Source organism: Protopterus annectens, chromosome 3.part1 (assembly GCF_019279795.1).
Source record: "Protopterus annectens isolate FY-2018-M chromosome 3.part1, PAN1.0, whole genome shotgun sequence".
Taxonomy (NCBI): Eukaryota; Metazoa; Chordata; order Ceratodontiformes; family Protopteridae; genus Protopterus; species Protopterus annectens.
In genome coordinates, this window is record NC_056732.1 from 1717770445 (window position 1) to 1717842533 (window position 72089).

Sequence of the window (72089 nt, forward strand, 5' to 3'; positions counted from 1 at the left end):
ATGAATGGATGTCAGTTCAAATACGGATCACACAGACATGCAAGAAATACCTTTGGTAGTAGATAAGGTCAGATCAGCTATTACAAGGCTATCCATTCATTCTCCCTCAATCTAAGGCCATAGTGACCATGGACACATCCCAGATTAGGTGGAGTAGGCACTTCCTGGGGAAAACAATCCAAGGCGCTTGATCCTCTGAAGAGGCCAATTTGCATATAAATGTCCTGGAGATGAGAACAGTGCTTTTAGCATTGCAAACTTTTCAGGATGCTCTATCTCTGGAGACAATCACAATCCAAACAGACAATATGTCAGTAGTATGGTACATCAACAAGCAAGGAGGAACCAGGGCTTATCCCTTGTGTCAAGAAGCATTCAGAGTGTGGCAATGGAGGATCTCATCCAACTGTTTTTGGGTAGCAATGTAAATTCTGGGGAAGTCCAATGTGATAGCAGACAAGTTGAGCATGTCTATTCTACTACCTAATGAGTGGTCTCTCTACAAAATAGTGATGGAAGTGATCTTCCATCAATGGGGCAAACCTTGCTGTGATCTTTTTGCATTTCCCCAAAACAACACATTCAGCAGCTCTTTTGCAATAATCCCCCAATGGCAAAATCAAAGAGGGAAGCTCTGCTCCACAGTTGGCCCTCTGGTCTTCTCTATGCTTATCCACCAGCCCCACTGATTCCCTAATTCCTACAAAAAGCTGCAAGGTGAAGAGCAAAGCCATCTTCACTGCTCCTTACTGGCCTTGGCAGGTCTGGTCCCCCTTCCTTTGGCTTCATATTTTTACCCTCCTTGGATTCCAGACCTACTGACTCATCCAACAGGCATGATTTATCTAGACATCTCAAACCTCAATCTAACAGCATAATTTCTCCACTTCCATTAATAGCCTGGCAACCTATTATCTCGTCCCCCGTCTATCATAGGTTCATAGGTTCATACTAGGCTATCTGCCCTAGGGCATTTATAAGCCTAGCCAGAGTGTGTTTGGCTTTTGCCACCCATTTTAAATTAATTTTGCTATGCCCTTTTTTGAGGTTAGTATACTGTGCCTCTGTCTAACAGTGACACAGAAGTGATACCCGGGGTAAACCTACGATCTCCCATCCACTCATCAAGATTCCTCTTGAACGCTGTTTTGATTACAGTAAAGGAAGCGTTTGCTTCAATTATTCTCACACTTCATATATTCTTTCGTATTTTATTAAAAATTTATGGTTTATTATCAATCTCAGTTAATATCTCATGCAAGTATAGCGTTAGATCTGCTTTGAAGACAACGCTATTATAACAAGAAAGATAGTGAATCATTTAAATATTGTTGTGTCTTAATGGGTGAGTGTCTGGTAAAAGTATAATACGTGCGCTCTGTGAACACATCTAACCGACACTGGGTTAGATGAGTTTCTTATAGTTGTTAAGTTGTATAGAAATGAAAGAAGAGGGAAGGAAAAGGGAAGGTGAAGATCCTGAGTGTCAGCTTACTGGGAATTATACTTTCATTTATCTAAAGATTGCTTTATCATACTTGTTATTGTATAAAAGAAGTACTATACGTAAAATGTTTATTATAAATGATTAGTTATGGAACAAGAGTGCTATTGCACCATTATCAAGGTAGATTTTCTTTGCAAGTATAATTCTAATTTTGACCTTTCTCCTTTCTGTTTTATAGTTTTAACATATAAGTTGAGACCCTTTACTAGTTACCAGATGCTCACTACATTTGTGATAAGCAGAAGTCAATATTCTGATAGGTGTGATCTTTAAACTGAACTTAATAGAGAAAATCTTATGAATAATAACTTACTAATAATAGAACTACAAAAGATCACATATAAGTAATTTAGGAGTGAAATTTTTTACACACTTTATTAATTTTAGATTGTGGAACTATCAGAGTTATAAAACTGAAATTGGCTGAAGAATGAGAAAATGCTTTAATGTAAAGCACTATAAATATTGCTTTAATTCTAACTGTTATTATATTAAATCTTATAAATGAATATTATTGTCTATAAAGACTTTAACTGGTTTTGATAAAGTGGTTAGCTATATGTCAATTAACTTCACTATGCTGATGTAATACCTTATATAGATCTAAAAATATGTAAAAAAATCTCTTTTATTTTAAACAGTATCTATCTATCATACTCACTCTACTTCTTTTTATAATTAATAACAATGTTAAATATCACTAATGACAATTAATGATCTGACATTTGCTAATATATTATTTATAATTGGTAATTTGCAAAAATTTCATAATATTAATGAAAAATGAACATCTAATATATTGTTAAAATAATTAACAAATGTCTTATTTAAAATTGTTTTCAATTTGAAATAATATCTCATTTTAGAATCTAATTAGTAATGAACAAAACTTCACAGGCTAGGTATATATGTTATTTACATAATAAGTGTATCTTGTTCTCTGGTTTTAGTTTTCATTTTTTTGAGGAGCTCAATTTAAAGCAACATTTCCTCATTAATGCAACTATTATTATTGAGGGTAAATCTGTTTGAACTTTTAAGTCCAAACAGATTTGAGGTGCTAGACACTTCATGTTTGAGATTTAGAATGGTAAAATAATTAATTGTTTATTCAATTTATGTTAACGCAATGTTTTTCAGCTTTTTCTTTTTTCAGTGGTCCAATTTGAAACTTTTTAAGCATAAATAGAAATAAATATATTCATTTCAAAATAACTGTTAAAAGAGGATAAATCTAATACTCAAAACACATTAACTTCCAAGGTAAAACAAAATTTCAAGAACAAACAATCCAAAAGTACAAATAAGTACTTAAAAAAATGACAGACACAACTTTATTAGCTATAAATAGTAATGCTGTAGATAATTCTATAGAAGGTCAAATTTTCTAAGATATTTGAAATTACAAAAGCACAAATCATATTTATACAAGAATCTCATTTTAAAAGAGATGATAATTTCACATGGAAACCTAGTGACTATCTAATGCTTTCTCACTCCCTTTACAAAAAAAAAAAACAAGAGGAGTTATAATTTTATGGAAAAAAAGTGTAGTTATTCCTCAGATCATTTACAAACACGAAGATAAAGAAGGGTTCATATCAATTGTAATAATAAAATATCAAAATAGAATTTGGACTTTAATAAATATTTACTGGATTCCTGGAATAGGATTGTCTATGGTTAAAAAACACATAGAATTAATTAACAAAGTAAATAAAGGTATGATAATAATGGGGGGAGATTTCAATTGTATTTTGGATAACTCTGAAACAACTAATAAAAGAAAGTTACGTCTCACACCCGTAAGTAAATATTTCAAGAGATGGTTAGAAAGCCTAAATCTAATAGATACATTTAATTTTAAAGATTCTAACTCATTAAGTTATACACATAGTGATTATCGCTTTAATACTAAAACAAGAATAGATAAAATATTGGTCTCCTCTGATTTAAACAGTAGGATAACAAAATGTTCTATTATCCCATGTCCCCTTTCAGACCATAATGTCTTAATTCTTAAACTACAAATTGATTTCAAAAGATTAAACACTATAACTAGAATACCAGCTTACATCCTTAAATTAAAAGAGTTTAAACCTTGGCTAGATTCAGAAATCAAATATTTCTTAGAAACAAATCCTATTAACGATAGAAATAATATAATAACTTGGGATACACTCAAGGCTTTTTTGTATGGCAAGATTATAGGATGGTTTAAAAATAAAACAAAGGAATGGGAATCTGAATTGCATAATATACAAAAATGAATAACAGAAATAAATACAAGTTCTTATGATGTAATAGATTCTCAGGAAAAAAAATGAAATTATAGATTTAAATAAAAAAATACAATGAATTCCTCACTCATAAAACAAATCTAGCTTTGGAAAAACTAAAATGTGCTTCAATGTCAACTTCTCCAAAACACTTACATAATCTAGCAATGAGAATTAAAAAGTAGAACTTAGAAAATAACATCATAAATATAATACATGAAGGAAAAGGGAAAAAAAGGTATCTGATGTGAATGATATTCTTGAAGCTTTTAAGTTCTATTATGCTAAGCATTATGGAAATAATGATAATAATATTTTATTTTCAGATCAGAAATTTAATAGTTCCTTAATAAAAAAACTACCTGATCAATTAAAAGTAGAAATGGACAAGCATATCTCCATAAAAGAAATAAAAGATATACTTAAAGTAAGTAAAAACAACAAATCACCAGGAATGGATGGAATAATAATGGAATTATATAAAATTTTTCCAAATTCAGCAATTTCTCTACTTCATAACATGCTAAATGATATTCAAACTCAAATGATTACTCCACCTTCCTGGAAATATTCACTAGTTACCCCTATAAAAAAGATAAAAGCGATCCATCCCAATGTAGTTCATATAGACCTATCTTCCTGCTTAATAATGATTATAAAATCTTTATGTCTATCTTAGTAAATAGAATTAAGAAATCCCTGACTAAAGTCATAATTGAAGACCAAACAGGCTTTATATTTGGAAGACACACATATGACAATATTCAGAGAATTTTAACCATTATAGAAGCTTTGAACAGAGACAATTCAGAAGCTCTTATAATCACATTAGATATAGAGAAAGCATTTGATTCGGTAAACTGGAAGTATCTATTTAAAATTTTGGAACTTTTTGAATTCCCATTAACTTTATAAATTTAATAAAGAATATATATAAAGACAACCTGGCTTATGTAAAATTAGGCCCATTTACCTCAGAAGCTTTCAAAATAACTAAAGGCTCTAAGCAAGGTTGCCCTATGTCTCCCATCCTGTTTGCCCTGGCGATAGAATTATTTGCGTCTGCAATACGAAGTGATCTAAAAATAGAAGGAATTAACTTTTACAATAAATTTAATTCTAAAATCATGTTATTTGCTGACGATATATTGCTGACTTTAAGACCGAATGAAGAGTCCATGCAAGGATTAGAGAAACAAGTAGAAGATTTTTTTTCCATTTCAGGTCTTTGTTTCAATAAATCCAAATCAAAACATATACTTCTAAATAAAATAGATGACATGCATCTGAATAAATATCAAATAATTGGAGAAAAGGTTTCTTCACTAGAATATCTAGGAATTCTTATATCTGAGAACATAGATACTACCATGACCTTAAATTATAATAAAATCCAAAATTTAATTCAAAAACAAGTTAATAGCTGGAATAAATTAATGTTAAACTTGGAAGATAGGTTACAGTTAATAAAATGATATTACTACCACAAATAAACTATATAGCATTAGCAATCCCTATTTTACCAGATAAAAAAATTATAAAGACAATACAGAAACTTTTAATGGATTCTCTTTGGTATCCAAAAAAGAATAGAATTGCTTTCTCACATCATATTAGACCCTGGGACTTGGGAGGAATTAAATTTCCAGACATAGAAACGTATATTAAAGCTTCCATCATTAAACTTATACTAAATTGGGTAAATCCAAATTATTCATCCATGGAAAATTTTACATTTAACTTTCTTCTTAAATGAAAACAAAATATTAAAAAATATGGATTTGGAGAATTATAACAACATATTTTGGCATGTTCTATGTCATAGCTTACAAAATAAAACAACAAAGCCCACTAATTTATCATATCTGAATAATATTTATAATCTATTTAGAAAATTTATAATTACAAATCCAGATATAAAATTATGGTTTGATCTCTTAATACCATTTAAAACATCAAAGAATTTTAAAGAAAAAATCCAAGAAAAAATACTCATTAATTGGGAATCCAAAAACTTTATTTACTGGTTTCAATGCTTAAATAATCACAGTACTTTAACCACCCAACAAGTAATAAATGAGTTTAGTATATCTGAAATAGACAGAACAGAACTTCAAAAAATACTACAATATGCAAGTGATTTATGTAGAATTATTAATGGTTCAAGCTTTAATACTATACCTAAGTTCATAAAATATATGCAAGGATTGATTTATGGAAATTATAATAAGCTAATTTCTATATATAAATTATACAAAATTTTAATAGTGTATAAAACCAAAATAGGTCAAAATGTTGTGAACATTTTAACAAAGGACTTGGCAATAAATCTATCATCTGAAGGTATAAATGACCTTTTGTTGTCAGTTAAGCTAACATCAAACTTCCAGATATGGAAAATCTTCACATGGAAATTTTTACACAGAGCCTTTTATACACCATATAAAATAGCCAAATTTGACCCTGCCCAAAAGCCCACATGCTGGAGATGTACTGTAAACTGTAAGGCAGATTGGATACATATATTTTATGATTGCATTAAAAAATTCTGGGAAGATATTAATAGAGTTCTTCAAGCCATTTATAATGATACATTTGTTCTAACAAAATCTTTAATTTTTTTGAATGTAGATGACTCAGTAACTATGAGTAAAAGTGATCAATATCCTTTATGGTCTATTCTGGCTGTAACCAGAAAATGTATAACAAGAAAATGGAAATCCACTGTTCCTCCAAGTTATGAAGACTTCATATCTCTATTAAAGGAATCTGCACAGAAAGAAATAAAAGTCAAAGAAGAAAGAATTTTTCCCAGACGTTGGACAGACAGTCCTTGGAATAAAATCTTAATACTTATAGACACATTACAAAAGGACAGAATTTCTTCTACAGGAAATTGAAATGTCATAAACTAAAATGAACTTATGTGAATATATGCCAGTAAAGGTTATACTAGTTCTATGAGATTATTCCTCTTTATAACCTTATTGGTTAATCCTTTTCATTGGACCACCTGTAAATATTGTACATATTATTATAGTTATTAAATATTTTCTTTTATTTTGAATTGTAATTTAAAATTTACTGTATCATAATTTGTCTACAAACAAAAAAAATAAAAATTATTTAGCAAAAAAAAAGATTCCTCTTGAAGAGAGTCAATGAGGGACTCTGCCTAACCTGGGCTGGGTACTTCTGTCTTCCCATAAAGCTTCTGCTAGGAAAATCTACAAGAGTAAGTGGAAGAGGTTTGTTTGTTGGGCATATAAAAAACATATCGAACCTTGTTCATTCCCTGCACAAAGTCAACTTGAGTTTTTGGCAGAATTTTTTTAATGAGGGAGATAGCTCTTCTGCCATTTAAGTTCAATTGGCAGCAATCTCTAACTTTCATGTAGGACCTGACAATTCTTCTTTAGCCTCTACTAAGATATGCAAGGCTTTCCTAAATAGTGTCATAGGTTCATAGGACGATACTAGGCTATTGGACCGGAGGGCATTATAAGCCTAGCCAAGGATTTCACCCATGTTCCCACAAAGTCAGCACCTGTTTTCCCTGTGCAGCAGGGACACAGGTGGGATCCCAGGGGTATATTTTCTGTTTCCCATCCAATCATCCAGGTTCCTCTTAAAGAGGGCTAGTGAGGTACTCTGCTTGACATGGAGAGAGAGTGTATTAAAAGGTTGTATTTTACTTAGACATTTTATAAAGATCCTACTTCTCCTTGAGATTTGAATCTTCTATTATAGACCTTAATCTATTTGCTCTTCAAACCAGCAGGAAAATGTGATCTTAAATTTCTAACTTGGAAGATAATTTTTTAGTGGCTACCACCTCTACTAGGAGAATTTCAGAACCCCAAGCTTTATCGTCTAAACCTCCTTACTTGATTATCCATAAAGATAGAGTGTCATTAAGAACCAGTCCTTCCTTACTTCCTAAGGTGGTGTCAGAATTCAGTATCAATCAAGTTATTAACTTGCCCGTTTTCTTTCCAAAATTTGAAAACAAATGCGAATATGTTACATTTGCTGAATGTTCATAGACAGTTGCATTTCTACTTACAAGGAACAAAGGACATTAGGAAGTCTGATCAGTTACTTATATCCTTTGCTGATACAAATTATGCAAATCTGTTATAAAGGTAACATTGGCAAGGTGGATTAAGGACCTGCCTAGCCTTTGTGTTCAATAAAGTGGGCATTTCATTACTAAAACCTTTAAAAGCTCATACTACAAGATCTATGGCAACCTTGTCAGTATTTTTATCCAATCATTCCATGGATGATATTTGTGCAGCTGTTACCTGGGATAATCCTCATACTTTTATAACTCATTACAAATTGGATCTGGTCTCAAGGGGAAGAACAACTTTTGGTTCAGCCGTGCTCAGGAACATCCTTCCTTAGAGTCCACCTGTGATATAAGTTAGCTGGGGACTCTGTCCCAATGGTTGAGGAATGAATAAAAATTGACAACAGCAGGTATAGAAGTTATGTACTTGCCATAACATTCCATCTATGTATCCATTTTCATTCTTCCTCAACTGCCCACTGTGGCACTGCCAGCCCAGCTATCTGGAATTTTGTAAATAATCATATATCATTTGTGATTATTAATATGATTCATATACTTGTCTTACAAATGTAAGAGAACTATATATTATGTCTATATCAAACTACTGGTGCAGAAGTGTGTGTTGAACAGGGTTTGTGCAGTACTGAGCTTCAAGGATGTGACCTCAATGTACCCTACTGGAAAAGAACAGAAATGTTTATAAACTATGTACCTGTGCAAATGTATGTTTTATTAGTAAAAGCTGGAACATACAGAGTTAACTTGCAAAACTTCAAGAAAATAAGTTGAAATTAAAGTGTTTTACGATTATCTCTCAGTTTCAGCTCAGCAGCAGACACAATGTCTAGAGCTAGAAGTTTTTGTATTGTCTTGAAACAGAAATAATTACTAGGTTACAAATGTAAAAGCATTTTATTGTTTTACAACTTCCATGTTTTGCAAACACAGAGATGTTAAAATTCTGTTAGTATCTGTTTAGCCTGGGGACTGAAGTCAGGTGACAAAGAGTGATGCCATCTAAGCTAATCCAGCAGTAATGTTATTATTAATTTAAAAACTCTCTCAGAGAGAGACTGGGCATTTTGTATCTTGTCTTGGACTTAGAAACATCCACTCAGCACTTCTGCCTGTATGGTGTCTGTAAGTAAGACTTAGGGCATAGTGTTTCTCTTAGATGTAGATAGGAATATAGTAAAGATTAGTTTAGACGTTTTCTGTATTTATTTGAGACTGTCCTACAATGTTGTTTTAAAATATTCTTGTGATTCTGCTGAGTTATTGAGCATTGTCTTGTTCTTTTATTATTTATTGTTTAAATATATTTAAACCTATATTTGTGGCTGATATTTGTGAGACATATTTAAGCTCTCAGAGTACTTGCATATGTATTTGGTGACACTGTACAGGCCACTTCTAATAGCCTGGCACTTGGTCAAAATCTACCATGTGGAGTAATAATAGCATTACACAGTAGGATTGGAGAACCTTTGTAAGGGCCTTAACGTAGTTGATAGGTAGGGGTGGCTGGTAGCTGATACTACCTGATAGTCTGGGCAGAAGGGGACATAGCTATTAAACCTGTGCCAACCTTTCCTAGGTGTGTGCGTGTGTGTGTGTGTGTGTGTGTGTGTGTTTGTATATCAATCAAATCTCAAAGTGTGTGTGTGTCAGTTACTTGGGCAGAGACACAAAGCACTGGCTAGACAGAGAGGATGCTGGAGGTCTTTCCCTGGCCACTCTGCTGAGATCTTAACCCTATAGCTGTGCCAGTAGGAAGTCTTATTGGTGATCTGAAGAAAGAGGGAGAACCAGCCCCAGACTGACTGTGATCTCTGTGTGCTCTTAAGGGGAAATTGTACTTTACTGTGTATGTACTTGTCATCCTCCCATTGTGTACGTTCCTCACTGTGCTAGTGGTGAGGATTGACGCTCCTTGATTACTGGGCCAGTGCAGAGGCATCACACACACCCACCAAACCCTAACCTGTGTCGTCATAGACTTCTGGAAGAAAGAGATGCTATAAGACACTGCAGTGTCTTATATGGAGCTCCAGATATTGATTTCCTTTGTTAGTCAAAGGCAAAGTAAACTTTATTGTCATTTAGAACTGCACACATGTAGCCATGTAGCCTAAACAAAATTGCGTGCATCAGCTCAATTCTTGAGATTACAAAGGAAAGTGAAACAACACATACAAGTAGAGGAATAAACATAACTACCAAATGCAATACTACTCCCAATACATGCAAGAAAGAGAAGAGACATTTACCAAGACTCGTATACAAAAAGAATACCCTCCCCTGAGTTAAATTAGCTACCCAATTTAAAGTAAAACAAAACACACTACAGATTAAAATGCCTATGCTATTTGTCTAGTATTGCATTCAGTGAGTTAAATAATACTGACCTGACTATGGATATAATAAATAAATATTTCAATTACTTGGAATATATGTAAGTATATATATCACACAAATAAATAAAAATTGACTCATGTGTCCAGACACCTGGTACTAGTGCCTGAGTTCAGAAGTCTAATCACTGTAGGGTAGAAACTGTTACTGAATCATGTAGTCCTGCAATGGATGCTGCAATATCTCCTGCCTGATGCCAGATGCTTAACCAGTCCATGTGTTAGGAACATTATTCTACTATTTAGTGCTTATGTCATTTAGCAAACAAGATGTGAGGTATGCTAGGGGTTGGTATATTATGGATAGAGAGGAACTCAAGAGTTTCAGTTGGGTATGAGCTATAGTAATGGCCGAGTCAGATCCAAGATTTGGATCCAAACCCAATGGCTGTGGAAGAATGAAAATAGACAACACAGATGGAACCTTATGGTAAGTACATAACTTCTTTGTTTCTGCCTGCTGTCTGTCGGTAACAAGTCCCTGACTTCCTGTTCTCCACCTAGAAAGTTACTAGAATAATGGAATGTGTTTTTTACCAAAGAATATGAAGTCTGAAACCTAAATGGATACCTTTATTTAGTGTCCTCATTCCTCATTTGTCCAAAAACCATGGACTTCTTGAGTAATACTGTACACTGTCAACATATGAGCAAAGCTCTCAACCTCTTGGCACAAAATATCTGGACAAAGCCAAAAATAATAGGGGGACAAAGCCCCCAAAAATAGGGACAAATTTTAAATATTGTTCTTATAAACTTAGAAAGTTTGTAGAATAAAATGCCCTGTGTTACCATGCATTTTCCGAATGAAATCAATTCTGAAACTGAAATGCCTATCATTATATAGTAAATTAAATCCTAACTGATTTGCCACAAAAATCCAGAGAACCACACATTTTATAAGGAACAGATGAATATTTTGAAACAAAAATTTGGGTAGCTGAATTTGAAGCAAAAATCTGGACAGTTGAGAGGTAAGATGAGGCAAAAAATCTGGACATTTTGTGAAAATCCAGAGATTTGAAACATCTCTCAACCAATTAGCGGCAAATCTCAACAGAATCAGGGACAAATTCAAAGAAGTCAGGGGCACTTTTAAAATATTAGTAATGTTGTTGTTGTTGTGTCTTTCGGCTTATCCCGATTAGGGGTCGCTACAGCAGAACGCCGGTCCGCTAATGTTTGGTAGTTGATTTTTACATGCCGAGTTACCAGCCCTGACGCACAACCTTCAACCAAGGCACGCCCATTCACGCATGCCTCCACACAGAAGACGCTCTAGCTGAGAGTCAAACGCGACAACGTCTTGCTGTGCGGTAACAACGCTACCGTAGCACCACTACCGTGGGTTTTAAAATATTAGCAATATTAAGTTGAAATAGTGACAGAACAAGAGAATGTAAATTAATATAAATTTCCTGAAGTATAAGACGACTGTAACGCTATCCATTCTCATAGCTCTCAACCTTCCATCTCCAAAATGAGGAACACTAGCCCTCATAATGTGGAACAAATGGGCAAAATGTGGAACACATACTACTGGCTTACTAACAATTTCAACTAGGAAGGTCATAGGATGGTTAAATGTGCTGGTTTTACTTATAAAGAAGATCTTTTAATTAATTATTATGATTCATTTCTGTTTACCAGGGATTTCACTTTAAAAAATTCCTAACACTGAATATGTGACAGGGTCTTTCAATGTGGAACTTCGAGGTACTTTGAGGAACATGAACTTTTTAAGACCCCAAATGAAGTGCGTTCCTCGTAATGAGGTATCATTTCTCAAGTGTGATTCATCACTCGTTCTCCCCTGACACCAGGTTTAGGTAGGATTAAGAGGGACAGAGCTAAAATTTGAATCAAAATCAGGGACAGTTGAGAAGTATAATTTGAGAGGAATGAAAGATGTGTGCAAACACAAAGGACTACATTACCGCTGGCGAAGTGCTTTACCGCTTTGAAAGCCGTAAAACACTTACCACATTGTCTTCGTTTTTGCTGTATACCGAGAAGATAAAGCTCCGTGCACTACAAGGGGTTATGAGCGGTTCGCCGATGCTGGCTGCATTTATTATGTTTCTTGACGTGGGTGTCAAGGTTCCAACATGTCTCCAGCACATAAGCACCGGCGAACCGGTCATATATCAATAGTACTGGGGTGGAGGTATATCTAACAACTGTGGACAGTGCGCAGATTTTTGCCACATGTTTGATTTTGCTCTGCTCATCCTAAAATAAGCATTTACTTTTTCTTGGGAAATCACTGAGGACTAAAGTCGCCAAACAATGACACACATTCCCTATCAGACTTCACGTCCTTCAGTAAATGCATGGTAATGCAAAACCTGTTATTCTAGCAACTTTCTAAATTTATAAGACCAGTGCTTAACATTTGCCCCTGAGTTTCTGCAGTTGTCTGTACCTCACCCATCTTAATTTGTGCTTATCAAAGAGTTTTTGCAGAGGTAGGGGCGGGGTTCCCATTCTAATCTTTTCGAAACTTAAATGTGAAGCAAAGTCATCTGACCGCTGGAGACTGCAGGGGAGGACTATTACGAACATAGGAGGAGAATATAAATCGGGTGCATTCTGTCCATCCAGACCTTTCATTGAAACATCCTTCTCCGCACACACTGACTTTAAACTCGAAGATCGCCGAATTTTACTTCTGGGTAAGTGGCACATTTCATAGAAAGCACAGTTACTATAAAATATTGCATTCCTGTGTGTGCTTGTACTATCTTTAAAATGTCTTATAAGAAAGAATATGCCATTAAAGAGGCATGAAGATTATTTTTATAGAAATAATATCATTATTTAACTTTCACAAGTGTAGAGAAATGTAAACAGTATTTACATTAAAAAAGATATGCTTTAGTTTTGCCACAGGTGTTTAATTGACTCTTTTGCTTATTAATACATTTAGGATACAGCCTTGAGATGCACACTGCTGTGCGTTATGGTAACTCAGGAGTCCCATAGGAAGGAATGGCAACCAAGTGTCCAGGCTCAGGCTCCATGACCTACCTCTCTAGTGTTATTGACTGTCAGTGTTCGTGTGTGTGTGTGAGAGAGAGAGAGAGACGGTCAATCTGCCCCCGTTTGGGGCCTTTGATCTCCATTATTTTTTTCTTTGACCCTAGTTCCTGAGCAAAAAAGTAAAGATCTACGTCCCAGAACAGGCTTATAAATCTGTCACTGTAAGAATCAAACGAAAAACTGGAAATCGTTAAGCAAAAGGTACGGCATGCGATGCGAGCAGTGCATTTTGTATGACACTGTTGTGAGGCTCTGTCTGCAGAAATACATTTTTGAATTTTCTCAGAGAAAGACGTTTTTGCAAACTACCCCACCATTTTCATGATTATATGTTTACCTGAAAGGGGGCGGGGGCTGAAGGAAAATTTAAATGTCTCACGTCCAGACCAAAACAAGTAAAAAAAAAATCAGTACCTTGTTTTGAATAGTTCACCTTTCTGAAAGTGGCTAGTAGCTAGCGGCATATAAAAGTGAGCTACTTGTCATGGTACATACATTACTTGTTTGGGATTATCCAAACCGGGACTGTCCTTGAATCCTTTGTCTGTGAATATAAGTGCATTTATAAATATGCACGTATATTAATTCCAAATGTTAATAAGATTGGTGCTATATTGCATTAGCAGACTGAATTCGTGGGAAGGAGTTAAGCACCCAAAGAATATTTGGAAGCACCTCTGTCTTACTCTAGGAACATTTCTTACATGTGCTACACACAGCTAAGTCCCTTCCCTTGGAGAAAAGGTGTGAGAGAACCCACCCAGTATCCCAGATTCCAAATTTCCAATCACTGCTCAAGTCAGCTTTGGAATGGCTTGGGATCCTAAGCTTTTATTTATTTACAATATACATTTCTATGTAACGTACAGAAAGAAAACACCGCCGCTATAGCTAACTACTTTAAAAAAGGAACTGAAAATATATACCATTATTAAGATTACCATTTCTTCTACTCACTTTTACCCAGTACAGTTCTTCTTTAGGCAGCTGTATGCTGCCAAAAAAGGCAAATGTGAATTTTTAGGAAAAACATGTTTTTTATGTTTCCTTTAATAATTCCATAAAACAATAATTTTGTTTCTGAAGAACCTTAATATAATATAATACAACAGAACCTGCTCAAATTCTGTAAAAGTGAGATTTTATTTTGCTAGCAAAGTAAAGTAGTGTCCTTTGCATTAGCTGCAAGTATGATTTGTCCTGCAAAATTACAGGTTTCCAAAAAAATTTCCCACTTTGGACACCTGAAAAGGTACCAGCCCTAACCATTATAGTTCAGAAACCTTGCACTTCCCGTGCTTTTGTTGAGAACCCCGTGAACCATACCTCTCCACTGTCCCTTATCCTCTGGAACATTTCTGATTTTGCTCTAAATTTTGCTTTATCCCACCTAAAGTCTGTAATTTTCCCCCTCAAAAAGGTTATAGTTAACAGTCAACAAATGATAATCATGAAAGCTGCTGATCTCTTTTGCCTTCCAAAATGTTCATAGGTTCATAGGTTCATAGGTTCATACTAGGCTATCTGCCCGAGGGCATTTACAAGCCTAGCCCATAGTTTTGTGGCTTACGCCACCCCTTTAGTATGGGGAACTATACCCATTATTTTGCTGTGCCTCTGTTGAGCAGTGACACTGAGGTAATCCCTGGGGTATATCTGCGATCTCCCATCCATTGGTCAAGATTTCTCTTGAACAAGGCCAGCGAGGTGCTCTGCCTCACATATACCGGGATTTTATTCCACAGCATAGGGAGTCTTTGGGTGATGAATCTATCCCTCCAGCACGTCCTATTAATAGCCGTGTTGAGGTTTAAGTCTCCGCCCTTGTGGCTCTGACGGATCTAGATTTTTGAGGTGAAGCATATTCATCAAATCTGGGTTTGACATGGCCTTGTATGTTAGGCAAAGGTCACCTCTGAGCAAGCGTGGCGACTGAATAGAGCTGGAGTTCTTTCAGTCGGGCAGCATAGGACAGATGTTTGAGACCCTTTATCCTTTTGGTGAGGAACTTTGTGGCCTCTCCAGCTGATGCAAGTGTCGGGTCAGATACATTCGAATGGGGCATTGTACTCAATCATTGGTCTGATGAGTGATGAGTATAGGAGACTATGACCTCCCTTGATCTAGATGAGAATCCCTTCATGATAAGGTGGGCAATGTAGAAGGTCTTCCTAGCTACTTTAGCTACATGGGTGTCGAATGACAGACTACTATCAACCTGGGTCCCCAGGTCCCTGATAACTTCTTCTGTGCTCAGTGGATTGCCACCTATTTGGTAGCTAGGGGTAACCTTGTTTTTCCCGAAGGGTATGACTATGCATTTGTGGCATTTAACTTTAGGCCATGGCTCTGGCACCAGTTATCCGTTTCTGTGAGACCCTTCTGAAGGATATCTGTGTCAGATGTGTTTTCTACTATGGCCCAGTTTGCAGTCATCTGCAAACTTTGTCAGCCATAACCCTCCTGTGTTTGCTTGTACTTGGAAAAGTAGATGCCAAACAAGAGTGGGCCCAGGACTGAGCCCTGTGGTACACCACTTGTGACAGGTTTTGAGTCTGACATGGCGCCAGCAACTCTGACCCTGTGGGTTCTGTCACTCAGCCAGTTTGCAACCCATCTTGTGATGTATGGGTTAACATTTAAGCTGATGAGTTTTCAATGATACCAGTGGGGTATTGTATCGAAGGCCTTCGCCAGATCGAGGTAGGCTGTATGGACTGCCTTTCCCTCATCAATGGCTTTGGTGACTGTTTGAAAAAGTCAACCAAGTTTAGAAGGCATGATCTGCCTTTGACAAAGCCAAACTGGGATGGATCCAAAGTCTGCAAATTCCCTATGTCTTTATTTATGAGGTCCATTATGATCCTCTCCATGGCTTTGCAGATAAGGCTTGTCAAGCTAATGGGCGGTAATTTCCAGGGTCGGTGGAGGCACCGCCTTTGTGAAGTGGGACCACAGTTGCAGTGCGCCACTTCCTGGGTACGTATCCAGAGTTAAGACTATGATTAAACAGCTGTCCTAGCTGTGGGTTTAATTCCTCGTTGAGTTCGTGGAGCACACAGCCGGGGACACCATCAGGTCCCATGGATGCTGTGTTTTTGCTTTGGAGAGAGCAGTTCTCACTTGGGCGTTGGAGATGTTTGGGGGCTGCAATAGCTTGGTATAGATATCTCTCCTTTTGGGGGAGGGGAAGTTTGCACTGAACCTGTCAGCCAGTATGTTGGCAATGTCTGTAGGATCAGTAATCTTCACATCATTTTGAACTAGTTCTGAGCATATCTGGGAGTTTCCTCCCAGGTTTCTAACATAGCTAAAGAAGGCCTTATGATTGTCTTTTGAGTCTTTAGCTATTTTTCTCTCAAAATTTGCTTTGGATGATTTTATGAGAGCTCTTAGTTTTTTACTTATAGTGATCAAGGGTGTCTTACCTTTTAAGGATTTTGCTCTATCTTGTAGTAGCTTCCTCCTTTTGTTGTTAATTCAATGCTTTTTATTCTGTCAGTGTTTTTTCCCCCAAGTAGTAGTACCAGTATTTTAAGAATTGTGCTTGATTTGAGACCTTTGTCCCTTATTAATTTTGATTTTGTCCCTGATTCTAGATGTAAGGCGACAAGACCTAAGCATGAACCCAAATGCATGAATTAACGTTACATCATTGATATGTGCTTTTCTTAACCAATGCAATACCTGACTAAGCAGAAAGTCCCCTAGGTACAGCATATGAACTTATTTAGGATAAGTCCATTATTTAATTATTTATTTATTTACATTTGTTGACCGGGAGTGTCCGACTGGACGTAGGTCCATTTTCAGAGGAGGCCCGGGGAGAAAAGCTCCACAGTTAAAATAAACAGACAGTAGTTACACTGGATTACATAGCGATTAACAATTTGATTAACATAGCAATTAATTACAAACATACTTACAGATGAAGAACATAGTACATCAGGATAAGTCCATTAGAAACCCAACTAGGTTGTACATAGCTTTCAATATCTCTGGTCAAACATCAAGGACAAAACATAGAATAATCAGGGGCAATTTATTCATAAAAGAGATACTTTCTAAATAACATCCTTTTGGCTATTAGTATAAGATGATTGATATTAATATACACATTTTAAATAATTAGAATGCTAAATGTACTACAGTATTCAAACATTCAGTGATCTTAAATAAATGTATTTATAGATTGTAATGTCCCATGTTTTCTCACAAAAAGTCATACTTTTTTCAAGTTACAGAGCAAAATTTTAAGGAAAAATGAAAGTTCTAGAGAAGGAAGAGTGTTTTTAATTGGAGAATTCAGGACAATGGCAACTATAATTCTAAAAAAAATAATAATAAAGTTAACTGTATTGTGAATATAATTAATGTACTAAGGAAATAATTGAAAGAAAGATGGCACATGGTATTGCAGTTACCTGAACCCTTAAAGGAAATGGCATGTAACTCCTTGGTATGCCTTCTCACCTCTCTCCCTATCACATTATAACTGGCCACAGATAGCCATTCCATGAACTTTGTAGGGTAATAGAACAGCTGCATTTTTGAATTTCTGAGAATTAATCTATTTTCACTTACATGAGGTTAGTTTGCTCATAATTTATTTGTTCAAGCTAACATTGCTTGACAGTTAATTTCTTAATGCAGGTTTGCTCACTGCATGATATGGCTCTCCTTATAGGACTGAGTACTTACAGTTTTATTCTTAGTCAATAATCATCTCCTTAGAGAAAAAAATAAGATTTATTAAGGTTATTGTCTTGTCCATGAGTTGGAGTGACCTCAGAGTGAGAAGAGAAATACATCCAATTTGTTTGCATTGCTGTTCAGTAGTTTTGCAAACAAGTATGCTCACATTTGTGTGAGTGTGTGTGAGTGTGTGTGAGTGAAAAAGAGGCACAGACATTTTGTAGAATGTCATCACAAAACTGTGGGGCTAGCCCAGATGTATCTAGATGTAGTCCACCATTATAAATAACCTCATCTGTTCAGCTGTTCCTTGCAGCTGCCATTGCCCTTTGAATTGAAGTCACAGCCACCCCTGTAAAAATCAGAAGTGAAAGGGGTAAAAGAACACCTACAAGATAAGAGACAAGAAATCAAAGCAAGGCTAAAAAGTACCCACTGGTGTCTATTCATAGGTAATTACTAGGCTAACAAATTCATGAGGCCTTTTTAAGCCTAGCCATGCTAACCAAAGGTAAGAATCAAGCCCTGTACCTTGCATGTGTAAGGTACATACTTTAAACATTATCCCAACTGCAATCCTTATTTTTAAACTTTTTTGGATTTTCAGTTTGTAAAATAATCACAATTAAATATTTACAGTCAGATATTTGTGAACATAATAAATTAAAAAAATTTCAAGTAAACCTCACACACAAAAGAAAAAAAAAACAACTATTTACAGGCGTGTCCATTAACCATCAAATCATTCAAGTTATTGTACATTACATTAAATCTAAAATGCAATTATATTTGCTTGTCAAGCAGATCTCTAAGTTTTGTCCATGCATTGTAGCAAGCGGTAATCCTGGTTGTTCTTGACTTAATTGTAATGATTTCCAGGTGACAGACTTTGGTTGCGATATTTATAAATTATTTGAAGGAGAGTACCAACGCCAATCTTGCCGTCAAAAATGTTCTTGCTTAGTTTAATAAGGAAATCTGGACCCTGATGAAATCAACCAAAGCCAGGAATGAGGTAAAAATAGCCACCCACCATGAAAGATAACCCCAAACCCTTCTTTAACTATGTCAGAAACCTCAAAAGCAATGTCCAACACTGTACAAAGCTAATAGTAAATAATGTCACATACTCAGGTCTAAAGAACAAAGCTAATCAACTATCTGATAAATTTAGCTCACATTTTACCCTCCCCTCCTCTCTTATATTCCTAGATCACACATCATATCTATACCCCATCAAATTTCCCAAGAACATGTCCTCAAGGCAGTATCTAAGGCCAAGAGTGCTACTTCTTTGGATCTGAATAACACACCAAGTTGCCTACTGTCTAGTCTGAAACAAGACTTTTCAGACCCCCCATACAGAAGCTATTCAATATCAGCCTCCTAACAGGCTTCATGCCAGATGAATGCAGGACAGTAACAGTCATCCTCTTGCACAATGGTGTGGTGTCATTGGACCCAGGCAGACCCATGTCTGACCAGCCTGTAAGGCTACGGAAAGGATCATTATGGAATTAACAAATAAGGATGTAGGTGACCTAAAAACTCTTTATCTAAGCCAATTCTGATTCATCATGGGCAGAACCTGCCTACTTTACCTAGCTGACTTCTTTGAGAAGGTTACTGAAGCAATGAATGAGGGCAAATCAGTGCAATCCACATCTGTAGACCTCTCAAAAGGCATTAAACAAAATTTCACACTTGGTTATGGTAGATAAAGTCTCCCAGCTAAGTATAAATCCCTATGTAACTCACTGGATAGTTAACTGGCTGTAAAACAGAACCCAAAAAATTTAGGATGAGCAGCTCTATTACCTATAAAAGACCTGTCACTAGCAATGTACCCTAGGGTCAGTCCTTGGACCACTCCTCTTTGCTATTTATTTCTCAGAGGTCAAAACAAAGGTTAAAGGTTTATGGATAATCAGGTTGCAGATGACTGTAAATTTGGTGTCATCATTAACTCCCCAGAGGATAAAAAGACCTCCCAAGAAGGCCTTTCCTAAACAAATAGCTGGTGTAAAAAAATGGAGTAAAACAAAATGCATGTATAATGGTATCCTTCAGCAAGCATAACTTTCCTTGTAACTGTCACATCAGTTTAAAGCTGGGCCTGTAGTCAGGGATCTGGGGACCTTATGAAGGCACCTTAGTTCAACTGGTGTCCTAGGCAAAAGGGCTCCATGGTGCCACCCCACTCCACCTGGTGCCCCTATCCTTGTCTATCTACACCATATAAATACTGGAAAAGTGCCCCTGCTAGAGTGGCACCCTAGGCATCCACCTAGTTGGTCTGTCTAAGGTCGGCTATGTGATCACCACATAAACACTATCATAAGGACATCTTCTTGAAGTGAAACTTCTTAAGGCAGGGTAGTGCGAGTTCAGAGTGAAATGGTAGTCAAACTCTGCCCAGTAAGGGCAGGGTTTGACTTCCATGCTCTGCTTTAGCTTTTCAACCACACACACACACACACACACACACACACACACACACACACACACATTAACTCATTAGCACAAGAAATCTGGGTAGAGCCACAAATAAGGGGGAACAAAGCCCCAAAAATAGTGGCAGATTTTAAATATTGCTCTTACAAACTTAGAAAGTTGCTAGAATAGCAGGGTTTCCATTAGCATGAAGTTTCTGAAGAAGAGGTGTGCATGTGAGAGAGTGAGTGAGTGAGATAACTACTGGCAGTTGCAGCAGTATAGAGATCTGCGTACCTCTGCATCTTTCAGCTGAAGAAATCTGGATAAAGCCTAAAGTAAAGGGAGAATATAACTGTGTGCACAAAAGCAGAAGAGACAGTGTGTGAGTGAGTGAGTGACTGACTGAGAGATTGAGAGAGAGAGAGTGAGATAGTGAACAATGAGAACAATCGACCGATCCCCTTGGCAGCAGCAGCATCAGCATCAGTTAAGAGGTTTCTGTACCTCTAGACTATACCTCTTATCTTCTTAGCACAAGAAATCTGGATAGATCCACAAGTAATGGTGGAACAAAGGACCAAAAATAGAAATGGGTAGCTTTTCTACCCCCCCCCCCCCCCCCCCCACACACACACACACACACCAATTAACCTGTTAGTACAAGAAATCTGGATACAGCCACAAATAACAGCGGAACAAAGGACCACAAATAATGACAGATTTTAAATATTGCTCTTATAAACTTAGAAAGTTGCTAGAAAAACTGGGTTTCCATTAGCATGCATTAAGAGGTTTCTGTACTTCTCAACCATTCCTCTTAAACTGTTAGTACAAGAAATCTGGATTGAACCACAAATAATGGGAACAAAAGACCAAGAATAGAGACAGATTTTACATATTGCTCTTATAAATGTAGAAAGTTGCTAGAATAACAGGGTTTTCATTAGCAGACATTAAAGCAGAGGTGTGTGTGCGAGAGAGCGAGTGAGTGAGATGAGTACTGGCAACAGTAGCAGTAAAGAGGTTTGCATATCTCTGGATCTTTCAGCTAAAAAAATGGATAAAGCTTAAAGTAAAGGTGGAACAAATGCTCAACAATAAAAAAGATTTTAATAATTGTGCTTATAAAATTACAAACTTGGTTAAGTAAAGGATTTCTGTTAACATGAATTTTCTGAAGAAAATAAAACTCTGAAACTCATATCTATATCAATATTTACTGACATCAGTCTCTAATAACTCACAACAAACCAAACATTTTAGGAGTAAGGAACCAAAAAAATAAAGTAAAAACCAGGACATTTTTTAAAGTGTTATATTTTGGATGTAAAATGCTTCCTCCAACATCATTAACATGTACTACAGCAAGTTTAAAACAGTAGGTGGAGAAACTTTTTACATCCAAATATGTAAAAAATAAAAATATATCAATAAAAATAAATATATAAATAAGTAAAGCATGACAATTTTACAGAAAGGCCATTCTGTAAGCACAATAATGCCCTGCAGGGTGTGCATTAAAATGTAATTAATGCCCATCCAAGGGTGTAGAGCCCCATCACTTGCACTCAGCCTCCTTGAATACCTAGCTCTAATAATATATTCTCTTCCTACTTTTTAGGCTGTGTATTATCTAAAAGTCCTCTATGCAGTAATTATCTCTAAAGACTTTGTAATGTGTTCACTGGTATTTGGCCACTGAATTGCTAAGTGTGTTTTTAACTTTGTAATCCAATATGTAAGATAATGGTATGTTATCAATATGTATAATTTTACTTGATTGTTCTTATTATACTGAGGAGCTTTACTCCCCAGGCCTCCATTCAAAACAGGCTCTGTATGGCCCAGTGGACTTTCCTGGTTAACAAACTGAAAATAAATAAATAAGATGTAGAAATCAATTAAAATGCAGTAATTTATGGGGAATTGTACTAACTATTCATCATCAACCAAATATGCAAAAATAAGAACTGACTGTCCTGCATCAGGGTTGTGATAGTGAGGAAAAGAGTGCATTCAGGCAGTAGTTGCAGGACCTACTAGAGAAAGCAGGAAAACATGAGCTGGTGTTAATAATGGAGGTCCTGAAGGCACATATCAGGACAGACAAAACAGGATATGAGGACTGCTTAGATCTACATACGTGGGGCAACATGAATAAAGAGGGAAAAGCCATTCTAGACATATGTCAGGGAAATGGCTTGATGGTGGCCACCACATAGTTCAGCAAGAGAGAAGGTCACAAGATCACATACAAGAATAGCTAACATGCAACTCAGGTAGACTTCCTCCTAGTAAGGAAAGGGTACTAAAATAGAATAAGTGATTGAATATCATCCCAGTGAAACAGTTGGTTCAAGCATAAACTGCTGGTTGGCATGATCATCTGCAAGCTGTGGTCACAGAAGGCTTTATGGTCAATACAGACCAGTCTGAAGACATGAAAGTTGACTGAACAGGAAACATAATAGTTCAAAAAAATACTCAGAGCTGTAGCACCTCGGGAAGAATAGGAAATGGGTGAAGCTGAAGAGGAATATCAGCACCTCAAAACAGGATGTGTGAGGACTGTAGAACAGACATATGGCTGAGTCAGGTATGAAAATAAGATACATAAGGAAAGCTGGTGATGGAATGCAGAAGTCCAGGAAGTCATCAAAGAAAGAAATAGTGAAGAAAAAAGTGGGAGACAGAAAAAATGGACTATGCTGTGGAGGAATACTGGCTGGCTAACAAAGAGGATAAGAGAGCTTTTGCAATAGCAAAGAATTCTACAACTTCTGGAAATTACTGTAGATAGAAGAAAGAAACTCTTAACAGGTTGCAATGCAGTGATAGAAAGATAAAGAAGCTTGTCATTAGACATCCTTCTTAAGAGGTGCCAGCAGCAACCTGCTCACAAGTCAACAGGACATCAAAGGTAGATGTAAGGAGTGCTTCCAGCAGCTTTGGACTGAAGAAAACCCCACAAAAGATCTGCTGTCCCAGACACAGCCTATAATGAAAGAAGAAGAGGGGTTCACCCTAGAAAAAGTAAAAATAGCAAGAAAGAAAATGAAGACAAGAAAAGCAGCAGGCACATACGAGGTCATGACAGACATGATCAAGATGTTGGATGGGTTAGGGGAGGAATGGCTCCTGAGGGTCCTCATAGCAGTATGGAGAGAAAGGCATATCCCAGATGACTGAAGAATAAGCATACTGGTGCCAGTGTACAAGAATAAAGGGAGCATTTACAACTGTGGGCAGTACAGAGGCATCAAACTCCTACCACACTGCATGGAAGTTCTGAAAAGGGTGACTGATAAACGGATATGCAGAGTAGTAGAATGTAAGATGGGAGATGAGTAGTTTGCATTCAGAGCAGAATGCAGCGCAATCATCCTAATGTTTGCAGTGAGCTAGATAGTTGGGAAGAAGCTAGAGGTGAGGAAAGAGTCCAGCTGTGCATTCCTAGACTTGGAGAAAACATTTGAAAAGGTCCCAAGAAAGCTGATTTGGGCAGTCTTGTAGTGGTTTGAAGTTCCAGAAACATTGCTTTGATTTAGTGCAGGCTATGTACAAAGCCCCAAATGACACAAGTATGAACAGTGTTCAGACTCACCAAGGAATTCCAAATGGACATAGATAAACATCATGGTTCGTTTCTGAGACCAGTGCTGTTCACATTGCCAATGGACTACATGAAAAATCAGATAAGAGATGAAGGGTCAACAAAGTTGCTGTATGCACATGATGTGGCATTACAGGCAGACTCTGTTCAAGAATTTCAGTAAAGGATAGGGGAATAGAATTCAAAACTGAAACTGTGTATGCATGAGACAGTTGTAATGGCAGCAAATGTTGGAAGTCAGAAGAAGCTGAGAAATGAGATAGAATGGAAAATAGTGGAATAGATAAACAACTTCAAGTACCCAGGAGGAGTGTTTGAGGAGAAGGGAAGTCTGAATGAGGATGTCAAAGCTAGAATCATGAAGTGTCTGAGGCTGGAGGTAGGATATCAACTGTGGGACAGATGCATAAATGAGGACACCAGAGGAGAAGTTCAAGTAGCTCCAGTTGCAAATAAGGTCAAGGAGAACAGATTATGGTGGTGCAGGCAAATGTGCAAGAAAGCAGAAGACAATCGGGTGGAGAAGATTTAAGACAGACAGAAAGAAGTCAAGAGGAAATGAGGGTATCCAGCAAATAGATGTATGGATTATGTGAGTTAAGATGTGTGACAGCCATTTATGACTGTTGAAGAAGGTAGGACAGTGGCAGTGAATCGATAGAAATGGCAACAACTGACACAATGCCCTGAACCCACATAGAAGAATGAGAAAAAGGGTATTTATGGTGATGATGATGCTAAATTGATTGTGTTATTCAAACCAGCTTGAAAAATACCATCAATTCCAAATAGGGATGGCAATATTTTAGATATACGAGCAAACCTAGGATTTTTAAAATAATGGAAATGTGGGGGGTGTCTGCAGATAACTAATTAATGAATAAGGAGAATAACGTGGGTGATATTACTGATCCTTGCAGGCTTCCATTGAGTAGAGGAGATAAATGGATACAATATAGATCCTGTTTGGACATTCAGGTGTCAGGCAGGATATGAATGGACATTCAGGTGTCTGTTAGGCAGGATATGAATGGACATTCAGGTGTCTGTTAGGCAGGATATGAATGGACATTCAGGTGTCTGTTAGGCAGGATATGAATGGACATTCAGGTGTCTGTTAGGCAGGATATGAATGGACATTCAGGTGTCTGTTAGGCAGGATATGAATGGACATTCAGGTGTCTGTTAGGCAGGATATGAATGGACATTCAGGTGTCTGTTAGGCAGGATATGAATGGACCTTCAGGTATCTGTTAGGCAGGATATGAATGGACATTCAGGTGTCTGTTAGGCAGGATATGAATGGACATTCAGGTGTCTGTTAGGCAGGATATGAATGGACATTCAGGTATCTGTTAGGCAGGATATGAATGGCATTCAGGTGTCTGTTAGGCAGGATATGAATGGACATTCAGGTGTCTGTTAGGCAGGATATGAATGGACATTCAGGTGTCTGTTAGGCAGGATATGAATGGACCTTCAGGTGTCTGTTAGGCAGGATATGAATGGACATTCAGGTGTCTGTTAGGCAGGATATGAATGGACATTCAGGTGTCTGTTAGGCAGGATATGAATGGACATTCAGGTGTCTGTTAGGCAGGATATGAATGGACATTCATGTGTCTGTTAGGCAGGATATGAATGGACCTTCAGGTGTCTGTTAGGCAGGATATGAATGGACATTCAGGTGTCTGTTAGGCAGGATATGAATGGACATTCAGGTATCTGTTAGGCAGGATATGAATGGACATTCAGGTGTCTGTTAGGCAGGATATGAATGGACCTTCAGGTGTCTGTTAGGCAGGATATGAATGGACATTCAGGTGTCTGTTAGGCAGGATATGAATGGCATTCAGGTGTCAGGCAGGATATGAATGGACATTCAGGTGTCTGTTAGGCAGGATATGAATGGACATTCAGGTGTCTGTTAGGCAAGATATGAATGGACATTCAGGTGTCTGTTAGGCAGGATATGAATGAACATTCAGGTGTCTGTTAGGCAGGATATGAATGGACATTCAGGTGTCCGTTAGGCAGGATATGAATGGACATTCAGGTGTCTGTTAGGCAGGATATGAATGGACATTCAGGTGTCTGTTAGGCAGGATATGAATGGACATTCAGGTATCTGTTAGGCAGGATATGAATGGACATTCAGGTGTCTGTTAGGCAGGATATGAATGGACATTCAGGTATCTGTTAGGCAGGATATGAATGGACATTCAGGTATCTGTTAGGCAGGATATGAATGGACATTCAGGTATCTGTTAGGCAGGATATGAATGGACATTCAGGTGTCTGTTAGGCAGGATATGAATGGGCATTCAGGTATCTGTTAGGCAGGATATGAATGGACATTCAGGTGTCTGTTAGGCAGGATATGAATGGACATTCAGGTGTCTGTTAGGCAGGATATGAATGGACATTCAGGTGTCACTTAGGCGGGATATGAATGGACATTCAGGTGTCTGTTAGGCAGCATATGAATGGACATTCAGGTGTCTCTTAGGCAGGATATGAATGGACATTCAGGTGTCTGATAGGATATGAATGGACATTCAGGTGTCTGTTAGGCAGGATATGAATAGACATTCAGGTGTCTGTTAGGCAGGATATGAATCATACTGTTGCTTGGGAATGATCATTGCCCTGAGTAAGGAGTTTAGTAGGAGTGTGCTATCAGCTCAACCAAAGGTTTTTGTGAGATCTGTGAAGATGGATTGTGTAGTTACTGTGTACGAGTGCATGTGTGTGTCGCGTGTGTGCACGTGCACACAGATGTGAGTGAGTGGGGGTGCATAGGCTGTCATACTTCTTATAGACTTGAAGCCATGCTCATATCATAACAGAATCATGTAATTTTAAATATATTCAACAAGTTAATTGTGTATACGTTTTTCAAATATATGTACAAGGGTTGTCAACGTGGAGACTGGTCTGAAGTTATTAGTAAAGGAGGGATTATTGGACTTGGGCAATGGGTTATGTAATGGTCATTTTCCAAATGTAATAGCATAATACTTTCAGTGTGTCAATGGTTGTAGAAGTGTTTGAGTGCTGTAGAAGGGAATCATGACATAGCAGAATAAACCACATTGGAAGGCCATTTGCTCCTACTAGAGCAATCTTTGGGATTTTGTCTAAGAAATTTGCAAAATTTGTCATTTCTATACTTTTGAAGTATAAGGGGTAGAGTCCAAAGGAGTTTGGATATGCAGATGCTAGAGCTTTAGTTATTTATGTTGGTGAAAGTGAGGATTAATCTCTTAGAAAATCAAGAGGACATAAAGATCCTAAAGGTGAAGAAATATGGTCTTCCTTAATAGGGTCTTTTGGTATGGTGCAGCCTTTTATTTGATTTACTAGATTCCAAAATTTCTCCTGGTTTTGGATAAAGATTTGAGAAGCTTCTTAGGAAACTGATTTGTAGAATCAGGTGGCTTTTTAAACTAAATTCATTTAGTAATATATGTCTTTCTCTATTTTCTGTTGAAAGTCATCTTTTCCAGTGACTCCAGGAATTATCCTTTATTTTATATAGGGATTTTAATTTTTGTAAGCCACTAATTAGTGTTTTTCTCAGGTGTCTGGAGATTTTTTAAAAGTATTTGTCTTGCAAATAGAGAAATATGTTAATAAAGGCAGATGTTAACACAATTGGGCCCTGCTGTCTAGCACAGATTCTCAATTGCCTGGAAAAAGCTAAGTATGTATGTAGGATTTCACTTTTTTGAAGGGGTTTTTGGTCTGAAAGTTATTATTCTGAGGGGTGTTTTTTTTTTCTTACTTGTTCCATTTTAGGCTAAAGGTAATTGGGCAGTGGTCTCTAATGGAAACAGAACATGTTATGTTCTAGAAGTGTGTTTGGAATGTTACTAATGACCAGGTGTAGGAAGGAGTGATTGTGTGTTTTAAAGTTTGGCTAACTGAATTCCTTAACTAGATGAATAAACCCCTAGCTAGTAAGAAAGTCAGGAATTTCAATATTGGTGGAGTTTAGGATGTGCATATTGAAGTCTCCTAGAATTATGTCTTTATTATGTTTGATGTGTTGCACAATGTCATTTAAGACATATTAATTTGCTATGGTTTGCTGTGGTGATAGATATGTATTGAGTGAATTTTCAGCCATTTTAAGAGGTGAAATGCCTAACTATTTTAGGTCTTGGCCAATTAATGATGAATGAGTGAATAGTTATCTTCTTTAAGATTATCTTATTATTATGTTAATATATAATATTATATAATTATTATATTATTATTGGGCAGCGCAGTGGTGCAGTGGTTAATGTTGTCACCTCACAGCAAGAGGTTGTCCGGTTCGATGCTGGGGTGCCTTCTGTGGGGAGTTTGCATGTTCTCCCTGCGTTCACGTGGGTTTCCTCCGGGTACTCCAGTTTCCTCCCACATTCTAAAGACATGCGTCTGGAGCATTTTTCCCTGGACCTCCACTGAAAACAGGCTCTGTGGAACCTAGTCGGACTTTCCCAGTCAACAAATGTTAAATAAAATAAACTATCTTTCATTAGGAGAGTAGGATTACAGTGGAGAATCAATAAGTATAATAATGTCTGATTTCTTTCTGTTGTATTTTTATGTCCTGATGTCAGACCCTTGTATATTCAAATATGCTCATTCCTACTGCAGGACCACCACTATTGGGTAAGCCTCTGATGTGACCCTTCACTGGGTCAGCTGTCTGTCTTTCTTTTCATGGCAGAAAGCCTTCAAAGTTCTGTAGTTATGAACTGCTACATGTCCAGAAGATAAGATTTGATGTGCAATGGTGTGTTATACTGCAATACACTACTGTTTTAAATTTATGTTATGCCCTATTCCCTTGTCATTCTCCTCCCACTTATGTTTCCCTAAACCAGAGCGCAGGTTATTAATCAAATTAAGGTTGTCTAGGTCATAGTTTGGGATTTATCTATGTACACCATGGAGCAAAATAAAAGTACCTCCATTTGGAGTAGCATTGCAGATCTATCAACATTTTATAAAGGAATATAGTAATGAGTGGTAACATATTGAATAAAACTCTAACCTTGATGATTTTACTTTCTGTTTATCTTTTATTAGAATGTCATCCACAGACAGGTTGAAAGCCAAAGAAAGCCTTTTTAAAGGCGAACGTCTCATCTCCAAAAGTGGGCAGTATGAAGTTGTTTTGCAGGTAAGCTATTTTATTTTGTGTTACAACAAACCAATATTGACTCATCACATCCTCATGAATATAAAATGAAAGAAATACTTCCTTTACATGGGTGGAAGACCAAGTAAGAAAATGACATATTAACTTTTCTGTCATCGGACTAGCTCCTTCTTGAGACCAGACATCATTCTTGGCTATTATTCATGTATCTTGCATTAAACAGATAAAATCCCTGATGCAGGATCCATATAGCAGATGAATAATTATGTAGAACAATGCCTTAGCTGGGAGGGTTGGTTAAGGAAACTCATCTGTGGTGACATTACATTCACCATTATCACACTCTGATCAGGCTGAACCGCATCACTTAAAAATTTGCAGGTGCATATGATTACCACACCATCTCTAAAATGAAAGAAATTAAAGGTTGAAGAACCCTGAATACTTTCTAACTTGACTAAACTGAGAATGCATTTTGCCCAAGAAATGTATAATTTAAATACTACAAGTGGAAGTAGTGCACATCTAGTCCACTGCAATAACTAATTATAATTTAAATATATCACCTCAAATTATTGGAATGGCGGTGCTCTGAGTTGAATGACTAGGCTGCACATCAAAAACTGTATGGATCCATTGCATGATCTCACCACCCACAAGACAAAGTGAAGGAGTCATTTACAATGTCAATCAACCGGCAGGCAGAAGCAGGACAAATTAAGATGGACTAGACTCTGGTAATAGAATTGTCTCCTGCAACATAACACCTCACCTCACTGCTGGGGAAGGAGCTCAAAGCTGATGTTAGACATTGAAAAACACCATCTAGACTTAGTTGATGTTACTTCTATTAATGGCATTGGTTCCAGAGCAAGACTTCTTTAGCAGAGGTGATCTGTCTCCTACTCTGAAGCTGATGTTCAGGAAAGGTCCTAGGTAAATGCTACAAGTCCCTGGCTGAATTCCATTCAAATGCAGCTTGTGTCAGTAAATGAGATGGTTGCCTCAGTGTAACTGCAAGCTGTAAAAAGGAAAACTTGTGTGTATGAAGTTAACAACTCTTCAGAGTATTTTGTCTTTATGGAGACTGTGGATGTGGTACTTGTTAGAATATCCTCTATAGATTATGTAGTTCTACTGGGTGACTTCACTGCTTTTGTGAGGAATGAGGAAGACACCTGGTGGGGAGTTACCTGAAAGAACAGCTAGCCTAAATGAACTGCTGTTGGACTTTTGTGCTAGTTACAAATTGTATAAAATAAACATTATTTTTCCCCTACTTTAAGGCATACAAGGATAAAGTCCTGACTATGACTCAGATAACCAAGGTAGATCAGATACTGGAGAAGCCAGGTAGAGGAGGGTGAGAGGACTGGCTCACCCTGGCTCGCACATTTTGCTGGGGGGTGGTGATTGTCTCAATCAGCCAGATTGCTCCTGTGCACGAAGATGCCAGCATGCAGCATGGCAACAATAGCTGTAGGATACAGGGATGTACTCCATGTTTGTGACCCTTATAGGCAGCTGCACATAGCATGCATATGCCAGGGAAGACCATGAAGTATTTTTTGGGGGGTGGGGTTAGGACTTAATCACACCATTCCCTGATGGATGCCTGTATGAAAGCTCAAAGAAAGGAAGGCAGACATTTGGTTAGGAGCTTGAGAAGAAGGAAATACCCAGGAAGTGATGGCTTTCTGGTAAATTCCTACAAGCATTATGAAACCCAGTTAGCTAGACCCCATCAAGAGTCTATAATTAAGGGGCATTATAGGTATACTACTGGAGTCATTTATGAAGGAAGTAGTAGGTCATCTTCCCAAAGGGAATCAGAATAGACAAAGACTTAGAAACCATGGGCCTAGCTATTTGCTTAATGTTGATAAAAAATTACTGTCAGCAGTTTCAGCGGGGAGGCTATAGAACTATCTGCCAAATTAGTGCAGGCAAATCAGAGGGGCTTTATAAAGATGAGGTTTAACAGAGTTTAATTGGTGGCTACTTAGGAAGTTTGTGGCATAGGCAGAAGTTTAAGATTGAGAAAAGTGGGTGTCGTCTATTCTGAAATGAAAAAAACGTATAATTCACTGGAATGTTTAATCTGAGAGAAAAACATTTTTACTTGGATTTCTGCTTAATGTAAGAATACTAAGCTGCAGTTATTGATAAATGGTCACCTATCTCAGGATATTTGAATTGGTAGAGGCACTTGTTGGGGTTCTCTTTGTTCCCCCCTGCTGATTATTTTATCTATGGAGACATTGTAACTGCAGATACCCATGTCAATGGAAGCTTTTCACTTTGTTGGTGGATGACTGTATGCCGGCAATAGATAGGCTAGATCTTATTCTCCAGAAGCTAGTAGAAATTTTTAATAAGTTTAAATCCATCTCATCATTAGAATGTAACTGGAACAAGACAGTTGAAGTCAGGGTAGGACTGGTTTTGGTTGCATTAAATGAGCAATGTATTGGAAGAGTAGTTGAAGCTAAGTACTTGGATTTATTAGTGAAAGAAATAGAGAATGAGCTGGTGGTGAGTAATTATCAGATGCCCTTTAGCAGTTTTCTTCTTTGTTACCAATATGATCAAGCAACATGTCTTTGTTAAGTGGTAGAACTAATTTAATTAAAATGATATTCCCCAGGGCATTATTTCTGAGTAGATACTTGCCTTTGCGTTCTAAAGGAGAGCCCTTTCTAAAAAAAATGTTTCAAAGCATGTGTGAAAAATTTGAGTGAAATGGGTGCTAATTGGCAAGGATATACTCAGATTACCATGGAGATTTGAGGGGAGAGGTGCCGTTTTTTTTAGCTATATGCCCTAGCTGCAGCTGTTCAGGCAAATGAAATCAGAAAATGTTCTGAGAGCAGAAGGTAAGGCTAGTCTGAGCTTACATCTAACTCATTTTGGAATAGGTTTATTAGGTCAATGAAGGGTTCCACTGAGGGGATTATAGGGATTCTGAGTATGGGACCTTGGACTAATCATAATATCAGACTGTCATCTAGAAGGAAAGAGATACATAGAAATAGTAGGGAGGAGAAGGGAATCAGGACTATAAGACAGGTAGGAAAGGCCTGATGGGGTTATTAATTTAATTGGGGTGATTTCGGTGCCAGTTTTGATGTAGCAATATTTGCTTGTTTACAATATGAGCAACTGAAGCATGCAATAGGCAGCTGGCTAAAAGATTTAAGATTGCTGCAAATGTTATTTGGAAAGGACAGTAAGAGGTCACTGGTGGTGTCATTAAATTTCCAATTAGTGAACACAGAGGACTTTGTAATATGATATATGGCATGTTAATGTTTCATACTTATGGGAAGGAAATGGAAAATTTGAGAATTAAATGGTGAGAGAACGATGGTGTAAGGGTTTTGGAAAAGAAGGTGTTATGTTTTAAAATAGGAGATAGTTTGAGAGTACTGCCAGTTGTATGGAATCAATGTATGCAATGATGTTATTGTTGGCATAGGATATCACTTCAGATATTACATTCTACTGGAAGGGTAGGAGATTGCTAGAGATGTGGGGAAATGAATGCCAATGTTATGCATATATTTTGGTAGTGTATGTACATATATCAGTGTTGGGAAGATGTACCAAGGGAATGGGGAGGCATTTTTGTAAAGCCAGTAGTGAAGAAATGAAGATTCTAGTTCTAGGAGGAAAAGATTATCAATGGTCTTGTCTGGAAAAGATAATCATTCTGCTTTTAGGAGAGGGGATAAAGAGCATTACCGCCATGAAAGGGGGAGGTAGCTTTTTGAAGATGGACAGGACAGGGAGTAATAATGTTAGGGATTGTTTAAGACCATAGCTCACAACTGTTCATATTGTTGCCTTATAGCTTGGATATTTTCGTACTAAAGAGTGTGGTTTTCTGGCAAACCATTGAGAAATTAAGTCATGAAAAATGACAGGCATTTGATTTTTTGACTTCATATCCTTTAGAAAATATGTGCTAACATAAATCTTGTTATTTTAACAACCTTTTAAGTTTATAAGAGCAATGTTTAAAATCTGTCCCTATTATTGGGCTTTTGTCCTCCAATTATTTTTGACTTGGTCCAGATATTTTGAGCTAAGAGGTTACGAGGTATGTTTAAGAGTTCTCAGCATCTAAGAAGGCACTAAAAATGAAACTAGAATATGTAAAGAATGGGGGATAATGCAAAGATATTATCATATTAGCAGGGGGTGGGATGGATGTTTTTGAACTGTTTTTATAGGTTCATAGGATGATGCTAGGCTATTGGCCTGGAGGCCCTTATAAGCCTAGCCAAGAATTTCACACATGTTCCCTCAAAGTCAGCTCCTGTTTCCCCTGTCCAGCAGGGACACAGGTGGGATCCCAGGGGTATATTTGCTGTTTCCTATCCAGTCATCCAGGTTCCTCTTAAAGAGGGCTAGAGAGGTACTCTGCTTGACATGGAGAGGGAGTCTATTCCACAGGCAGGGGAGTATTTGGGACACAAATCTATCATGCTAAGTTCTATTAATGTCACAGACCAGGTTAAGGCCTTGCGTGTGGGTTGCATGAGTGGAGTTTGACTTACGGATATGCAGCAACTCCATCAAGGCTGGGTCTGAAATGGCCTTGTATGCCAGATACAGGTCACTTCTGAGCAGTCTGTAGGAGACTAAGTAGAGGGACAGGGCTTTTAGCCTATCTGTATAGGATAGGTGTTTGAGACCCTGAATTTTCTCGGTCAGGAAACTCTGTGGTCTCTCTAACTGCTGCATGTGCTTGGCAAGGTACATGCTGAAGAGGGTATTGTACTAAATAATGGGTATGATAAGGGAGGAGTGCAGATATAGTTGTTTGGACAATGCTTAGTTTTTGTGAATGTTCAAATTTTTGCCTCATATTTTTGGTCTATTCCTCAGAAAATGTGTGGTTTTCTGGCAAATTGTTGAAGATTGAAGCCACTAAATAATGACAGATAATTAAGTTTCAGACTTTATATCCTTGAGAAAATGCATAATAATGCAAAACCTGTTATTCTAGCAATGTTCAAAGTTTATAGGAACAATATTTAAATTATATCCCTATTTTTGGGCCTTTGTCCTCCCATTCTTTTTGGCTATGTCCAGATTTCTTGCACTGAGAGGTTGAGAGATATGGTATGCATATTTTTCAAGCACCTCATTGATGTGCATTATTTTATTGTTACTTGTATCACATTATGTAAAAGTTCAATAAAGTGTAACAAAAAAACATGAACTAAATGTAAATGCCAAGAAATGTATACTAGTATCTATCACCAAGCAAGAAGTTTCTTGTAACTATCACATTGACTGCATACCGCTGAAAGTTGATCCAATAGTTAGGAGCCTAGGAACTTATGTAGACAATGAACTGTCCTTTGATCATCAAGCATACATTATTGTAAGAAAGTGCTTTTTCATTGCATAGCTTAATACTAAGGGTATGGCAGCCTAGTCTAGAGATATGATCATTCTACTGTATTCCAGTCGCATTAGACTGATCATTGAGTATAGTGTCCCCTTCTGTATGTACCTTTCCAAACATGTAACGCAACCTGAATGTCCACAATCCTTTCTAAAGATCATCCTTTGATCATCATGTATACATTATTTTAAGAAAGTGCTTTTTCATTGCATAGCTTAATACTAAGGGTATGGCAGCCTAGTCTAGAGATATGATCATTCTACTGTATTCCAGTTTAATTAGACTGATTATTGAGTATAGTGTCCCCTTCTGTATGTATCTTTCCAAACATGTAACACAACCTGAATGTCCACAACCCTTTCTTAGTAAGAATAGCGAGGGCCTAAATCATAAAAACTACGCAGACCATCTCAAAGATTTGACTATCTTTTCAGTGTCATACAAATTACTGGGAGGTGATCTCTGCTTTTTGTACAGAGCCTCAACAGACCATATCCTGTCAGATCTACTTCAATTTGCAAGTCCAATGGGGCTATAAACACTTGCTAAAGAGACCTAAATCTCTTTTGTAACATAAATCGAACCTATTGGAGAGATAGATGTGTATCACAGAGAATTCCAATTATTATGAATAATTTTCCACTCTACATAAAACAAAGTACTTCTCCTACACTATTCATACATTCTATGAAAGAATGGATGGGTAACCACATATTCATCCCTGGCTTAGCACCCATATCCCTCATGGATGTAGGCAACATGTAAATGTTATGCTCATCTCTGGTTTATTCATGCTTAAAATATAAGGCCTAAAAACATAATGGTAATGTATGACTAACCTTCTAAAGATCATCACAGATCAATAGCCTAGTCAGTACCTAGGAGCCTATTTATTTTATTTTACTTGTGTCTGTTTTCTAAGGAGAGCACTGATCTCTGCGGAACCTTTCTTAGGCTCAGCACAGGAGCAGTGTCAAGTTAACTCACATCCTTAGAGACACACAATTAGGCAATGGAAGCTTAGGGAATCAAACCTTGCACCACAAGCTTATGCATTCTAATGCATATTGCTGTTTGCTGTACCATCTCTTTCACCAGAACATGTCAGCCATGCAGCAAACTTATGTATGCCTAGCCTTCTAAAGATCATCACAGATCAATAGCCTAGTAAGTACCTAGGAACCAATTTATTTTATTTTATTTTATTTGTATCTGTTTTCCAGGGTAGAGCACTGATATCTATGGACCTTTTTCAGACTCAGCTTGGGAGCAGTGTCAGGTTAAGTGATTTGCTCATGATACATAGTTAAGCAATGGAGGCTGAGGGACTCAAACCTTGCACCACAAATCTATGCATTCTTGAGTAATCCTGTTTGCTGCAACCCCTCTTTCACCAGAACATGCCAGCAATGCAGCAAACTAAGCCAGCTCCCTCCCTTAGATGGATGGGCCAGCTTTAATCAGTTATACTCACAATCCCTTGCCCCCCCCAGGTTGGGTCAGTAGTTAATTCCACAATATTTTGGGTGCAGTTAGAGACTTATTTTTTTGCACCACAGACCAATCTTTGAGGTAAGCTGTATTATTATTTTAGTATCAGTTGAGAACGTAGATTAATTTAGACAAATGTCTTGCAGTTCTGACTGTTTCTAGGTGATTATTATAAAGAAGGAGCTAATGCTGTAATATTTTTGAATGGACAGTATTCATGACAGATGGCCACTCCAGTAATAGAATCATAGGATCATAGGAGGTTACTAGGTTAATGACCCTAGGGCCCTTTCACACCTAGCCAAGTTTTACCTTTATTGCCACGATCAGTACCTATTGCCCTTGTCCAAGGGGGACATAGGTGGACCCCCCGGGGTGAATTTACGGTTACCCATCCAATCGTCCAGATTGCTTTTGAAGAGGGCCAACGAGGTACTCTGCTTGACATGAAGCAGGAGTCTGTTCCAAAGGTATGGTAACCTCTGGGAGACAAATCTGTCCCTCCAGCAGGTTCTATTAATGTCACATACCAGGTTAAGGCCTTTAGAGCAAGTAACCCATGTACCATTTGATTTATGGATATGCAGCATTTCCAAAAAAGCAGGGTCAAAGATTGCCTTATATGCAAGGCAGAGATCGCCTCTGAGTAGTCTGTATGAAATGGAATAAAGTGACAGTGATTTCAGACAATCCTCATAAGACAGATGCTGAAGACCTTGAATTTTCCTTGTGAGGAACCTTTGTGGTTTCTCCAGTTGCTGCAGGTGCTTAGAAAGGTACATAAAGGCATTGTACTCAATTATTGGCCTGATGAGGGAAGAGTACAGGGAGGTTATAACTTCATTTTATCTGGAGGCAATGCCCTTACTTATGAGATGAGCAACATAGAATGCCCTTCTTACCACAGTGGAGACATGATTATCAAAGGTAAGGTTGCTGTCAACCTGTGTGACCAGGTCTCTCACCACTGAGTACGTACTTAGGGTGTTGTTATTGATGTGGTAGTTAGCAAGAAAATCGCTCTTACTGGAAGGGATGATAACACATTTTTTTGCATTGAGTTTGAAGCCAAGACTTTGACACCAATCATTTGTTTGTGTAAGACGCTCTTGTAAGATGTTGACATAGTGTGGAGATTCTATGACTGCTCGCAGTTTGCAATCATCAGCACATGTTGTCAACCACAGATCTTTAATTTTAGCTTGTACTTTGGAGAAATAGATTCCAAACAGTAGAGGTCCCAGGATTGAATCCTGTGGAATACCACTGGTTATAGGTCTGATGTTGGAGGTAGATTGCCCTATTTTGACTGTATGGGTTCTATCAGTGAGCCAGCTAATGACCTATCTAATGATACCTAGCTGGGTGAGTTTGTCAATGATGTCTGAGTGGGGGATGGTGTCAAAAGGTTTGGCTAAGTCTAGGTAGGCTGTATGCACAGATTTCTCCTCATCAAGGGTCTTGCTAGCAGTCTCAAAGAAGTACACCAGGTTTAACAGGCATGATCTCCCTTTGACAAATCCAAATTGAGTAGAGTCAAGTGTTTGGAAAAGTATCTTTGTTGATAAGGTCCATGATGATATGCTCATGGCCTTGCAGATAAGACTAGTCAGTCTAATAGGTCTGTAGTCCACAGGATCAGTGGAAGCATCACCTTTGTGCAAGGGGATAATGGTGGCCTTTTTCCATTCAGCTGGGACGAAGTTGGTGCTTAGACTATGATTGAAAAGAGTACCCTTTGGTGTTGCTAATGTGCACATTTGTTGCCAGCTCTGATGCACCTCCATCTAGTCTATGTTTTGGTATAAATGGAATCATCAAGTGGCTTTTAACACTCATGGCAGAGTTTCATCAGCTGCCCATGTGGAAGAATACCAGTATATTTCTTACTGGTGATACCTGTTTCGGCACACAGCAGTATAATCCAGCTATTATTTTCTCCTTTCTAGTATCACTTGTTTACTGTCAGGTAATACAATACAAGGGAGGACCAGATCCATGTCTACATTTTCTGCCTTTGTATCCTCCTCAGCTATCTACCTCTTCTTGGGCTTTTCTTTCCTCAGGTATATCATTTGCATTTTTTCACACTAAATTCTAATCTGTCATATTTCAAACTGTTTCCCCGACTTTGATAGATCTTGTCATGTTCTGTACACAAATCCTATATACTGACCTTTTGCATCATATGCAAAAAAGTTATATTTTTGTTTCTAGGCCTTTTATATGTTCATATATAAAGTTATAGAAATGGTCCAGACCTGATATTGGACCCTGTAGTATCAACTTTATTCACTGTGGGCACAGTTTGACATTGTCCTCCTTTCCTGTTTGTGCTACTAGGTTTATGCTTGCTACTGCTTTATCTTTTTGCCACAGCTAGTTAATTCATTTACTGACTTTTTGTGTGGTAATGTAGCACTTAACCTACTAGAGTCTAGCTAAGTCAAATTATGGTCCTTTCATAGGTTCATAGGTAGATACTAGGCTATTAGAACCTGTGGCCTATATAAGCTTAGCCAAAAAGGTTCCCTTGCTTTTGCCACCCAAGAAAATTATTTTCCTGTGCCCCTGTCAAACAATGCCACAGAAGTGATCCCTGGGGTGAATTTTCTATTTCCCATCCAGTCGTCAAGATTTTTCTTAAAGAGGGCCAATGAGGAGCTTTGCTTGACATGAATTGGTAGTTTGTTCCAGAGTTTGAGAAGTCTCTGGGACAGGAATCTGTCCCTCCAGCATGTTCTGTTTATTGTGGTGACAAGTTTTAGGTCCCTGGAGCATGTGGTTCAGAGAGATTGGGATTTCTTTAAGTGTAGCATGTCCAATAGCTCTGGGTTTGACATAGCTTTGTATGTTAGGCAGAGATCACATCTGAGTAGGCGATATGCGACAGAGTAGAGCTGGAGTTTTTTGAGACGGTCTGCGTATGGCATCTGTTTGAGGCCAGTAATCCTCTTAGTGAAGAATTTCTGTGGCCTTTCCAATTGTTGTAAGTGTCTTGTGAGATATGTGCCAAATGGGGCATTGTACTATATAATGGGTCTGTTGAGGGATGAGTAGAGAGGAGTAATGACCTCCTTTTTTCTAGAGAACCCTTTTGTGATGAGGTGTGCCACGTAGAAGGATTTCTTGATTACTGTGGCGGTGGGGTTACTAAAGGAGGGACTACTGTCCACCTGTGTCCTGAGGTCTCTTATCACACTTTCAGTGTTTAGTGAGCTACCGCCTTTGTGGTAGTTCATGGGTACCGAGTTTTTCCCAAAGGGGATGACAATGTGCTTCTTGGCATTGAGCTTGAGGCCATGACTTTGACACCAAGCATCTGTCTCTGTGAGGCCCTTTTGTAGAATGTCTACATCATTAGTTGATTCTATTATGGCTCCCAGTTTGCAGTCATCTGCAAACTTTGTTAGCCAAAGACCTTCTGTGTTGGCCTGCACTTCAGAGAAGTAGATGCCGAACAGGAGAGGAACCAGGACTGAACCCTGTGGTACTCCACTTTTCACTGGTCTGAAGTCGGACTTGGAGTTGGCTACTTTTACTGCGTGGGTTCTATCAGTGAGTCAGTTGGCCACCCTTCTTGTGACATAGGGATTTATGCCCAGTTTAGTGAATTTATCTATAATTCCAGAGTGGGGGGTGGTACCGAAAGCCTTGACGAGGTCAAAATAAGCTGTGTGCACTACCTTGCTCTTGTCTACAGCTCTAGTGACTGCTTCAAAGAAGTCAATTAGGTTTAGTAGACATGAGCTACCTTTTACAAACCCAAACTGAGTGGGGTCCAGGGTTTGGAGGTTACCTATGTCTTTGTTTATAAGCTCCAAGATTATACATTCCATGGCCTTGCAGACCAGGCTTGTAAGGCTAATGGGGCGGTAGTTTCCAGGGTCCGTGGTGGCGCCGCCTTTGTGGAGTGGGATAACCATCACTGTTCGCCATTCAATAGGGATATAGCCTGAGGTGAGGCTATGACTGAACATGGTACTAAGGTGGGGTGCCAGTTCATTCTATAGTTCATGCAGTACGCAGCCTGGGATGTTGTCTGGTCCCATGGATGCTGTGTTCTTGGCTTTGGAGAGTGTGGTCTTTACTTGTTCATCCGTGATTACAGGGGCTTTGCATTCTTCCGGTATTAAGATGGACCCTTTGGAGGGTGAGAGGGGGGTAAAGTTAGCACTGAACCTATCTGCCAGGATGTTGGCAATATCAGTTGGGTCTGTATATTTAGTGCCGTTATGCAGTAGCTCAGAGCAGATCTGAGTGTTGCCATTGAGATTCCTGACATAGCTGTAGAATGCTTTGTGGTTGTCTTTGGAATCAGTGGTGATTTTATTTTCATAACTGACTTTGGAGGATTTTATGAGGGATCTCAGCTTATTGCTGAGGCTGACCAGGGAGTTCCTCCAATTGTGGAATTTTACTCTTTTTTGCACCCACTTCTTCCTTCTGTTGTAGAGTTTGTTTATGGCAGGGGACCACCAGATTGGCTTCCTTTTTTTGGAGTATAGCGTATTGGTTCTGTTGGGGATGGCACGATCCATGCACTCGGGTATGTGCTTATACAGTGACTTTCTGTCAGGTTCAGCAGTCGTGCCTCTATTTTCCGTCTACATGGGTGTCATGAAGTTTGCCACTTCTGTCTTAAAAAGCATGAAATTGGCTTTGGAGTAGTTTTTGATAGTGGCTTCCTTAATGGGGGGTGGGGGTGGGATATGGATGTCTAGGGTGATTAGCTTGTGGTCGGATCTGACCAGCAAGGAGTTGACCTCTGGTGTGGAACACCAGTTACCCCATATTGGTAATGACCAAATCCAGGATATTGCTGCCCCTGGTGGGTGTGTGGACAAGCTGATCCAAGGCATTGGAATTTAAGAATTCCAGAAAACGTTGAGCAAATGAGTTGGTACATGAGTAGTTTTTCCAGATGATGGTGGGGTAGTTGAAACCACCCATAATTAAGGTATTGGGTTGTACCTTAATATTTTCCAGTATCTTAAGAAATGAAGAGTGAGAATCTTGGGGCATGGTGGGGGATCTGTAACAAGCTGCAACCTGAATTGCAGTCTTGCCCATTGTTAGTTACACTTGGATAATTTCAGGTGCATTATGTTGAGCAACTGCCCTGGAGGTGTGGATATCCTTAATGAATATGGACACGCCTCTGCCTTTAGTGTTTTGGTCCAGCTTAGGTGGCTGAAAGGTGTGGTATTAATTATAGCCTGGTAATGCAGGGGTGCTCTCTGGAGCCCTGAACCAGGTCTCTGTCACTGCACAGATGTTGATGTTCTCCATTTTAAGGAGTGCCTCGAGTGAGTGCATTTTGAGGTTTAGACTTCTAGCATTGAGTAGCATTACCCTCAGAGTTCGCTTGCTTGTTGCTGTTACAGTGGTGAATTTAGCATTTGAACCTTGCCTAAAAAGGCACTATAGGGGTGGCAAGAGCCTTAGCCAGTATCCAGAATCCCAGGGGCAACAGGTGCAGGCCATCTCTGGCAAAGCATCGTGATCTGTCGACCATGTCATCCCAAGCAGACAGATACTGGATCCCTTTAGAATGACACCAGAAGCTTAGCCAATTGTTGAAGTCAATCATTTTGTCCTTGTACTGTGGTATCATTCTGGGCGATGGCAGGATGCTACTCAGGGCTAGGGTTATACCTGGCTGGGCTACAAGATCTGAGAGCTCCTCCATGTATCTTTTCATATAGTCCAGGGAGGTACATCTCAGGTCATTCACACCAACATGGACAATGACAGAGTCATATTTGTACTTATTGTGGAGTGACTTGAGTGCATGCATTATGTGGTGGATCCTGGCACCCGACAGGCAGCTGACAGGTACGTTGTTGTGCCTTATGGGCTGAGGTTGAGTGGCACACTGATTTTGTGGGCTATGTGTCATTTGGGTAGTGTTGGAGGTGGTGGTTGTCTGCATTTCAGCTTGGGAGGTCTCTGTTGCTTGGGCATTTTCCAGGTCAATTATGTAAGTTTCCCACTCAAAAGGCTCTGTTAGAATCACATGCTATGTCCTTCCACCTGAAATTCCATGCTGTCTTATGTTATTTGCCCAAATGACTTGTACAGCCTGAGTTATTCCTTCTCAGAAAGATGATTCAACATGTCTGTGGTCAGATTGACAGGTAAATACTAAGTTTCTGGTGCCATTCTAAAGGGATCCAGTATCTGTCTGCCTGTGATGACATGGTCGACAGACCACGATGCTTTGCCAGAGATGGCCTGCACCTGTCACCCCTGGGATTCCGGATACTGGCTAAGGTTCTTTCCGCCCCTATAATGCCTTTTTTAGGCAAGGTTCAAATGACAAATTCACTACCGTAACAGGAACAGGCAAGCAAAAACTGAGGGTGATGCTACTCATTGCTAGAAGTCTAAATCTCAAAATGCACTCATTTGAGGCACTCCTTAAAAGGGAGAACATCAATATCTGTGCAGTGAATGAGACCTGGTTCAAGGCTCCAGAGAGCACCCCTGCACTACCAGGCTATAGCTCATACCACACTTTTCAGCCATGTAACCTGGACTGGAACGCCAAAGGTGGAGGTATGTCCATATTCATTAAGGATATCCAGAACTCCAGGCTAGTTGCTCAGCATAATGCAACCAAGATTATCCAAGTGCAACTAACTCTGGGCAAAACTGCAATCCAAATTGTAGTTTGCTACAGATCACCCACCATGCCCCAGGATTTCCACTCCTCTTTTCTTGATGTACTGGAAAATATTAGGGTTCAACCAAACACCCTAATAATGGGCGATTTCAACTACCCCACCATTAGCTGCGAAGTCTACTCATGTACCAACTCCTTCGCTCAACGCTTTCTGGAATTCATAACCTCCAATGCCCTGGATCAGCTTATCCACACCCCCCACAGGGGCAACAATATCCTAGATTTAGTCATTACCAACATGAGTGACCGGTGTTTCACACCTGAAGTCAATGCCTCATCGGTCCGATCTGGCAATAAGCTAATTACCCTAGATATCTACATCCTGCCCCCACCCCCATTAAGGAAACCATGGTAAAAAATTTCTCCAAAGCCAACTTCATGCTACTTAAGACAGAAGTGGTGAACTTCATGACACCCATGCAGATGGGCAATACAGTTACGACTACTGAACCCTACACAATTGAACTTTATAAGCACTTACATGAGTGCATGGATCGTGCTATCCCAAACAGAACCAAGAAGCTATCCTCCAAAAAAAGTAAGCCAATCTGGTGGTCCTCTGCCTTAAACAAACTGTACAACAGAAGGAAGAAACTGTTGCAAAAGAGAGTAAAATCCCATGAGTGGAGGAGCTCCCTGGTCAGCCTCAGTAAGAAGCTGCGATCTCTGATAAAATCCTCCAAAGCTAGTTACGAAAAAAAAAAATCACCTCTGATTCTAAAGACAACCACAAAGCATTCTATAGCTATGTCAAGAATCTCAATGGCAACACTCAGATTTGCTCTGAGTTACAGCACAATGGCACTAAATATACAGACCCAACTGATATTACCAACATCCTGGCAGATAGATTCAGTGCTAACTTTACCCCCCTCTCACCCCCTAAAGAGCCCATCTCTATACCGGAAGAATGCAAGGTTCCTGTAATCACGGCCGCACAGGTAAAAAACACACTCTCCAAAGCCAAGAACACAGCATCCATGGGACCAGACAACATCCCAGGCTGCATTCTACATGGACTACAGAATGAACTGGCACCCCACCTAAGTACCATGTTCAATCATAGCCTCACCTCAGACTTTGTGTCTGCTGAATGGCACACAGCAACTGTTATTCCACTCCACAAGGGGGCAGCCACCACGGACCCTGGGAACTACCGCCCCATTAGCCTGATGAGCCTGGTCTGAAAGGCCATGGAACGTATCATCATGGAACTTATAAACAAAGACACTGGTAATCTCCAAACTCTAGACCCCACCCAGGTCGGGTTTGTAAAAGGCAGATCATGTCTCCTAAACCTGATAGGCTTCTTTGAAGCAGTCACCAAAGCCATAGACAAGGGTAAGGTGGTTCACACAGCCTATCTAGATCTTGCCAAGGCTTTCGACACCATCCCCCCACTCTGGAGTTATAGATAAACTCACTAAACTAGGTATAAATCCCTATGTCACAAGATGGGTTGCCAACTGGCTCACTGACAGAACTCACACTGTGAAAGTATCAGACTCCAAATCTGACTTCAGACCAGTGACAAGTGGAGTACCACAGAGTTCAGTCCTGGGTCCTCTCCTGTTTGGTATCTACTTCTCTGAAGTACAGGCTAAAATAGAAGGTCTTTGGCTAACAAGGTTCGCAGATGACTGCAAACTAGGGGTCATAATCGAAACTCCTAACGATGTGGACATCCTACAAAAGGGCCTCACTGAGACAGATGCCTGGGGTCAAAGCCATGGCCTCAAGCACAATGCCAAAAAGTGCATTGTCATCCCCTTTGGTAAAAACTCTGTACCCATGAACTACAACATTGGCGGTAGTATACTTAACACTGAAAGTGTGATAAGAGACCTTGGGACACAGGTGGGCAGTAGTCTCTCCTTTGATAATCACATCGCCACAGTAGTCAGGAAATCCTTCTATATGGCACACCTCATCACCAAATGTTTCTCATCCAGAAAAAAAAGGTCATTGTTCCCCTGTACTCATCACTCATTAGACCCATTATAAAGTACAACGCCCCTTTTGGTATGTACCTCACAAGACATCTACAAATGGAAAGGCCGCAGAAATACCTCACAAAGAGGATTACTGGCCTCAAACAGATGCCCTACGCAGACCTTCTCAAAAAACTCCAGCATTACTCCGTTGCATATCATCTACTCAGAGGTGATCTCTGCCTAACATACAAAGCTATGTCAAACCCAGAGATGTTGGACATGCTCCACTTAAAGAAATCGCAATCCCTCCGAGCTACATGCTCTAGGGACCTAAACCTTGTCACCACAATAAACAGAACATGCCGGAGAGATAGATTCCTGTCCCAGAGACTTCCCATATTCTGGAATAAACTGCCTATCTATATCAAACAAAGCTCCTCATTAGCACTCTTCAAGAAAAATCTTGATGATTGGATGGGAAATAGGGAATTCACCCTGGGGATCACCTCTGTGGCTCTGCTCAACAGTGGCACAGGAAAATAATTTTCTTGGGTGGCAAAAGCCAGTGTACCTTTTTGGCTAGGCTTGTATAGGCCCCAGGGCCGATAGCCTAGTACCTACCTACCTATGAACCTGTGATTATATGTCCTACCATTTAATGAAACAAAATTACATCCATGCACCTCTGGGGTGTCAGTAATATCTTACATTAACCTCATGTGAACTATTTCATAGTATCCCCAGTCTCTCCTTCATTTATTTAAAGATTAAGAGATAAATAGTCAAGCCTAAGTGCCTTACCCCCCTTTAGTTTAAATTTGTTATGATTCATTGAACTATGTTTGTCCCATGGACAAAGCCACAAAGAGCCTATCACCGAAAGTCACTTTCAGTGAACAATTAAACATTTTTTTTTCGGACAGTAACCCCTTGCATCTACTTTGTGGGGCAGACACCTCAAATACCCCCCACTTATATATACCAACTTCCCTGTCACACAACAGTGGAGAAAAGTAAAAAGCCCAATGATTGCTAAAAAGTGGTCTTCAGCAATAGTTAATTCAACACTCCTCATATTTCCTGTAGTTGTAGGAGGTCTTTCTGAACCATCTTTATGTGAAAGAAGTGATATCAAGACATCGCCTTTAATGCTTTTTTGCATAGACTTAAACTTGGGAAAACAAATAAAGGTATGTCAAAACTTAGACTGCTACCATATCATACATTTTGCAGATAGATAAGGAAAACATTGATTGATGAGTTCATATTAATAATCCTTTTGTGTTTCTTTAAGAATGATGGAAACTTTGTCGTCTACAAAAGAACTCCTCGTTGGGCAAGCAACACACATGGACACCCAAATGTTGTGAATATCTGCATGCAGTATGACAACAATCTAGTGATTTATGAACCAAACAATCCAATATGGCATTCTAGCACCTGGAATTCTACAAGCAACAGGTGTGTACTGAGAGTACAAGATGATGGCAATCTGGTGATCTATCGTACTGAAGACTCAATGACACCCAGTGATGCTATCTGGGCTACTGACACGTGCAATGCTAAGAATTAAAGGTGATTACTTTTTAAATATTTCATATTTTTTTCATTATATGCATTTGTTTTTCTTCACAACAGTTATACATTAAATGAAATGCAATTTTTGATGAATTGTGTTGGGTTACATATAAGGCAGGCTGCAGAAATGTTATTTTATTTAAAGTATGACTGCTGTGAACAAATAAATGCAGTAAACTAGTACTGGAAACCTTTTATGATCTTTTTCACTAGTACAAATCTCTGTTCAGTTGTTTTCTTCCTATGGTTTTATACCTCACACCAATTTCCCACTGTGATCCTCTTAATAGATGTATTTACTTTGACATTTTTAACTGGGCAGGTGCACAAGTCTGAAGATCCTTTTCAGGGATGACCAGGGCCAAAAGGAGGTCAGTATGCTCCTATATGTTGAGACACAATAATGTATTACAGCAGAAGCACCATAATTACACAATATTTACAATAAACGGAGATATAAAACTGCAGTTGTTGTACAGGCATAATGATACATCATTCATGCATATTGCGATGATAACACTTTATACTGAGAACTGGGTAAACAGGAACTGTAGTTATCATACTGAGGCAAGTGAAGGTGTTTTTCAGCTGTGCCATGTCATATTTTCTTTCAAGCACTTACGTGCCATGCATCTGTGATATGATGTGTGCCCCAGCAAAATATATCTCCTTTGGTCTTTGCAATACAAAGTGGACAGACAAAAAACATTTCTTTATCTCCCTGTAAAAAAGAAAAGCAGGCCTTTATCCAATCAGTCACCTTCAACCCTTCCCAAAGAAGCTATCTGGAACCCAGAATTGATAACTGAATGTAGCCTGCCTGTGCTGGATACATAATATTTTATATGCATTTCTTTGTCTATATCTGACCTTCACTTTCCTCCCAATCTTCCCAGGTCCTTTATCATTCTTATCCACTAGATATTCCCAGTAACTGTCTTCTGGCTGAGAATGGACATAGCCCTTCACTAGGTGGTCCCCACCTTCTGGAAAGGTGATCCATATGGCTACCTGTGCTGAGATCCAAAAGTAGGAACCCCAGTTGGCAGGATGTAATGGTAGAGGGAGGCCTTAATCTTTATGGATATACTTTTCAGTTTTTCTAACCAGATGGAGAAATTTACAACAGTGCTGGTATCCATCACATGCACTTTCCTCCACACTGAGCTGAGAATCTGTAACTACATTCCCCTTCCTTCTCATGCTAGTATAGCTTGACTCATGATCTCCATGAGCTCCCATATGGTCTCTAAGAAAAGAGAACAGACTGTGACTGCTTTCATCATTGCTCTGGTCAACACATCTAACAAAGTGGGCTCTTATTAGATCCTGGACACTAGTAGCTAAGATGGACGCCATTTAGGCATTTAGACAGGTTTGAAAAGCACTGCATTTTGAAAGCCATGTTTCACAAATGAAGCACTGTAGCACAGACTTTTTCAGTGCAGCTGGTTAAAAAGATGGTGTAGTGTTGAAAATTGATCTGAACTTTCATTATGATGAAAAGCTGTGAGGCACATTATATATGAATATGATTGTCCACAGTAAATCTACAACATTTTAAATAGTAAGAAATCATTCTGGCTTTATATCATAAGCAACAGACATTAAAGTCATGGCCAAGCTTGAGGTTTGTCAGCTGACAACAGTTTGGATCCACATTTTCAGCATGGCCATCTCGTGGTTCTGTCACATGATGTATTACACAGTTCTGTCATAAAGGTTTTTATTCCGCAGTTGTATTGCAGAAGTAATGTCTCAGTACCGAATTGTGTAATACTGATGTATGCTTTGCTTCAGTTTGGGAGGGGGCTGGTAGAAATGTGGTAAACAGTTTGGTACAGAGAGTAAAGAAGGTGACCTGCTAATGAACTTTGGACTTGGTTTCCTTAGTCTCTACTTGCATATCGTGTGACTCTGCAAATCATAGTTCTCAATTGTACCTCATTATGAGGAACGTCAACATGCTTCATTTGGGGTCTTAAAGAGTTCACATTCCTCAAAGTTCCACATCGAAAGGGTCTGTCACATATTGAGTGTTATTGATTTTTAAGTGATATGCATGGTAAATAGAAATGATTCATATTAATTAATTAAAATAATTATTCTAGAAGTGAAATATCACATTTTAATCATTCTATGAGTTTCCTAGTTGAATCTGTAAGAAAGTTGTTAGTAAGCATTCCACATTTTGCCTATTTGTTCCATATTATGAGAGATAGTGTTTCTCATTTTAGAGACTGAAGGTTGAGAGCTATGCTGCAAATATTTTAACCAGATACTGCTACCACAGTGCCCTTGAGTAGAGTTAGGTCTAGAAGGCTCACCCAGGTAACAAATAAATAAATATGTTCAGAATGGCCAATTATGTCAAATAGTCAAAGCATCAAGAGAGCAATGTTGAAATGGTAAACTTAAAAGATGCTCATATAATCTGTATCTCTATTCATAACTTCCAATGAAGGAGTAAGGATAGGCATCTCAGTCAGAAAATAAAATATGTCTGTACTCTAGATGGCAAGTGTGCACACTGTATGCAGTGGGAGGTCTGCAGTGAATGCATCAGGTAAAGGTATACAAGTTAACATTGTATTTTTATTTGTATTATATTATGGGAAAATGGATTATTTCACTTTTAACCTAAACAGTAACAGAATGACAGCCCAGCTAAGATTTGGTACTTTTTATCACCAAAATTGTTTGTTGTTGCAACCAGTTTAAACTGAGCAACCATCAGAATTATGAAAGTGAGAATGGAGAGGCTGGAAAGAGATGCATATTTAAATGGCACTTATGTTTCTTACCTTCTGCAAAAGGTCACTGTTGGGGTTGGCATCTTGCAGTGGCAATATGTGTTGGGCATGTAGTGTGGAATGGATTAGAGACCACATATTACATGCATGTTTTTTATTGATATGGTGCATGTAATGAAACTTTGTGAGGCAAAGAAATGGACTGGGGAGTTTGAACAAATGATTGACTTCACTGCAATAGTCTGATGACTTTGTGGTTGCAACCATTACGTGCTACAGCTCAGAAATCACTGTGCATAGGCACTGTAAGCCATACTTGAAGCAGAATGATTGTGCAAACTGCTTCTCAGTGTGCACAGAATATGCACGGGCACAAATGCATTTATAGAAATTACTTCTAATAAGCTCTGTAAAATCTACAGTACTTGCATGTACTTAGAAAGCTGATGCTCTGTAGCACTACAAAGTTGTGTGTGTGTATGTGTGTGTGTGTGTGTGTGTGTGTGTGTGTGTGTGTGTGTGTGTGTGTGTGTGTGTGTGTGTGTGTGTGTGTGTGTGTGTGTGTGTGTGTGTGTGTGTGTGTGTGTGCGTGCACACGTGCACGCACAAAGAGTGAGTAAATGCCCCCAAGTCAGCCTAAACTCATGGTGACTCTGTGGGTTTTGTGGCATAATTTACAGAAGTAGATTGCCAGGCCTTTATTCTGAACAGATAATGCTGCTGGACAGTTGTTCCCCAGCCAGGTTTTGAACCCAACTCTACCATTTGATAATCCTGTGCCTTAACTTCTAATCATATATATATATATATATATATATATATATATATATATATATATAAAACCAACACGACAAAACCGAAAGTTCAAAAACATGAAACTTCACATGCCTGACAAACCACAATCCCGACAATCAACAAAACAAATAAGTTTCCCGAAAAATACACACACAGCACAAGCACACCAAAAACCTTACAAACCTACACTAAACCTTACATACACAACTATATATGCACTAACCTTAACCCAAGCCCTAACCCTAAGGTCTGTCACTATCGCACACTTACCTTACCCGCACCCTAACCCTAACTCACTTAACCCACCCCTAAACCTAAAGTCCGTCACTATCACACACTTACCTCACCTGCACCCTACCCTAACATCCGTCACTGTCACACACTTACCTTACCCACACCCTGACCCTAATGGCCGTCCCTATCGCACACTTACCTTAACATGTCGGTGTTCTCAGCGTCGGGATTCTCAACTGTCGGTCTTCTCTGTTGTTGATCTTCTGGTGTCGGTTATCTCACTGTCGGTCATTTGCAGTTTCGGTTAACTCAGGTAGACCCATATATAGATACATATATATATATATATATATATATATATATATATATATATATATATATATATACACATACACACACACACACACACACACACACATACATACATGCATATGGCTTATAAAACTAACTGCCTTCAGATGTACAGTTGTCCACTGAGGATAATCCTAACTAAATTCTTTTTTCCTTTTCAGTCAGCTTTTGTCACTAACCACATCAAAACTTAATATTTTTGTCCTGTTGTTTCCATTGCAGATTTCTCTTATTTGTACTATAATAGACATTTTCTGGAATACTTTATTGTAAATATTTTTATTATACTTCAGTAATGTAAGTTTTATTGTCTATGGTTTATTTTACTCAGGAGCTTTTCTCCCCGGGCATCTGCTGAAAAAGGGCACTAGCTCAGTCAGACTATCCTGGTCAATAAATGTCTAATAAATAAATAAATAAAATGTAAATATATATATATATATATATATATATATATATATATATATATATATATATATATCTAGAGAGAGAGAGAGAGAGAGAGAGGTATAGATATGGATATAAAGGTGTGCCTGTTTATTTCAGATATATATATATATATATATATATATATATATATGTATATGTATATGTATATATATATATATATATATATATATATATATGTGTGTGTGTGTATACACGCACACACAGATATATATATACACACACATCAATATACGTCAATATAGATATATTTGGATACATGGGCTTCCACTACAGCAGGTTTAAGGTATTAGACAGTGAAGACTCTAGCTTGCCTGAGTCTTACAAACCAGTCAATAAAAAGTGCAAGTATGTGTGTAACCTTTTCACCCTTGCTTGGATGTTGTTTGGGAAATGTTGCAGGCATCTTTTTGTTTATGGGCATCAGTTTGGGTTTTAGAGTAACCAAACAATCACTTATGCTGTAGTGACAAGGTCACTAAAAAGTCTGAAACGTGGCATGCCTACAGCTAATGGGATATGCTTTTATTGCTCTGAATGTACTCATAAGGAATAAAAAAGTACAAAGTCATAGGTACTCAGAAGCCATGTAGACAAAACGCTGCTATGTCCTTAAGGGGCCGTTTGAGTATATAGCCTACTGACCTCCACTGCAGGAGGTTTAAGGTATTACACAGTGAAGACAAGCTTGGCTTAGCCTTTCTTGCACTTTTTACTGAATGGTTTGTCTATCTAACCTTTTCACTCTTTTTGGTATATATGTACATATGTATGCATATGGTGAATGCAATTTAATCTAAAACTCAACATATGTAAACACAGCTTAGCAAACACGACTTATCTAAATCATTTCAGCTAAAGTATCAAAACAAAAAACAAAACAAAACAAATGTTTTTGTGCATTATAAAGTGAGGTTTTTGACTTGTACTGAATATTATAGTTTGCTTTATTAGAGGGTTTTGGGTTATGTGATCTAAGGGTAAACTTGCAGTGTGTATTCTCTTTCTTCCATCGAAGTGCAACTGTGGAATTGTTATAAGTTAGTGGATGGAGGGGGGCCCAAAAAATTGTTCTCTTTTTTTTCAGTTTTGCTGGTTTAGATTAAATAAGTTCAGATAAGCTGTCATTAGATATACATTTTTATATTTATGTATATGTGTGTATATATATATATATATATATATATATATATATATATATATATATATATATGTGTGTGTGAAGGAACAAATAAAACACTCCAGTAATATTCATCAAACCAATTCCATCACTCAAATGGTGAAAAAATAACTTGTTTAATAAACAACAAAAGCTCACAATGAGTATTCAAGTTAATCGACTTTGCTGTTCAGTGTGATCAATATGCAGCACAATTTGTTGATGTTCAGATAAAAAATGGACGATGCTTCTCTCAAGACTGCACATTATAGAATAACATGCCACAGAAATTCGTTATTATGAGGGGATAGTTCTCAACTGAAACACATAATGAGAAATATTCCCAAGTCACAGTTTTTGAAACTAAAAGGAATTTGTTGTGATTTTGAAATTTATGATAAGGAAAGGGAGGATTTTGCTTGTTTTTTTTTTAACCAAAGGGGATATGACCATAATATCGTTTCACAGGTTAAGATGGATGTTAGGAAACTGTTAGAGAAAACATACTTAAATATAAAGATAGTGTGAATTAACAGAAATACATTAAATCTAGGTTTAATCATACAGAAATATTGGGGCATTGTGAGTAATGATAATATTTTTGAGGGGAAGGTGGAAAATAGGTGTATTGTTGGTTATAGAAATGAGAGATCATTGGGATAATAATTTTCTAGTTTTAAGCATGTGAATGAACAATGCCAGGTTCAACAGGGTTTGTGGAGTTGTGTACCATGCGGCAGTTGTTTGTATTATTCAAGTGTGGTTAAGAGTACTGCCAAGTTATCCTTCATTGGCATAGATTTAGTGTTGGGTGACATCATGATGTCTTCTATACATGTCATTTTTTAATCATTTGGAAAGAAAATGGATTGCAATTTAGGTACTTTGTAAAAATTCAGTTTAAATAAAGAATTTTGATATTTACAAGTAAACGTAATATGTTTTTACTAATTTATAAGTAAATGCATTTATATATCTTCAGCAATAATTGCATGAAAGTTTTTTTTATAATTGTAGTAATTATATGCAATCACTAGATGGTGGGAAAACAGTTTTACAGAAAAGTTTATATGTTCAAACTATTCAGGCTTTGATTGGGTGAAAGAAGCAATGGCTGAATTTAAATTTTTTAAGTGGAGTTTCCTCACAGCATTGAGAAAATCTTCTTGGCGAATCCCTGGGTCTATTGTAGTTTTATTGTGAGTTTTTGGTGTTTATTAAATGAGTTATTCAGCTCAGCAAGCTCCTGCCTGGTGCCCTGCAGAGTTCTACAGCAGCAGAGAGACAAAAGAGAGACTTTGGAGTGATTAAGTATAATTTTTCTGCATTTTCTTGCTGCCTTTAGCTAATTCCGCCTAAAACACCAATTTTCTAGAGTTTCTGTGATTTAAAAAGCTTATTTCAGCTACATATTGTACTTATTTTACTGCCTGCACTTTAACAAAGTCATTTTTGTGTTTAAATTACCTGTTTAACTGTAGTAGGCTACACACTCTAGTGTGATAGCTATTTATGTGCATTTAAAGTGTGTTTTTTGATTGTATCTGCTTTATTTTCTGAGAAAAACTAAAAAAACAGAAAAATACTTGTTTTCCCGCCTTTCTAAGCTAGTTTAATCCAGTTTTCAGGTTAGTGCTGAATTCAGGGCTGTGTTACAAGTTTCTGTGTTTGCCCATACCTTACTTGGATAGAAGGAAGTTTCTCTGTTCACTGTGAGAGAGGGAGCTTTGAGCAGCCTATCTGTCTCTGGAGGTGTAGTTTCAGCCCAGAAATTAGTAGTTTATTGGCCATTTTTGGGCTGATTTCTATCTCTTTCATTTCCCTGCTATAAAACCCGCATTTGCAAGGTTTTTGTGATAGTATACAGCTCAGCAAGCTCCTGTCTGTTGTCCTGCAGAGTTCTACAGCAACAGAGAGACAAAAGAGAGAATTTGGAGTGATCATTTTTCTGCATTTTCTTGCTGCCTTTAGCTAATTCCACCTAAAACGCCGATTTTCTAGTTTCTGTGATTTAAAAAGCTTGTTTCAGCTACATATTGTATTTATTTTGCTGCCTGCACTTTAACAAAGTTGTTTTGTGTTTAAATTACCTGTTTAAGTTGTAGGCTATGCACTCAAGTGTGATAGCTATATCTGTGCATTTAAAGTGTTTTTTTGATTGTATCTGCTTTATTTTCTGAAAATAAAATACTTGTTTTCCCGCCTTTCTAAGCTAGTTTAGTCCAGTTTTCAGGTTAGTGCTGAATTCAGGGCTGTGTTACAAGTTTCTGTGTTTGCCCATACCTTACTTGGATAGAAGGAAGTTTCTCTGTTCACTGTGAGAGAGGGAGCTTTGAGCAGCCTATCTGTCCCTGGAGGAGTGGTTTCAACCCAGAAATTAGTAGTTTATTGGCCATTTTTGGCTAATTTCTATCTCTTTCATTTCCCTGCTATAAAACCCACATTTGCAAGGTTTTGTGTGCTGGCAGCGCCAGTTTGCTAGGGTATAAGTATTCCCGGCTCCACAAAGTCTACTCTTCAATTTTTCCCTTTGAACTAGACAAACTTTCAACTTAAGTACTCAAATCATTCCCTTCTCATCCCGGCACTTGCTCAAAACTCATAGCAAGCACTAATAAACCTTAGCACTAGACCCCCCTATACTGTAGAGAAGGACAAAGTTCTCTATACGACCTTACCAGCCAATCAGTAAAACAGTTCACTGTACCTTTCCAGGCATGTCCAAAGGGCAGTTTCAGGTGTACTCTCCAGTCCAACTGGTGAATCTGGGCATTTTGAGGCAATGTTACAATTGCCTCATGTACACAGACAACCCTCTCCTCCTTCCACCAAACACTAATGCATGTGAGAGATGCAATATACAGCCAAACTGGAAGCTAAGCTCTCTCAACCCAAGACTGGACCAGGCAGTCAAGAGGAGAAGGAAATTACTTGCATCACACCACCAGTCTCACATAGACCTATGAAACCAGCACTGGCAAAAAACACACATAAATACACAAAAACATACTCGGAGGCTCTAAATAAAAATCTGCAAAAGCAACAGAGATCTCCAAAGCAGACATCCAAGCAACCTCCACCCCCTCAATGCAAACCATGGAACACATACTTCACAAAACCAGTGTGCCACACAATCACAGCCCTTAAGGCAAAATAACATACCCAACACACTAGTAATAGGTGACTCTTTAGTCAGGCACACTGATGTCCCACTCACTAGGCTGAACAAGGAGAAGGTTACTGTTAGTTGCCTGTCCGGTGCCAGGATCCACCACATAACACAAGCACTCAGGTCACTCCAGAACAAGTACAAATATGACTCTGTCATTGTCCATGTTGGTGTGAATGACCTGAGCCGTACCTCCCTGGACTACATGAAAAGAGACATGGAGGAGCTCTCTGATCACGTAGCCCAGGCCGGTATGACCCTGACCCTGAGTAGCATCCTGCCCTCACCAAGAATGATACCACAGTGTAGAGAGAAAATTATCAATTTCAACAATTGGCTAAGCTTCTGGTGTCATTCAAAGGGGATCCAGTGTCTGTTAGCCTGGGATGAAATGCTTGACAAGTGATGCTGCTTCGCTAGAGATGGCTTGCACCTGTCACCCTTAGGCTTTTGAATACTGGCTAAGGATCTTGCCACCCCCATAGTGCCTTTTTTTAGGCAAGGCTCAAAAGACAAACCCACCGCCGTAAATAGCACAAGTAACAAAAAACTGAGGGTAATGCTGCTCAATGCCAGAAGTCTAAACCTTAAAATTCATGCACTCGAGGCACTCCTCAGTATGGTGAAAATTGATATATGTGTGCAGTAACAGAAACCTGGTTTAAGGCTCCAGAGAGCACCCCAGCACTACCAGGCTACAACTCATACCATACATTTAGGCCACAAAACCCGGACCGAAATACAAAAGGTGGGGGAGTATCCATATTCATCAAGGATACCCAAACCTCCAGGTTAGTGGCAGAGCACGATGCTTCAGAGATCATCCATGTGCAACTAACAACGGGCAAAACTGCTATTCAAATTATAGCTTACTACAGATCACCCACCATGTCTGAGGACCCCCACTCCGCATTCCTGGAAACACTGGGAAACATTAAGGTCCTACCAAACACCCTGATATTGGGTGATTTCAATTACCCAAACATTAACTGGGAGAACTACTCAAGTACTCCCTTGCCCAACATTTCCTAGAATTTATAAACTCAAACACCCTGGATCAACTGGTCAACACCCCCACCAGAGGTGACAACATATTGGACCTGATCATCACCAACATGGGCGACCGGTGTTCCACATCAGAGGTCAACCCCTTGCTGGTTAGATCTGACCATAAACTAATCACTCTGGATATCCACATTCTGCCACCAACCCAGGTCAAAGAAATCACCGTGAAAAACTTTTCAAAAGCAAACTTCACATTACAAAAAGTGCATAGTCATCCCCTTTGGAAAAAACAAAGTACCAACAAACTACCACATAGGTGGTAGCCCCCTGAATACGGAAGATGTAATAAGGGATCTGGGGACCCAAGTAGATAGCAACATCTCCTTTGATAATCACATTGCCAAAGTGGTTAGAAAATCCTTCTATGTGGTCCACCTAATCACAAAAGGGTTTGCATCCAGATCGAAAGAGATCATTGGGCCCCTCTACGCATCACTCATCAGACCCATCATAGAGTACAATGCCCCATTTGGGATGTGCCTTACAAGACACCTGCAACTACTGGAAAGACCACAGAAGTTCTTCACCAAGAGGATCACTGGCCTCAAGTAGATGCCCTATGCAGCTCGACTGAAGAAACTCCAGCTGTACTTGGTTGCATACTGCCTACTCAGAGATGATCTCTGCCTGACATACAAGGCCATGTCCAACCCAGAATTGATGGACATGCTGCACCTAAAGAAAACCATATCCCCTAGAGCCACACGCTCTAGGGATCTAAACCTCACCACAACAACAAATAGGATGTGCTGGAGAGATAGATTCCTGTCCCAGAGACTTCCCATGCTCTGGAACAAGATTCTATTCTACATTAGGCAGAGCTCCTCACTAACACTCTTCAAGAGAAACCTTGACGAGTGGATGGGAAACAGAATGTTTACCCCAGGGATCACTTCAATGGCTCTGCTGGACAGAGACACAGGGAACTAATCTTAGGGGGGCGAAAGCCAACACATTCCGGCTAGGCTTATAAATGCCTTCGGGCAGATAGCCTAGTACCTATCTATGAACCTATGAACCTATGAGTTGTTTTTTCACCATCTTTGAGTGCTGGAATTAGTTTGGTGAATATATCTATGTATATAGATAGATAAATATAGATATATACATAGATATATAGTTTAATTCTTTACATCTCCAATTAACTTTCATTGACATAAAATGTTTCATCAACATACAAAAACAATAAAATAAGGTGATCACAATGAAATAAACACCTTCCATTTGCGATCACTTAAAGCAACAAGAAACTTTATTTTTATGTGGTACCTCCCCACACACACACACACACACACACACACACACACACACACACACACACACACACACACACACACACACACACACACACAGCTCCCACATTCCTATAAATATACTAACTCCGCGGTCATACAACCACATAGATAGAGGATAACTCCTTAAATTATATTACAGTTGAACTAAAGCAGTTCAACTGTAATATAATTCGATCACTGGACACTGGAACCACTGATGAACTTTACCAGAAATCACGGCATGTGATGAATGTGTTCCACAACCAAAACAACTGCAGCCATATCTATCTGGGGGCTACGGAGCAATTAACATTTTTAAATGAGCTAACTCTAACAATTAAATAAAATAATCTTATGGTAGTTACCATAATTTACAACACTTGCAAGTGCTTTACAACAATAAACTTAGCAAATAAAGAAACTGGAAGGTGTTTGCTAAGCAGTATGCAGAACAAAGCCAAAAAACTTGAAGCAACAATTAATATAAAACCCTATATTTCTAGTGATTTGTTTCAACACCTTTAAAGGAAGCAATGCACATACTGATCACTATCTAACTTAAATTTTCAAGATTAATTATTAATCTTTATAATCTTGCCATTAAAAAATAAATCTCAAGTTTTTATTAACTATTTATTCACATTTATGTGTGTGTGTGTATGTGTGTGTGTGTGTGTGTGTGTGTGTGTGTGTGTGTGTGTGTGTGTGTGTGTGTATATATATATATATATATATATATATATATATATATATATATATATATATATATATATATATATGTGTGTATATAGACAGATAGATATATAGATATGTGTACCTAGTATGTGCTTTACAGGCAATCTGTTCAAATGTATTTCATGATGAGTGAAGTCATTGAACAGAATACAGTTTGACCAGATTAAGTGGGAGACTGGTATCTTTGAAAGATTGTTGAGTACTACTAGAGTTATGGGAATTTTTCCCCTTTCCAGGAGCTTGTGATCTCAAAGTCGGTATATTTAATTAGCAGTGGGTTTGAGGGACACAGTCCAACACACATCGGTGTGCAGGGAACATGAAGTCTATTTTCCAAACAGTTTTGTTCGAAGAAATAAACTTTAATAACATTGCTTTTCGGTCATTGATCACATATCAGATGCACACAAGCATGCACGCATAGACACACACACACACACATACACACACACACACACACACACACACACACACACACACACACACACACACACACACACACACACATGGTTATATAATTTATAATTATTGGTCGACATGTTACTTGGTTGACACATAAAGCAGCAACCAAAATACATTGACCAATCATTACACTGGTAATGCAACACTGACATGTACTGCATTGAAAAAGAAAACATTTCCTTTTCTGTTGCATTACCTAAAACCCAATAGGATCATAGGATCATAGGAAGTTAGTAGGCTAATGGCCCTGGGGCCCTTACTAGCCTAGCCAAGAGTTTATCCCCCAAATAAAAACTTCAGTCAGCATCTGTCACCCCTGTCAATGAGGGACACAGGTGGAAGCCCTGGGACAAATTTGTGGTTTCCCATCCACTCATCAAGGTTGCACTTGAAGAGGGTCAATGAGGTACTCTGTTTGATGTGTATGGGAAGTCTATTCCAGAGATGGGGCAGCCACTGGGAGACAAACCTGTCTCTCCAGCAGTTTTTGTTGATGTCGCATATTAGATTTAGGCCTTCCAAGTGGGTAATGTGCAAGGAGTTAGATTTACAGATGTGGAGCATCTCTAGTAGGGCAGGGTCCAAGACTGTCTTGTAGTTGAGACACAGATCACCTCTGGACAATCTGTATAATACCAAGTAGAATGGTGGTCATTTGAGCCTGTCTGCATAAGACAGGTGTTGGAGGCCATGGATTCTCTTTGTGAGGTATTTCTGTGGCGTTTCCAGTTGGTTCAGGTGTTTGGAGAGGTACATACCAAATGAGGTGTTATACTCACTTATTAGCCTAATGAGAGAGAGGAGTACAGAAAGGTAATAACCTCCTTTTTTCTGGATGCAATTCTTTTACTTATGAGATAGACCAAGTAAAAGGCTTCTCTGACCACTACTGCTAAATGATGGTCGAATGTGAGATTGTTGTCAACTTGTGTACCCAGGTCTCTCACCACGGGTTCTGTGCTTAGGGGGTTGCCGTCAATGCGGTAATCAGTAGGGGCCTTGTTTTTGTAGAATGGTATGATAATTCATTTTTTTTGCATTTAACATAAGGCCATGAATTTGGCAGCAGTCATTTGTTGCTGTGAGACCCTCTTGCAGTATGTTAACATAATTTGGGGAGTCAATGACAGCACCTAAATTACAGTTATCCACAAACTTAGTCAGCCACAGTCCTTTTGTCTTTGCCTGGACCTATGAGAAGTAGATGCCAAACAGTAGGGGTCCCAGAACAGATCTCTTGGGGCTACCGCTAGTGACAGGTCTGCTGTTGGAGGTGGAAGCACCTGGTTTGACTTTGTGGGTCTTATCTGTGAGCCAGCTGGCCACCCACCTGATGAGATAGGGATGCTAGCTTTTTGATGATGCCCAAGTGGGGGATTGTGTCAAAGGCTTTGGCCAAATCAAGGTAAGCTGTATGTACTGACTTTCCCTCATCCAGGGCCTTGGCGACTGTCTCAAAGAAGTAAGCCAGGTTCAGCAGGCAAGATGTGCCCTTGACGATTCCGAACTGGATGGGGTCAAGTGCTTGGAGATTGCCTGTGTCCTTGTTTATGAGATCCATAATAATACACTCCATGGCTTTACATATCAGACTTGTCAAGCTAATGGGATGATAGTTTCCAAGGTCAGTAGTGGCACCACCTTTGTGCAAGGGGATGACAGTGGCAGTTCTCCACTCGGCTGGAATGAAGCCTGTACTTAGGCTGTGGTTGAATGGGCTGCTCAATGTCGAAGATAATTCTTGCTGGAGATGATGCAGAGTACAGCCTGGGATACTATCAGGTCCCATGGAAGCTGTGTCCTTTGCTTTGGATAGGGCCTTTAGCACTTGACCTACAAAGATGTGAGGTGCGGGACAAGTATAGGGGATGTTGAATGGGCCTTTGTAGGGGGACAGGGGGGTGAAGTTTAAGCTGAACCTATCTGCTAGCAGGTTGGCTAAGTCAACAGGATCAGTGTAAGTGGTACTGTTAAGTATTAATTCAGAACAAACCTGGGCTTTACCATGGAGGTTCCTGATGTAACCGAAGAAGGCTTTGTGGTTTCCCTTTGTTTCGGAGGCTAGTTTTGATACATAATTGGCTTTGGAGGTTTTCACTAGTGATCTAATTTGCTTGTTGAGGCTAAGGAGGGAGTTTTTCCAAATTGGAATTTGTTCCTTTTTACCCTTGGTCAACAGTTTCTTCCTTTTGTTGTAAAGCCTTTTGATAGAGGATGTCCACCACACAGGTTTGTGTTTCCTTGAATAGCAGGTTTTAGTTCTGTTGGACATGGCTGAGTTCATGAAGTTCTGTAGATACTTGTATACTGCATTGGTGTACTGTTTAGCATAGTTGCCTGCATCCTCTGAGGGGGGCGGTGGTGTGAAGCTGCTGATAGCCTCCCTTAAGAGGTTGTAGTCAGCTTTTGAGAAGTTTTTTAGCCTGGTTATGGTTGGGGGTGGTTGGGCAGAATAGAAACTTCGAATGAGACAGATTAATGATCTGATCTCACCAGGGAAGAACTTATTATAGGAGTGGTGCAGCGGTTGCCCATGTTGTTGAGAAACAAGTCCAGAATGTTATCTCCCCTTGTGGGGGATGAGACGAGCTGGTCTAGTGTGTTAGGACTGATGAAGTCAAGGAATCGTTGGGTGAGTGCATTAGTGCAGGAATAGTTCATCCAGTCTATGGTGGGGTAGTTGAAGTCACCAAGGATCAGGGTGTCAGGGGGTACCTTGATGGAGTCAAGTCAGCCCGGGTGGAAGGAGTGGGTGTTCTGAGTCATGGAGGGGGGTCTATAGCTGGCTATAACTTGGATGGGTGTCTTGCCAACTACTAATTGCACCTGGAGTACTTCTAGTGCATCATGCTGACAAACCAGTCTGGAGGTGTGCTTATCTGTAAGAAGATAGAGACTTAAGTGAAACTGACATCACATGGTTGCACTCAAACAGTAAGAAGGTTTTTTTTGTTTGTTTGTTTTTTGTAAATTTAGCCATTTAGCTTGTGAAACCAGACAAGGGAGAATGATGGTGAAGATGAACAATCACGACTACTGTGGTAAAATACTTGACAATCTGTACTTATTTTAGATCAACCTCCAGAAATTAAATTAATTAGCATTTTAGTAAAATTTACTCCTGGTTGAATGAAGTGTTATATGAATTTGAATTGTCTTCACATTTGGTCAAGTTTCTCAAAGTTGACCCACCAGTCATACCAGCCATTTTTGGAATCCTTAAAACACGTAAGGGCCAGAATAATGGCTTTGTGGGATCCAGAACTGAGCCTTTGGCTCTGCTGGGTGACAGCAAATTAAATATTTTTTTAAGGACAAACCACATATGTTAAGAGATTCATGGGATTTTTTAAAGAAATTTTCCAATACCACATACTATGAGAACTGTGAATTTTTTTCGTTTTTTTTTTTTTTTTACCATAGACTTCAAGGACCTTTTTTATCCCATGTGATTAAAATGGATTGGTTTTACCAGATTATCTGTAGTGATATGTCTCTTTGAAGTCAGGATATTTTGATTATTTACAAGTGCATAGACACAGTGTTAAAATAAACAGTTATGTGTACTTTGAAGGTGAATACTCCCAACAAATAAAAGGCGTGGTCGTGGGAGCCTTCTGTGTCCCTGTTTTTGTGCAATGGGAAAAGCACTTTGTTTTTAACAGTGGATTTTGTCCCAGTATTCTTTGATAGCAAAGATTTTTGAATTATATTTTTATTCGGTGTACAGATTCCTCTAAGTATGATGAGTTTTTAGATACATTAATAACAGCATAGACTTTCTTAATTTTACATGTGACAAGAGCAACAATATTAGTTATTTCTGGATGTTGTGGTTTTGAAAAAGAGCATGGAGTAGATGTGAAGCAACCATTATAGGAATCCAGCTTTTTCCAGTGGTTACCTGCATCACTTGAGTAACTACCCTTTGTGGCAGAAAAGGAGTCTGGTAAAAGGGCAAATGGTGAACCTATCCGGACTGGTATCTGATGACAGTCAGTTCTTGTTAGAGCTGGACAAACTTAAGATAAAGGGTTTATCCCGCTAAATTAGTGAATAACAGCTGCTGAAGTGGTCTCAGGAAGAGTAATCATTTAAAAACTGATTTTAGACTATTCAGAGTCTTCTGAATTTGACTTATTTAACAACACTAGGAACAGCCAGCAATCGAAAACCATGATCCTCACAGTTAAGCACATTGCAGTTAAGGTGTAGATTTTTTGCAAAAATTGGTCAGGGCTGTTGGAACCCAGTGGTCTAACTCAAACTAGATGAAACCCCTTCTTTTGTCTTTAAATGCAATACAAATGTTAAATGCATGTTGGAAAAACGGACTAATGAAGTGACAGAAAACAATGACAAAAACGCGGAGATGTAGAAGTGTGGGGCCTGCTCACAATGTAGGCTTGTTCATGACAGTATAAACATCACCATCCCTTCTTACTCAAAGAATTATGGATACAACTGTACACCACAGAGGTAGTTTGTCTTGCCTTACGTGCCCTGCATTTTACATAGGGAAGACTGAACGTGCATTATGAACAGTGATTTAGAAATGCACCTATAAAATACCAAAGGGGGATAGAAAACACCTTAAGAGACACATCACTAAGTAAATAATCAAAGGTGTGTACTAACTTTAAAAAGTTCTTGTTTTTTATTTTGGAAAAGATGCAGATTTCTGAGAAAGGTTGAAGATGGTAGAAAAGACTGGGATATCCTGAATTACATTGACAGTTGTTATTTAGTGCCTTTCGGACCACAGGATTAAGTGAACATACTACTGTTAACACTGTCTTACAATTAAAGGCACTAAACCTGTAACCTATTGTCTACAGTTGACTACTTATGATTTTTTTTTTGTATTTTATGTCACAAAAATGTTTTTTTATATTCTATATGTTCTGATTTTTAACCATAAAGTTATGGTATATTAGCATTTTGGAGATGACTGTCTCTTTAAGAATGGCTTGGAGAGGTTTTAAGTTGTGTGATTTTATTTGTCATGTGATAATACTTGTTATTTAAAGCAAAATGGAGTCTGTTTATGTAGAACCGATGATTTTCTTAACAGAGTAGAGTGAAAGTGCTTAACTCTTGTGATTTATTTAAAATTCAAATTGGTTCTTGGAAGGCAAATACTGCTCACATTGTTTGATACCGTCTGCCTCACTGTAATTGCATATTACTGAAAAATAAACATTGCATCTTCTCTGTACAATGTCTATAATTGTGTGATTTCCTGTTTGCATTATACTTCTGTAATCTTGTGCCTTGCACTCCAGTCATAGCTGAAGACTGTCTATGGATCAGTCCTCCCACCAAGTTAACAGAGTAAAAAGTAAATCCATGCCTATGAGGTACAGCTGACTCCTATAGCAACCCTGTGAACAGCCACTGACATCCTCAGAATATATTAGGCAAGGGGAGGGTGGGAACAACAGTAGATTGCCAGGCCTTTCTTCAGCACTCACATCTATGAACAAATTAGAAGTCACAAGTCTACTAGCCACATCTGTTTGGAATATGGGTGGAAACCACAGCACATGGAGAAAAGGCTCATGAACATAGGGAAGATATGCAAACTCCACATAAAAAGCGTCACAGAGAAAAACTGAACAGGAGACCCTCTTGCTGTGATGTGTCAGTTCTACCCCCCTTGATACGGTGCAGCAAATGACCACAGACTAGTACATCTATACACAAAATACAAATAAAGAGTAAAATTCTTAGATAACTGTGCAGTAGTGCAACTCAAGCTACTCAGATAGTATGTGTTGCACCGCTTTAGAATAATGCAGTTTATTCATGCATACATCAGTGCTGATTTGCACTAAACAGTGATTTGCTTGTCTATGAATTGCTCACCATTGCAATTTAACAGCTATTAAGGTGAGCACACTGCTAACTTGTACAAGCATGTCATGCAGGCTTGTTCACACACACAGACACACACTCACATATGCATATCTAAGTACTGACAGCATACAAACTTTCACTAAGCTATCATGCACCTGAGTGTTTTTAAAGTCTGTAACTGTCAAACCTCTGTAATCGTAAAAGGTAGTTCTAATGTTAAATAAGCACAGAGGTGTGAAACTTGGCATGGACGTATATGCACACAAAACCAATCCTATACCATGCATGCACCATTGTACAATTTTGCACACACACAGACACACACACACACACACACACACACACACACACACACACACACACACACACACACACACACACACACACACACATATATGCACACATTAACTGTATAATAGGAAAATACATGCATGCACAGTATTAACTGTACAAAAAAAATAACTGTCTGGCACTGGCACTGGCACTGCTGAATCAAGGGACACCTATAAATAACATCCTCAGCCTAAGAGATCATAGCACACAGCTCAACAGAGTATTTGTTCATTAAAATTATTACATTTAAATTCAAAAACATATCCCTGCACTATCAGACTTCATCCACAAGTGTTCTTTCACTTTTCATTCAGACTGCCACAGGCATGAGTCACCTGAAGCATCCTGATCTAATGTGAAACAGTTGCTAGCTGCTTTATCTAGCAACCCAATCAGAGTTTATTGAACTGCCCCAAAACACGTCAGCAAATATTTTGTACGTAAATACTAGGCTATCAGTTTGCAGATTATTACATGCCTAGTCAATCGCCAGAGCACAGAATCAAGCACTGTACCTTATATGTATGTGAGGTAAAGGCCTTAACCATTATGCTACCCCACCCTTGCCAAAGAGTCATGCAACACTGGCAGCCCTTAAGGGTTCATAGGTAAATACTAGGTAATCCATCTGCAGACTGCAAGCCTAGCCAGTAACCAGAGATCAGAATCAAATGCTGTACCTTGTGTCTGTAAAAACGTTAACCATTATGCCAAAGCCACTTCTACAAAATGTGATTACACTGCCTGGACGTGTACCATAGAGAGATGATGCCCTGAGATCGATTAGTTGTCATAGTGCTGAAGGAGCTATATGAGGAGTGGAAGTGAGCGGTCAGTGTTGGTTTGCCCTTCGTGGAAGGAGAGAAGCAGTCCAATCTGCTGCAAAGCTGCCACCTAGTGGATAAAGGGTGTGTAGCATGCAATGTAGCATTGTCGCCTCACAGTAAGCCATTGTCCTGTTCGATTCTCAGCTAAAGCGTCTTCTGTGCGGAGACATGCGTGAATGGGTGTACCTTCGTTGAAGGTTGTGTGTCAGAGCTGGCAACTCGGCACGTAAAAATCTACTGCCAATCATTAGCGGACCGGAGTTCTGCTGTGGCGACCCCTAACCAGGTAAAGCCAAAAGACAACAACAACAACCCTCAGAGGAAGCTGTAGCATGCCATTACATAGTGGAAGACAGGCTTCATGATAGTTGTCACCCCATTAGGAATGAATAGGATGATCAGTCTCATGAAGGCTAATTGCCAGGCAGCAGGGGAAACTCATTATAAACAAGCAACAGCAAAAATAAATAAGATTACCATGGCAAGAGATGGCCACTGTGTAAACATTCATTTAAATATTTCCCTGGAAGAATATAATAATTAATTTAACCCTTATTTCTTCAATTGTTTTTCTTTCTTTCACACAGTTTGACAAGGTTTACTTTACCAGAAAGGGGTTATTTTGGTGGTGAAGGAGAAGAGCCCCTCCATAAAACAAATTGAAATTCTGCTAGGAAAATAATGCTTGCAGCTTTATTGTTTTAGACAGTTTCTCTAACTGTATCACAATCAAACAATTGCTTTATTCTTCCATAAAAACTTATTACATGTGCAGGCAGTGTGTGTGTGTGTGTGTGTGTGTGTGTGTGTGTGTGTGTGTGTGTGTGTGTGTGTGTGTGTGTGTGTGTGTGTGTGTGTGTGTGTGAAATTACATCAAATACTGCCTGGAAAATTATTTTTGCTGCTCTTATTTTGCTACGCAAAGTTTCTGGCACCTGATTAAATTAATATAGGTTTAATCTGCATGGCAAATGTTATTTTAAGAAGAGAGTCTGCATGTGGATCAAGGTGAAGTACCTCCTAGAAAAAAGCAGCTTTTATTCCTAGGCAGACTGTATGAGGCATTGTATGAGTCATCCAGGTTCAGTCTGCCAATCTTCTATGAGCACAATCTGATGTAAAACAAGCACAAGCTATATTATGTTTTGAAACAAAACACCTGTTGTCACTTTTACTTATGTCACTTTCTGTTTGTTGTTCACAGTCAAATAATGTCTACCCTGTCAGAATGGTCTTATTCTTGGGAAAACAGTGTGTGTGTGAAAGGAGCTAAAACAATAAAATAATCCTTGCAGCTTTTTTTTAAATCCCTTAGATAGTTTCTGCCATTTGATCACAGTCAAACAAGGAAACAAGGTTGTTACCATCAGAAATAGTGTTACTGTTGGAGGGCGGTCGAGTGGCCTTCGAAAGACATGCGTGAATGGGCGTGCCTTCATTGAAGGTTGGGCGTCGAGCTGGCACCTCGGCACTGTAAAAATCTACTGCCAATCATTAGCGGACTGGAGTTCCGCTGTGGCGACCCCTAACCGGGAAAAGCCAAAAGAAGAAGAAGTTGGAGGGGAAATCAGCTACATATGAAATAAACTGAACTGCTCTCTAGAAAAAAAGAATACTTCCCCCAATTTTTATTTTTATTCAGAGTTTCTGTCATTTGCCTGCAGTAAGATATATCTCTCCACTATTAATCTCTGTTTTGTGGGAGGAGTGATTTGCTGATGAAAGAAGCCCACATACTGCTCTTAAAAATATTTGTGACAGATTTTATTTTTATAGACATATTTTATGTGGCAGGCTTACACTTTTGGTTGTATAGACTATGTCCGGGAGAAACAGATTGTTGTTTACATTTGAAGCATCGGTGTAACAACTGAAGCCCAAGCAGTGAAGGAGAAATTTTTTGACACTGACACAGTTTATGCCATGGAGAATCCAGAAAGGTTTATCGTGACATGAAAGCCATAAACATACATTTCCACATAGCAATAAGCTGGAGTGATTCAGAGACTGCTCTGAAGTCACAATATATTGGGGAAAGGGGAGAAAAATGGTCAATATTTTCAAAAATGCAATTTTGATATAATAAGAATCATCAAGCCATGGTGTATTACACCACTTAATAATCAGTTTTAAAGTTAACAATGAACAAACCATGCAGAAATATTCCCATTTAATCCAAGGGTCCAAAATTATAAAGTGTATCAGCTGTTAAGGTATTAGCACTGAACTGAGTATAAATGAAGGGCATGAGACGTTCAGATCTATTGAGTGGTACCCTTCAGAACCCAAAAAATATGATGTGTGAGTTTCTGTGTATAAGACTTTGTGTCACTTTACATATGAGCCATTAACCCAACTAGGAGAGCTGCTATGCAAAGGAAATTATCTTAAAAAATGGTTACATAAAGTGTATGTGTCTATTGTGTATTAAGCCGATAGTTTGTTCTGGGTTACTTCCCTTCCTTATATGGGTTACATGCTGGGGTAGTTTCAGATCTCCATTAGACACAAAAAGGATAAAGCAGGTATAAAAAAATATGTGAATAAATTCAGGGACATCTTGCAGCTGCTTAATCTGTAATGCACAGCTACATTTCCCAACTAATGTTTCCAAATAATATTGGAGTGTGTGGAGTGCTGTGATTAAGTTCCAATACTGGAAAATAAAGATACACCTATAAGGCATTTCTTTAATATGAATAACAGTTGTTACACACTCCCTAAGTACTCTTACTGGCAGGTTTCACACAAGGGACGTTCTTTCACTCAACTCTCCCTGAATTTCTTGCCTAATATTTTCATTATGTCTGCCAAATGGTTTAAGTAAATTAGATCAATATTTAGCAACTGTCCCTGACCTTTTTTCCTTTGTAAAACTCTGCCTCAGAATTCTTAAGCAAATAAAATAGTATGTCTGTGTGACAGCACTCGCTAGGTGCATTACTAGCTTTTAAAGCTGGTAAAACACTTTGCACTTATTTTCTGTAACTGGTATAAGGTCTCACCGATCTGTATTATTTTTATGCATTCTCGATGTGAATGCTAAGATTCACCTCTTCAGCTTCGCTCTCAAGGTGAATTTCTCAGCATCCGTTTCTCAAACACATAATAATATGGTTATGATTTGAGACCTGATAAAAATCCTATATGCATTGTTACAAACTGCTTTTTTTTTTGGTGCCAACACTTCCAGCTGAGCAAATTTTATTTAAATGAGTTCACTATCAGTAGTACAATGTAGTTCATTACATGCATTACAGGTATACGGGAAGGTAGGAATGCTTCTATGGAGCTGCCTGCAAAGTTAAAAGTCAAACTCCATGAAAAACTTTTAAAGACAGATAAACCATTTTAAGCAAAATCAAGAAAACATCTAAAATTTACAGGAGAGGGCCATTAAGCTTATATGTCAGAACAGTCTCGGAATGTGAAGGGGATGATGTTTGTTCTAACTTTTCCACAAGTCAGAACATGGATTAAGTTATTAATTTAGTGCAATTTCTGTTGGTAAGGAATCAATGTCAGGCATTTTGGTGAGGTGCTGTTGTTTGCTTGATCTGACTGTTCCATGGGTCAGAGTATGGAGTAGGTTGTTAGAAATTTTTTTATTTTCTGCTGAAAAAAATCACTGTGGCTTTTTTTGATCGAACTTTGATGCATTTAATTGCACTGGTGGTAGAGTGACATGCATGTTATGATTTTGCCTCACAGCTGTGGCATCTGTGGTCCAATTCTAGCCACTATGATCTATCTCTTTATAGCTTATATGCTCATCCCATGCATGTGTGTGTTTTTTATGCACATCAGCTTTCTACCACCTTCCAAAACCATGGTTATTGACTGGTATATAAGCATGGGCTTAGGCTATATATTTATAACAGTTGCATTCATTTAATTAATATATGTATTTGCATTTATTTTTATATTTTAAAAAAAATATATATATACATTCGTATATGTGATTAAGATTTTTCTAAATGTATTTCATTCGGAAAGAGCTTTTAAATGTTCTCAAATTTAAAGTTATATTTTATTTTTTCTAGTAATAATTTGAAGGGTTAAAGTGTCAGAATATATTGCATGGGAGGGTTGCGTGCATGGTTTTATTGATGGTAGATGGTCACATGACTGATGTAATTTCTATACAATTAGTTTCATTGTGAGTAATTGTATATTAAGAAGTCTTGCCACAGAGCCAGACAAAAAGGGCTTCATTAAAGTTCATTTGGCAAGTGTTCGGAGTGGTTCTTCAGCAAGTTTCATTAAAAAATCAAATCAGCCATATGGCACCCCAATTTTTTAAAAGTATTGAAATTTGTAAAATGTTAATATAAGCACTTATACAACGTGTAAAAACATATAAAACGATTGTGTATGTATAACTATATTACGTTGTTGTTGTTGTTTGTCTTTCAGCTTTTCACGGTTAGAATTATATGGATATAAATCTAAAACATGATTGAAAAGAAGATTTTAACTCATTCCCTCCAGTACAGCTCTTTTGAATGAGTACTTTTAACTCCCAGTGGGTGTGGCTTGAGCCTTTAAAAAAGTGAAGTTATCACATGCCGCAGTGGTGCAGCGGTAGCGTTGTTGCCTCACGGAAGAGGTTCTCTCATTCGATTCTCGGCTGGAGTGCAGGGAGTGCCTTCTGTGTGGAGTCTGCATATCCTCCCCGCGGTTGGGTGGGCATTCGAAAGACATGCATAAATGGGCATGCCTTCGTTGAAGGTCGAGCGTCGAGCTGGCACCTCGGCATTCATCAAAATCTACTGCCAATCATTAGCGGACCGGAGTTCTGCTGTGGCGACCCTAACTGGGAAAAGCCGAAAGACAACAACAACATCACCTTATATTTTGAACAAATATTCATATGTCTGGAAACATAAGTGTTGAAAGAAAACTGTACATGGCAAACTGTTCAGGATAAATTGATCTTTACATTAGTGGCATTTGTTCAGTTTGATGCTTTAAACTGGCTTTTATAAGCCAAAATAAAAGCAGTGAATATTAATTTTGTATGTAAAAACAGATTATGATATCTCAGCAACCATTCAAGCATGACACATACTGCCAGCAGGATTTTCTTCATGCAGCTCTGAACTTTCATATGAGGCAATGCAGTTCTGTGTTATGTGAATGTTGAGATATTTAGAGAAATATGAAAGTGATCACAAGACAAATAAACAGTATGCAAATAATATTTAATATTTCTTTAGCTGCATTAGATAGAGGTCAAATATCATTACAATTGTGTTTGCCATCATGTATGTTTTAATGAAATCTTCTGATACCTTGTATGTAGCACGGTTTTGGAATTACTAATGCAAATATGAAAAGTCAGTATTTGACGTCTAGAAGTGCAGTAGGAGGTAACTACAGATAACACCTGGAGGCGCACCTCCTAACATCCCATGTTGCAATTCAGTATTACAATATAAAGTTAGGCAACTAGTCAGCTGGTAGGAGAACAGAATCTGTAGCCATCATGATATTCTAAACATCATAGATGAGTGTGGGCCTGCTAAGCCACTGATTCTTATGTTTGCATGAAAAAACCTCTGATAGCAATATTGATAAAAAGACAGGGAAAATCAAACCCAACTGAACTAAGAATGTTGACATTTAGTTCACAAAGGAACAGTACATTTAATTTTTTCTTGAGTGGTAACAAACCAAATTTCTCATCCTATCCTTCAATCCTATCCTAAAGACTTCTTAAAGTGAACTCGCATAGGTCCAAATTGAGACATTTTACTGTCAGCCACATGAACAAGCAGCTGTCCTGTTTTAATCCATGAATGGTATTTGAGAGGTAGGCAAAAAATGGGCGAAATTCTATTTCACTTTTATTTGCACAAACCAAAGCGACCAACCATTTTTACATGCAGAGGGCTACTGTCATTGCAGCAGTTACATACACATACTTCCTGTTTAATGGGCTATAAGGCTGGTGTCCTTTATATCAGCCTGATCTTAACCTATACTATGTTGGGATACAGTCATTATGTTGATAGGCTGAAATGTTGAATGCCAGAAGATCTACCCCCAAAGGCTGAAACACAGAAAATCAAATGCATGTGCTACCAGTTTCCTAGAAGTACAAACAAATCCGGTAGATTCTTGTACAAAATTGTAGTACAGTGAGAGTGCTCTTTCTCCACTGTAGGGTGATCTTGAAGGTGGTATATATTAATAGCAGGGGGTGTGCAGATGCAGTTTCCCACATGGATGAGTGCAAGGGGGATTCCTCCTCTGCATAGAATGGGTTTGAAGTTTGTTCAGGTTTTTTTTTTG

At 38.5% G+C, this 72089-nt stretch overlaps 1 protein-coding gene across 1 annotated transcript; it reads left to right on the forward strand.

Moving 5' to 3' along the window:
- The first annotated feature begins 12786 nt into the window (after positions 1–12786).
- Positions 12787–46324, forward strand: LOC122798900 (mannose-specific lectin-like). The gene is made up of 3 exons (XM_044068002.1): positions 12787–12953; positions 29147–29240; positions 46046–46324. The coding sequence occupies exons 2-3, from the start codon at positions 29148–29150 to the stop codon at positions 46322–46324; spliced, it is 372 nt and encodes a 123-aa protein (XP_043923937.1). The 5' UTR covers positions 12787–12953; position 29147.
- The last annotated feature ends 25765 nt before the right edge of the window (positions 46325–72089 follow it).

Excerpts from the sequence above, each read along its gene's own strand:
- LOC122798900 (XM_044068002.1), top strand. The coding sequence starts at position 29,148 with ATGTCATCCACAGACAGGTTGAAAGCCAAAGAAAGCCTTTTTAAAGGC. Across the intron at positions 29,241-46,045 it reads AGTATGAAGTTGTTTTGCAG|AATGATGGAAACTTTGTCGT; the intron begins GTAAGCTATTTT and ends TGTTTCTTTAAG.